Source organism: Electrona antarctica (assembly GCF_951216825.1).
Source record: "Electrona antarctica genome assembly, chromosome: 9".
NCBI lineage: Eukaryota > Metazoa > Chordata > Actinopteri > Myctophiformes > Myctophidae > Electrona > Electrona antarctica.
Window position 1 is genome coordinate 8,460,921 of NC_136790.1, and position 72,089 is coordinate 8,533,009.

The 72,089-nt window shown below is 43.0% G+C and overlaps 4 protein-coding genes across 4 annotated transcripts in view; all 4 read left to right on the plus strand.

The window, feature by feature from the left end:
- Positions 1–1,038, plus strand: part of LOC306929494 (uncharacterized protein) — a 1,953-nt gene extending 915 nt beyond the window's left edge. Inside the window, exon 2 of the mRNA XM_079510041.1 lies at positions 286–1,038. Coding sequence (XP_079366167.1) covers positions 286–902 — 617 coding nt within the window. The 3' untranslated portion in view covers positions 903–1,038. The remainder of the gene's footprint in view (positions 1–285) is intronic.
- Positions 1,039–8,450: 7,412 nt separating this feature from the next.
- LOC306929627 (uncharacterized protein) lies at positions 8,451–10,656 on the plus strand. The gene is made up of 2 exons (XM_079510239.1): positions 8,451–8,691; positions 9,648–10,656. The coding sequence occupies exons 1-2, from the start codon at positions 8,643–8,645 to the stop codon at positions 10,541–10,543; spliced, it is 945 nt and encodes a 314-aa protein (XP_079366365.1). The 5' UTR covers positions 8,451–8,642; the 3' UTR covers positions 10,544–10,656.
- Positions 10,657–12,472: 1,816 nt separating this feature from the next.
- LOC306930501 (uncharacterized protein) lies at positions 12,473–17,228 on the plus strand. The gene is made up of 2 exons (XM_079511504.1): positions 12,473–12,662; positions 14,886–17,228. The coding sequence occupies exon 2, from the start codon at positions 14,915–14,917 to the stop codon at positions 17,123–17,125; it is 2,211 nt and encodes a 736-aa protein (XP_079367630.1). The 5' UTR covers positions 12,473–12,662; positions 14,886–14,914; the 3' UTR covers positions 17,126–17,228.
- Positions 17,229–32,777: 15,549 nt separating this feature from the next.
- On the plus strand, positions 32,778–55,462 carry uqcc1 (ubiquinol-cytochrome c reductase complex assembly factor 1). The gene is made up of 9 exons (XM_079510175.1): positions 32,778–33,039; positions 34,285–34,392; positions 37,077–37,184; positions 42,487–42,559; positions 44,223–44,280; positions 45,477–45,585; positions 51,848–51,925; positions 52,454–52,567; positions 54,056–55,462. The coding sequence occupies exons 1-9, from the start codon at positions 32,977–32,979 to the stop codon at positions 54,188–54,190; spliced, it is 846 nt and encodes a 281-aa protein (XP_079366301.1). The 5' UTR covers positions 32,778–32,976; the 3' UTR covers positions 54,191–55,462.
- The last annotated feature ends 16,627 nt before the right edge of the window (positions 55,463–72,089 follow it).

Genomic DNA, 72,089 nt, shown 5'->3' on the forward strand with positions numbered 1-72,089 from the left:
TAAGTGTTGGGTTTTGGAAAAGCTTGTCGAATAAGTAATTGGAAATTAAAACAAACCAGTGTTGTGCCCTTTGTTTGTCAAGATAAACCAGCTGAGTTGTTGTGTCTGAGGCTTAAAGGTTTTTACATTTTTTGAAATGTCTACGGCAAAATTAATGGGAAATTATCTCCTGGACCGGTGCCCTCGAAGAGGGCAAATATTGGATGGCTCTAACTTAATTTGTCTATTCCCCTGTTTATAAAAAAAAGTCATTAGCTGTATTAACTCCATGTCTTGTGCCAACAGGATTCTACACGATTCCATTCAACAAGACTATGGCTGCTGACATGAGTGCTGGGACCAACACGACCATGTTTGCTGACATGAGTGCTGGGACCAACACGACCATGTTTGCTGACATGAGTGCTGGGACCAACAAGACCATGTTTGCTGACATGAGTGCTGGGACCAACAAGACCATGTTTGCTGACATGAGTGCTGGGACCAACAAGACCATGTTTGCTGACATGAGTGCTGGGACCAACAAGACCATGTTTGCTGACATGAGTGCTGGGACCAACAAGACCATGTTTGCTGACATGAGTGCTGGGACCAACAAGACCATGTTTGCTGACATGAGTGCTGGGACCAACGAGACCATGGTTGATGACATGAGTGCTGGGACCAACGAGACCATGTTTGCTGACATGAGTGCTGGGACCAACAAGACCATGGTTGATGACATGAGTGCTGGGACCAACAAGACCATGTTTGCTGACATGAGTGCTGGGACCAACAAGACCATGTTTGCTGACATGAGTGCTGGGACCAACACGACCATGGTTGATGACACGACCATGGTTGATGACATGAGTGATGAGTACGAGGCGTTCGAGGATGTCGCGCCGAAGGAGGCGGCCTAGAAGGAGGCGGAGGCTGCGGAGGCGGATGAGATGGAGGCACTTCATGATGAGCGGCCGGCAACATCTGACTTCATCACTTGATCACGATGTTCAGCAATAATCATGTATCTACTTCAATTAAAAGTTTTTAAACGTATCATTGTGTCCTCCTTCTTTCCCCATGTTTAACGTGAGACAATTTACTAAAATGTGGGTTCAAGCTGTAACATTTGAATATTCGAGGTTGAGTAAATCCCATCTTAAAACGTCCAGTTAACCACTTAGACCAGGGGTGGGCAACTTTGACAATGGAGAGGGCCACTATATTTCCACTCCCTGCATATCAGTTTAGTTTATTTTGGTCATAGAATGAACATTGACTTCATTAATTTCATTTGATCATCACTTTGCATTTAGGATAGGCATTATGCCTATCCTATTTACACCTAGAGACTTGTAAGGGAAGAAATTATAGATTACTGTCGTAACAAAAATAGCTGATCTACAAGCTCAAAATTTGCTATTTTTAAATTGGAATCCTGAATAATCTTTTGCTATTTTTTAATTGGAATCCTGACATTTTTTATTTCATTTCAAATGCATTTAGTTAGTTAACTGTATGAACTACTGGTAAATACATTGGACAAAAACAATACTAACATTTTAATACTAGTAATTAGCTGAAATCATCATATCAATGTTCGGATATTAACCTGAGGGCCACATGTGGCCCCCGGGCTGCCAGTTGCCCATGTATGACTTGTCTTGGACCCTCAATACTTAGTGAAATGGTTAGCACTATATACTTAATGCATTTGTTTTCCCTCCTTTATACAAAATCTATGAACTAAGCTTTCCCCCAAAATGCAAACCTTTATATGCCGAGTGGCAGAAAGGTGATGCAGCCCATCTGTGTTTGGCTCTCCTGCCGTTTCTGGGTCCTCTCCTGAAGTTCAGCTACTCGGGCTTCTGCTTCAGAAAGTCAGTGGTGGAAACAGTACTCAATTGTTTTACTTCAATCAATCAAACTTTATTAAAGCCACAAGGTCCATAGTGACATAAAAAAACATACAGAGACAAGCAAAAGGCAGACATTGTCTACATAAAATCACAAATGCATACTATACAGGCTTACACGCCAATGGTTCCACAGTTTAGAAACAAACCTGACTGAACTCAACAAAAGGGTTAGTCAGAATAAGAATAATGCTGTTGACGGAACCAGACAGCCTACACATACATTTTGTACATGAGGTTCCTTCAGCACAGCTGAGCAGGTGTGTACGCCGATGCTGACAAACATTCCGCTTGCACTGCTGCACCGTGGCACTTTAAGCAGCAGTCGGATGTCTCACTGCTGCACCGTGGCACTTTAAGCAGCAGTCTCATGGCATCATTATAAAAGACACACTGAGTCTCTGGCTGCATACTGCTCTTTTTGTAGCGCCGCCACAAGTGGGCAGTATACATAGGTGTGCAAAAAGATTTAAATAGATGGAGTGCCATGATCTTTCAAAAAAGTGTACAGTATTTGTTAAAATGTCGTTTTTTGTGGGCAACCCCACCAGTTCATTAAGTTTGCCTGGTGGTGGGTGGTGATGGGTGGTGATCCACCTGAACTGAATAATAATAATAATAATAATAATAAAACTTTATTTGTATAGCACCTTTCATGACATGAAATGCAGCTCAAAGTGCTTTACACAAAAAAGAAAAGAAAGGCAGGGCATAAACAATACAGTGAGGACATGAATAACATTTTTTTTAAAAGACAAATAAATCAATTAAAAGCAAGGGTGTAAAAGTGGGTCTTGAGCTGAGCTTTAAAAATGTCTACAGAGGCTGCCTGTCGAAGGTACAGTGGGAGTTTGTTCCACGCCGTCGGCCCGTAGAAGCAAAAAGCTGCTTCCCCGTATTTTTTAGTTGCCATTTTTTTAGGCAAAGCGAGCAGGCCAACAGTGGAAGACCTTAGGGGGCGGTTTGGGACATATTTCGGCAGGCAGTCATGTAGGTAGGAAGGTGCGAGACCATTGAGAGCTTTATAAACAAGTAAAAGAATTTTAAAATCAATCCTAAAAACAACCGCAATCCAGAAAAAAGTGCATTGCAGTAATCAAGCCGAGAAAAAACAAAGGCGTGGATTAGCGTTTTTGCATCGTCCAGTGACAAATAGGCTCTGATTCGTGCAATATTTCAAAGATGAAAAAAGGCAATCTTGGTAACATGATTAATGTGTGAATTAAAATTCAGTTCAGAATCAATAGTGATCCCCAAGTTCTTTACTGTACTGTTACTTTCTACAGTCAGGTTGCCAAGTCTGCTTTTTATCGATTCTTTCTGCTCACTAGAACCGATTATGAGAACTTCTGTCTTATCCTCATTTAGCTTGAGAAAGTTCTCACTCATCCAGCATTTAATGCTAGACAGACAGGTCAACAGCGGGTCTAAGGCACAGAGATCATCTGGAGCTACAGAAAGATATAGTTGGGTATCATCAGCATAGAAATGAAAATTGACTCCGTGATTGGTAATGAGTTCTCCCAATGGCAGTATGTACAGGGAGAATAACAGAGGACCAAGAATCGAGCCCTGTGGAATACCAGAACAGATGTTGTGTTTGTCTGAGTCAAACTCAGCTAGATTGACAAAATAGCTTCTGTTTGTTAGGTAGGAGGAAAACCAGGACAGGGCCGTGCCAGACAGGCCTACCCAGTGCTCCAGACGCTGTATTAAAATTGAATGGTCAATCGTGTCAAATGCAGCCGTTAGATCTAGAAGTAAAAGAACGGAAACATGTTTCTTGTCAGCAGACACCCTAAGATCATTCATTACTTTTACAAGTGCTGTTTCTGTGCTGTGGCCTTTCCTAAAGCCAGATTGGAATTTGTTATGCACATTGTTGTTCTGTAGAAACACATCCAATTGATGAAAGATGCATTTTTCTAAAACCTTGCCCAGAAAGGGCAGATTAGAAATGGGTCGGTAGTTACCCAGCACAGAGGGATCAAGATTGTGTTTCTTGAGTAAGGGCCTAACTACAGCCGTCTTCAGTGAGTCTGGAAAGACGCCTGATTGTAGAGAGCTGTTTACAATTTTTAGGATATCTCCAATCACACTGTCTAAAACCTCTTTGAGAAAGGTGGTGGGAATTGTGTCCAATGAACAGGAGGATGATGTCATCTGAGATATGGTTTTTCGGAGTTCGTCTTCATCAATTGTACAGAAAGACAATAGGCTCCCCCTGGAGAGATCAACCCTGGCACCATTAGCTGCTGTTTGAGGGCTTGAGCTAGCAGCAGCACCATTCATAATATCAGCTCTAATGTTACAAATTTTGTTATCAAAAAAGCATGCAAACTCATTACACTTAGCTTTAGAGGCCGGGAACGACTGCTTGTAGGACTGGGGGGGGGGTTTAAAAGTCGTTCAATGGTAGAGAATAAGACTCTGGCATTTTTCTTGTTCTCATTAATAATGCCAGAGAAATAAGCCTGCCTTGCCAGACGCAGGGCTTTGTTATAGGCGACTGTTGACTTTTTAAGAATCTCTAGGTGGATGGTGAGTTTGTTTTTTCTCCAAGCTCGCTCAGCTCTACGACAATCTTGCTTCAGTGAACGTGTATGCTCATTTATCCAGGGTGTTACTCTGGTGTTCTGTTTATTTTTAGTTTTCATAGGAGCCACTATGTCAAGAGCTGACTCTAGTTTAAGATTAAACATTTGGACCATATCATTCACTGGGGGAGTATCGGATAGGGGGGGGGGGGGGGGGGGCAGATGACGAGAGAACTCGTTGGCTGCAGATGAGCTAAAAAAACGCTTTTTTATAGTATATTCAGTGATGTATTTCTCTACAGTCATATTAAAACACAGCAAATAGTGGTCTGATAGCTCAGGCATTTCAATAGTCCTTTCAACAGTGATGTTCAGACCTCTAGAAATCACCAGGTCCAGAGTGTGCCCCTGTTTATATGTAGGCCCAACAACATGTTGGATGAACTCAAAGGATGCAATAACTCTAAGAAACCCAGAGCCACCGCATTTGAAGCATCGTCCAGGTATAGATTAAGATCACCTGAGATAAGAGTTCTGTCATAGTTAGTGGAACAGATAGATAAAAGTTCTGATATTTCTGTTAGAAATACAGCTTTGCTGCACTTTGGAGGACGATAAATGCTGATCATTGGGATAGAGGACTGACCCTGCAGTATTGTGGCCTGGTATTCAAAGGATGAAAACCTGCCGAGAGTCAGAGCCTTGAATTTTAAAGTGTCTGAAAAAATTATTGCCAGTCCACCTCCTTTCTTAGCCTCGCGAACAGAGTGGATGAAACTGTAGTTTGCGGGACAGGCTGGCGCTAGGAGAACAGCTCCATCCGAGCCAAGCCATGTCTCTGTTAGAAAGATAATATCTAGCTTCTCTTTACATATTATATCATTTACAGAAGAGGACTTATTTGTTAATGACCTGATGTTAAACAAGGCAAGGTTTAGCTTGTTATCAGATTTTTGGGGACTGTGATGCCTGTGAGGTACATTAACCAAGCAGCATTCTCTCTTCAGGCTACTCCTTGTCTTGGACAATCTATTTGAAATAACAGTGGAAATGTTGTGAACCTCAACCTGTACGGTGATTGAAACACCAGGCTTTCTAGAAGCAAGGGGTCCATAAATGTTTGTTGCTACGCATAATGGACCCTGTTCATATCAGTGATCAAATGTATTTCTAGGCTATATGGGCGTGGCATATAGCGTGGGATTAACTCTGGCCATGGTACCTCTCCCTGTGGCCATGGTACCTCTCGCATTTTGGGCTGTTGGGCTGGCCGTATGGTAAGGAGGGTCAGCCTTACTCCAGCGTTTATCAGGTCCATCATGCCCGGAGTGAATTTGAGGAGATGTATTGGTGAAGGAGTTTGAAATTCCTCCATTCGACTGTCATTGATGGACCTCTCGGCGGCCTCAGTATCCTCTCCACCAGTGGACCCTGTGACTCCACGCTCCAATGAAGCTGCACCCACAGCTGTAGTTGTATGATAAAGGGGGAGGGGTTAGGGGAGGGGCCGATAATGTGATGTCACTATATTACTGTTTTTTTCATTGGCACGTTTGACTGTCAAGGGTTCAGCCTCCAGGAAGAAACCCTAAATACAAAGGGAATACATCATTGCACATAAAAACGACTCCAGGGTGTCTAATGAAGTACTGTCACCTCATACACATGAAAATCTGGACAAATTAGAACTACTAAACTACTAAAAATAGAACTACTCTGTTACAAGTAAAAGTACGGAATTTAAAATGTACTTGAGTAAAAGTATCGGTATCAAAATGTACTTAAAGTACTAAAAGTAAAAGTACTCATATAGAGACACACGGGGACTACAAATTCCACGCCCCCAAATCAGACAGCGTCCCCACTTCTGGTCCGTTAGACCAGTGTACTGCATGCCAGCCCATAGAAGTCAATTGAAATTCCACTGTAGTTAGCCTACTTTTAAAATAATACAACATGAACTGAAGACTATATTGATTTGAATAAAAATATGTTTCCAAATGTATGAAGTGTCTTTGTCAACATATTTTTTTGTTTTCTCAATAGATTACTTGTTTCACATTTAATTTACCACTTGAATGAGTTACCCATAATGTTAACGGAGCAGAGCTGAGTTGACAGACTGATTACCTGTCGCTTATAAGTGACGTTCCAAGCGCCGCCGAGTTTGAAGATACATTATCCGTATTTGTGGTGCATGGTGTGAACATGCAGGCGTATATGAATTATTTATACAAAGAAAAAATAAAACTTGTTGGATTATCAATTTGTCCATATGATTTGCCTAAAAGTAGTTGGGAAAATGACCCAACTAAATGGCCAGGAGTGACATATCCAGATATTGTCAACTATCTAGTGGATTCTCCAGGTTTATAGATAATAAAATATCAATTAGAATCTATCTCATGTATTACAGTTTTAATACATATTACAATATATGGGGTATTTATTTATATAGCCCATATATTGCAATTTCACGGGAATTGGGAGCTTCATGCATGAAGAATAATATAATAAATTACTTTTCAGGCAGTCAATTTCAGTCTGTGTAATCCTATATAGCAGCATATGCTCCTCAGATGATTTTGCCTGACTTCTTGATATTGTCAATCTATATCATATTCAGTAGGATAAGATTAATGGTTCACATGACGCTCGTCCTTCACGTGCGTCGTGGCGTGACTTGCCTTGTTTTGAGCGCCTGGTTAAGTTATGTGCATTTGTAAACGTTCAGATTTCAAATAGCCTATAAAGTGCTCACCCCCGGGGACACGGATGTTAGAATTTTGAACGGGCGGCTATTAACAGCCGTGCATCCCGTATTGTTCAAGAAAATGCATTTTAATCCGATCGGTGACCATTTTCTATAAAGGTTATAATAATGCATGAGTGCAATACACCTCCCAACCGATAAGGGCACGTATTTAAAGCATATAGCGAAAAAATTAGAAATTGGCCAGCCGTCGGATAAAAATGCTTTTTATTGAACAATATAAGGACTACACGGGTGCTAATAAACGTGCAAATGTATAACATCCGTAGCTCCGGGGATGAGCACTTTATATTTGAAATCTGGACGCTTATGTAGCCTACACTTAAACGTTGTAAATGTAGCAAGGCACTAAAGACAGGGTGAAGTTGCGTCATGACTGACTATCATAAGTTTCAAGACTATTTTCACTGTGACATATACCTTCATAAACTTCACTTGAATACTTAATTTCCACCACTTGTGGAGTTCACAAACTTCTTCTGGATGGTTTCACATATTTTTTACTAGTGGATGGGTGCAGCCATTTCTGTCTCTTTTCATGATCAGCTGGAAGTTGATGAAACATCAAGTCTGGGTTTTTTTCTTTGTTGTTTTTACAAAGAGGAACGCAGCACACTTTAGGCATGATGAAGACTGGCCGTTTAACCGTTTACAACGCTGGACTCTGTCACGCTCGTCGTGGTCGCTCGATCCGTCGCTGGGGAATGCCGCATCTAGCGGTATTTATAAGGATTAATGCGTGACGTACAAATCATACGTCAGGGAAACTTCAATATATCCGATGCTAGCAGTCTTTACAATCTTATGGAGTATATTATAGTACATTGTGGGTTGTATATTGAGATGGCAGGTATATGACATTAAAAAGGACAAATAAAACATATGGGACACATTATTCGAACACAAAATAAATCGCTACAGCCTCAGTAATGAACCAGTGAAATAAGGGTATTTTATGATGCCTCTCATAGGGATTGCATTGGCAGCTGCAGTACACAGTTGAAACGGACCAGAAGTGGGGACGCTGTCTCATTTGGGGGCGTGGAATTTGTAGTCCCCGTGTGTCTCTATAGGCGGAACCAGGGCGGGATAAGTCAGAAAGAGCCTGCTGGTTAGTCAGTCAGGGACCAATCAGAAGTCTGACACAGGGTGTCCAAACTTTCCCATCCAATGACAGACAGTCATGTGAGGTGAGCAACTCTTCCACTCATTAGTGCTGATCATGAACAGCTGTGTGGGACCAGCAGCAAGCCTCAAAACCTCTGCTGACGGCCAGTCAGACACTCACTTCTTCAAAACCTCTGCTGAGGGCCAGTCAGACACTCACTTCTTCCTCAGAACCTCTGCTGAGGACCAGTCAGACACTCACTTCTTCCTCAGAACCTCTGCTGAGGGCCAGTCAGACACTCACTTCTTCCTCAGACAGTGGCAGCCATGTTAGGCACTTTTGTTCTTGCTGGTCTTCTCGGTCTTCTTGCCCCAGGTAAAGAGCTTTAAATTGGTTTGTTTCCAATGTGCATTTTAATACTAAATTGTTTTAGAACGCTCTTTACTAACAACCTAGCCGCAATTTGAAACGCTAGATTTTTTTATGATTGGATGAATCTAGAGTTGCAATACCCTCCATTGACTCCCCACTCATCCAATTTGGTTCTCTTTCAATCTGCCGAGCTTGTTTTTCATAAAAATCCACCGTAGAGATGTTATGAGCTACTTTCTGTCAAGACATCCTCTGCAGGTGTTGCAGTTTGGAAGCACTCGTTTTTGTTAATGGGCCGTGCTGCTGCCTCCTGCATTATGTTCAAATTCGACCGCAGGGCCGTTCAGTGACATACGACGAGTGCTTCCAAACTCCAGCACTTAGAAAAATAATCACCTGCACAGAATTTCTTGACAAAGTAGCTGTTGCTTGTGCAGTAGCCGCATTGCAACACTTCGTTTTTTTGTTTAAATAATGGGATGAATCTAGAGTTTCAATACCCTCCATTGACATCCCATTGATCCAAATTGCATTTCCCATCTGCTTGTGTTAAACAACGTTAACCTCACCAACATTGCAGCTGTAGGCAAAGCTTGAATGTTCCAAACTGCAAATCCACCGTAGACATGTTATCCGCTTCTTTCTGTCAAATTATGTGCAGGTGATTCTTTTTCTAAGTGTTGGGTTTTGGAAAAGCTTGTCGAATAAGTAATTGGAAATTAAAACAAACCAGTGTTGTGCCCTTTGTTTGTCAAGATAAACCAGCTGAGTTGTTGTGTCTGAGGCTTAAAGGTTTTTACATTTTTTGAAATGTCTACGGCAAAATTAATGGGAAATTATCTCCTGGACCGGTGCCCTCGAAGAGGGCAAATATTGGATGGCTCTAACTTAATTTGTCTATTCCCCTGTTTATAAAAAAAAGTCATTAGCTGTATTAACTCCATGTCTTGTGCCAACAGGATTCTACACGATTCCATTCAACAAGACTATGGCTGCTGACATGAGTGCTGGGACCAACACGACCATGTTTGCTGACATGAGTGCTGGGACCAACAAGACCATGTTTGCTGACATGAGTGCTGGGACCAACAAGACCATGTTTGCTGACATGAGTGCTGGGACCAACAAGACCATGTTTGCTGACATGAGTGCTGGGACCAACAAGACCATGTTTGCTGACATGAGTGCTGGGACCAACAAGACCATGTTTGCTGACATGAGTGCTGGGACCAACAAGACCATGTTTGCTGACATGAGTGCTGGGACCAACAAGACCATGTTTGCTGACATGAGTGCTGGGACCAACGAGACCATGGTTGATGACATGAGTGCTGGGACCAACGAGACCATGTTTGCTGACATGAGTGCTGGGACCAACAAGACCATGTTTGCTGACATGAGTGCTGGGACCAACACGACTATGGCTAATGACATGAGTGCTGGGATCAACAAGACTATGGCTAATGACATGAGTGCTGGGACCAACAAGACTATGATGGATGACGGTTCTTTGCTGCAGTCCGAGGCGGCGGGGGCCTGGAAGGAGGCCTGGATGGCGGTCTGGAATAATGCATGGAAGGCGCCCTGGAATTGGAATAAGACCTGGGAGGAGGCCGAGAAGGTGGCGGCGGAGAAGGCTGAAGAGGCCTGGATGGCCTCCTCAGCCATCCAGGCCGTGCAGGAGGCCAGGAAGGAGGCCTGGATGGCGGCCTGGGCGGGGGCCTGGAATAAGACCTTGAATGCGGGTGAGCAGGAGGCCTGGGTGGAGATCGAGCAGGACGCCTGGATTGAGGCCGAGGAAGCCCAGAAGGAGAAGGAGAAGGAGAAGGAGATGGCAGAAGACCTTGAGAAGTGAATGAAATCATGATGAGCGGCCGCCGGCCGGCAACATCTGACTTCCTCATCACTTTATCACGATGTTCAGCAATAATCATGTCTATCGACTTCAATTAAAAGTTTTTAAACGTATCATTGTGTCCTTCTTTCCCCATGTTTAAGTGAGACAATTTACTAAAATGTGGGTTCAAGCTAACATTTGAATATTCGAGGTTGAGTAAATCCCATCTTAAAACCTCCAGTAGACCAGGGGTGGGCAACTTTGACAATGGAGAGGGCCACTATATTTCCACACTCTCTGCACATTGCATATAATTTTAGTTTATTTTCTTCATAGAATGAACATTGAATTCATTAATTTCATTTGATCATCATAACTTTGCATTTAGACCAAAAAGGTATAAAGTGTCTCACTGGCACTGCAATGTGTTTTGAGCTTGTAGATCAGCTATTTTTGCTATATTTGAATTTAAATTCTGAATCTGTTGCTATTTTTAATTGGAATCCTGACTTTTTTTTCATTTCAAATGCATTTAGTTATTAACTTTATGAACTACCGGTAAATACAAATATACATTGGACATAAAAAATACTAACATTGTAATACTAGTAATTAGCTGAAATCATTAATATATTAACCTGAGGGCCACATTACGTGATGGTCGGGGCCGCATGTGGCCCCCGGGCCGCCAGTTCCCCATGTATGACTTGGACCCTCAATACTTAGTGAAATGGTTAGCACTATATACTTTATGCATTTGTTTTCCCTCCTTTACACGAAATCTATGAACTAAGCTTGTCGATGGGGCTGTTTTCTCCCAAAATGCAAACCTTTATGCTGAGTGGCAGAAAGGTGATGCAGGCCATCTGTGTTTGGCTCTCCTGCCGTTTCTGGGCCCTCTCCTGAAGTTCAGCTACTCAGGCTTCTGCTTCAGAAAGTCAGTGGTGGAAACTACTCAATTGTTTTACTTAAATCAATCAATCAAACTTTTTTAAAGACACAAGGTCCATAGTGACATAAAAAAACCATACAAATACAGAGACAAGCAAAAGGCAGGCATTGTCTACATAAAATCACATTCATACTATACAGGCTTACACGCCAATGGTTCCACAGTTTAGAAACAAACCTGACTGAACTCTACAAAAGGGTTAGTCAGAATAAGAATAATGCTGTTGACACGTACATGAGGTTCCTCAGCACAGCTGAGCAGGTGTGTACGCTGACAAACATTTCGCTTGCACTGCTGCACCGTGACACTTTAAGCAGCAGTCTCATGGCATCATTATAAAAGCCACATTGAGTCACTGCATAATGCTCTTTTTGTAGGAGTGCCATGATTTCTTCCACCCTAAAACAGGTCTTATTGTTATATAAGGAGGAAGATTCTTTTTCAAAAAAGTAGACAGTATTTGTTAAACTACAGCTGTAGTTGTATGATAAAGGGGGAGGGGTTAGGGGAGGGGCTGATAATGTGATGTAACTACTGTATATTACTCTTTTTTTCATTGGCACGTTTAACTGTCAAGGGTTCAGCCTCCAGGAAGAAACCCTAAATACAAAGGGAATACATCATCATTGCACATAAAAACAACTCCAGGTTGTCTACTTGTGGCACTCCATCTTTAAGTAAAAGTACCAATACTGCAATTTAGAACTACTTCGTTACAAGTACAAGTACGGAATTGAAAATGTACTTGAGTAAAAGTACAAAAGTATCGGCATCAAAATGTACTTAAAGTACTAAAAGTAAAAGTACTCATATAGGCGGAACCAGGGCGGGACAAGTCAGAAAGAGCCTGCTGGTTAGTCAGTCAGGGACCAATCAGAAGTCTGACACAGGGTGTCCAAACTTTCCCATCCAATGACAGACAGTCATGTGAGGTGAGCAACTCTTCCACTCATTAGTGCTGATCATGAACAGCTGTGTGGGACCAGCAGCAAGCCTCAAAACCTCTGCTGAGGGCCAGTCAGACACTCACTTCTTCCTCAGAACCTCTGCTGAGGGCCAGTCAGACACTCACTTCTTCCTCAGAACCTCTGCTGAGGGCCAGTCAGACACTCACTTCTTCCTCAGACAGTGGCAGCCATGTTAGGCACTTGTGTTCTTGCTGGTCTTCTCGGTCTTCTTGCCCCAGTTAAAGAGCTTTAAATTGGTTTGTTTCCAATGTGCATTTTAATACTAAATTGTTTTAGAAAGTAAATGATGAGTGTTATTTTTTTCCATGTGCTGCTTTCTTTCATTTTAGCAATTTTAGCTATTTTTGACAGTGGTGGAGGCATTATTATTTACTATAGTCCTACTAGACCCCAGGAAATTATATCTGGCCACATAAGATCATGGGATCTACTAAATGTGACATTCAATAGATCATGTGATTTGTGGCCAGGTGTAATTTTCTGGGGTCTAGTAGGACTATAGTAAATATTTAAAAAAGTAAATTGCAAACATTTTGTAAAAAAATATATACATATTTAGCCCCATGTTCGATTGCCCCTGCCCCCCTGTCAAAAGGCTAAAATCGCTAAAACAAAATAAAGCGGCAAATTAAAATAAATATACGCTCTTTACTAACAACCTAGCCACAATTTGCAACGCTAGATATTTTTTATGATTGGATTAATCTAGAGTTGCAATACCCTCCATTGACTCCCCACTCATCCAATTTGGTTTGCGATCTGCTTGTGTTAAACAACATTAACCTCACCAACATTGCAGCTGTAGTCCAAGCTTGAATTAGCCTCTTTCAATCTGCCGAGCTTGTTTTTCATAAAAATCCACCGTAGAGATATTATGAGCTACTTTCTGTCAAGACATCCTCTGCAGGTGTTGCAGTTTGGAAGCACTCGTTTTTGTTAACGGGCCGTGCTGCTGCCTCCTGCATTATGTTCAAATTCGAAACGGGTGGCACGCAGGGCCGTTCAGTGACATACAACGAGTGCTTCCAAACTCCAGCACTTGGAAAAAGAATTACCTGCACAGAATTTCTTGACCAAAAGTAGCTCATAAGATCTCTACGGTGGATTTTTATGAAAAACAAGCTCGGCAGATTGAAAGGATAATTCAATCTTGGACTACAGCTGCAATGTTGGTGAGTTTAACGTTGTTTAAGACAAGCAGATCGCAAATGCTATTTGGATGAGTGGGGAGTCAATGGAGGGTATTGCAACTCTAGATTCATCCCATTATAAAAAAATCTAGAGTTGCAAATTGCGGCTACTAACAACCTAAAACAAGAACCTTGGTTGAGAAAACTAAAGTTGTCCTAAGCTTTAATTTTAAGCTTTTCCAGTTTGCTTTGTCCTTTTAGCATTTCTGAATGGGCTTTATATGCAAAGCAGCCATAATTAAATTGCTTCTCTTCCTTCACATGTCCGGCCAAAGTTGCCAATTATAGAGTCTGGTCAGAGTCAGGACTCATTCACACATATCAAACAAATGTTTGGTCTTTTTTTTGTTTTTTTAGGCCACCTCAATGCTGGTCAAAACATGGGACTCCCATTGGAAAAGCATTGTGGTGGCCTAAAAAAAACAGACCAAACGTTTGATCGGTGTTTGATATGTGTGACTGAGGCCTCAGGGTGCTGATATGGTGCATGTTTTCTCACTCCAGGTACCCTGATGGTTCTTTGAGGGGGTTCCAAATGGACCCATATGTTCATTTCGGTTTATTGGTCTATTTGTACATTTTGGGGTCCTTGGTAGTTTTTGCACCGCTGTGCTACACACTAAATTAACAGAGCCTTAAAGCTGCTACGCTAAGCACTTTCCTCTTGTACCCCAGATTTGAACCCTGTTGCTTGTGCAGTAGCCGCATTGCAACACTTCGTTTTTTTTGTTTAAATAATGGGATGAATCTAGAGTTTCAATACCCTCAATTGACATCCCATTGATCCAAATTGCATTTCCGATCTGCTTGTGTTAAACAACGTTAACCTCACCAACATTGCAGCTGTAGGGAAAGCTTGAATGTTCCAAACTGCAAAGTGTTTGTTTTGTAAAAATCCACCGTAGACATGTTATCAGCTTCTTTCTGTCAAGAAATTATGTGCAGGTGATTCTTTTTCTAAGTGTTGGGTTTTGGAAAAGCTTGTCGAATAAGTAATTGGAAAGAAAAACAAACCAGTGTTGTACCCTGCCCTTTGTTTGTCAAGATACACCAGCTGAGTTGTTGTGTCCGAGGCTTAAAGGTTTTTAAATACTTTTTGAAATGTCTACGGAAAAATTAATGGGAAATGATCTCCTGGACCGGTGCCCTCGAAGGGGGCAAATATTGGATGGCTCTAACTTAATTTGTCTATTCCCCTGTTTATAAAAAAAAGTCATTAGCTGTATTAACTCCATGTCTTGTGCCAACAGGATTCTACACGATTCCATTCAACAAGACTATGGCTTATGACATGAGTGCTGGGACCAACAAGACCATGGTTGATGACATGAGTGCTGGGACCAACAAGACTATGGCTTATGACATGAGTGCTGGGACCAACAAGACCATGGTTGATGACATGAGTGCTGGGACCAACGCGACCATGGTTGATGACATGAGTGCTGGGACCAACAAGACCATGGTTGATGACATGAGTGCTGGGACCAACAAGACCATGGTTGATGACATGAGTGCTGGGACCAACAAGACCATGGTTGATGACATGAGTGCTGGGACCAACAAGACCATGGCTTATGACATGAGTGCTGGGACCAACAAGACCATGGCTTATGACTTGAGTGCTGGGACCAACAAGACTATGGCTTATGACATGAGTGCTGGGACCAACAAGACCATGGCTTATGACATGAGTGCTGGGACCAACAAGACCATGGCTTATGACATGAGTGCTGGGACCAACAAGACCATGGCTTATGACATGAGTGCTGGGACCAACAAGACCATGGCTTATGACATGAGTGCTGGGACCAACAAGACTATGGCTTATGACATGAGTGCTGGGACCAACACGACCATGGTTGATGACATGAGTGCTGGGACCAACGCGACCATGGTTGATGACATGAGTGCTGGGACCAACAAGACCATGGTTGATGACATGAGTGCTGGGACCAACAAGACCATGGTTGATGACATGAGTGCTGGGACCAACAAGACCATGGCTTATGACATGAGTGCTGGGACCAACAAGACCATGGCTTATGACTTGAGTGCTGGGACCAACAAGACTATGGCTTATGACATGAGTGCTGGGACCAACAAGACCATGGCTTATGACATGAGTGCTGGGACCAACAAGACCATGGCTTATGACATGAGTGCTGGGACCAACAAGACCATGGCTTATGACATGAGTGCTGGGACCAACAAGACCATGGCTTATGACATGAGTGCTGGGACCAACAAGACTATGGCTTATGACATGAGTGCTGGGACCAACAAGACTATGGCTTATGACATGAGTGCTGGGACCAACAAGACCATGGTTGATGACATGAGTGCTGGGACCAACAAGACCATGGTTGATGACATGAGTGCTGGGACCAACAAGACCATGGCTTATGACATGAGTGCTGGGACCAACAAGACCATGGCTTATGACTTGAGTGCTGGGACCAACAAGACTATGGCTTATGACATGAGTGCTGGGACCAACAAGACCATGGCTTATGACATGAGTGCTGGGACCAACAAGACCATGGCTTATGACATGAGTGCTGGGACCAACAAGACCATGGCTTATGACATGAGTGCTGGGACCAACAAGACTATGGCTTATGACATGAGTGCTGGGACCAACAAGACTATGGCTTATGACATGAGTGCTGGGACCAACACGACCATGGCTTATGACATGAGTGCTGGGACCAACACGACCATGGTTGATGACATGAGTGCTGGGACCAACGCGACCATGGTTGATGACATGAGTGCTGGGACCAACAAGACCATGGCTTATGACTTGAGTGCTGGGACCAACAAGACCATGGCTTATGACTTGAGTGCTGGGACCAACAAGACCATGGCTTATGACATGAGTGCTGGGACCAACAAGACCATGGCTTATGACATGAGTGCTGGGACCAACAAGACCATGGCTTATGACATGAGTGCTGGGACCAACAAGACCATGGCTTATGACATGAGTGCTGGGACCAACAAGACTATGGCTTATGACATGAGTGCTGGGACCAACAAGACTATGGCTTATGACATGAGTGCTGGGACCAACAAGACCATGGCTTATGACATGAGTGCTGGGACCAACAAGACTATGGCTTATGACATGAGTGCTGGGACCAACACGACCATGGTTGATGACATGAGTGCTGGAACCAACACGACCATGGTTGATGACATGAGTGCTGGGACCAACAAGACTGAGGCTGTTGAGGCGGAGCCGGCCGAGAAGGCGGCGGTGGCCTGGAAGGAGGCCTGGAATGCGGTCTTGGCTAAGCCCTGGAATAAGGCATGCAATAAGTCCTGGAAGGAGGCCGGGATGGCAGTCTGGGATAAGCCCTGGAATAAGACATGTAAGGAGACCTGGGAAAAGGCTCTGAAGGCGGCTGAGGCGGCATGGAAGGAGGCCTGGGCGGAGGCAGAGGAGGCCCAGAAGGAGACAGAGACGGCGGAAGACCTTGAGAAGTGACTGAAATCATGATGAGCGGCCGGCAACATTTGACTTCATCACTTGATCAGGATGTTCGGCAATAATCATGTCTATTGACTTCAATTAAACGTTTTTAAACATATCATTGTGTCCTCCTTCTTTCCCCATGTTTAACGTGAGACAATTTACTAAAATGTGGGTTCAAGCTGTAACTTTTGAATATTCGAGGTTGAGTAAATCCCATCTTAAAACGTCCAGTTAACCACTTAGACCAGGGGTGGGCAACTTTGACAATGGAGAGGGCCACTATATTTCCACACTCCCTGCATATCAGTTTAGTTTATTTTGGTCATAGAATGAACATTTGACTTCATTAATTTGATCATCATAACTTTGCATTTAGGATAGGCATTATGCCTATCCTATTTACACCTAGAGACTTGTAAGGGAAGAAATTATAGATTACTGTCGTAGCAAAAATAGCTTATCTACAAACTCAAAATGTGCTATTTTTGAATTGGAATCCTGAATAATCTTTTGCTATTTTTGAATTGGAATCCTGACATATTTCATTTCAAATTCATTTAGTTAGTTAACTTTATGAACTACTGGTAAATACATTGGACAAAAACAATACTAACATTTTAATACTAATTAGCTGAAATCATCATATCAATGTTTGGATATTAACCTGAGGGCCACATGTGGCCCCCGGGCCGCCAGTTCCCCATGTATGACTTGTCTTGGACCCTCAATACTTAGTGAAATGGTTAGCACTATATACTTAATGCATTTGTTGTCTCCACCAGGCCGAAGGCATGGGGAGAGAGTATGTTTTGCACTCCGTCCGTGTGTGCGTCCGTCCGTCTTTCTTTCCGTCCGTCTGTTACCAGCTAATCTCCGGCACCGTTGGCCCGATCCATGCCAAACTTTGCACACACACTCCCTGAATGCCAACGACGAACCTCTGCCCCAAATATTCCTCAACTGCCTGTTATAGCGCCACCATGAGGCCGATTTAGGCAAAACACATTTCTGTAGATTACTCGTACACATTTTATCCATAAATCACACAATTCGGTACACACTATCTCCATAGTCATGTGATCAACACGGATCTGCACCATTTCCCATCTTCCTTCCTGATTGGCTTCCAATTCGCTTCCAAAGCTCACATGATTGGTCCGTTTCGAACAAAATGCCACAAATCACAAACACAGTGTGCAATTTCCGTGAAATTATACACGCACATTTCCACTAGGCTGAGGACGATTTTCCAAACCAGCCTCATGGTGGCGCTATAACAGGGCAATTCCTGTTTTTACCTATAACTGCATCGTTCTGTGTACAACTTTGTATGCGCACTCCCTAGACGCACATTTTCCCTGCATCCCTCCACATGTGCCGGTTATAGCGCCACCATGAGGCCGATTTCTGCAAAACACATTGTTTATATTAGTCGCACAGATTTCATCCAAATCTCATGCAAATCGGTATACATGATCTCTGCAGTCATGTGATCAGGACGAGTCTGTTTGATTTCTCAGATTCTACACTGATTGGCTAAGATTGCCTTCCAAAGAGTTGCCTTCAGGAGTGGCCCGTTTTGTACAATATGCTGCACATGTCCTGCTCATCCAGCATTCTATCCTCAGAGATGCTATGAGTGATCTGACTCTGCATTTCCTCAACACAATGAAGAAAATTGTTGCAAAAAACAAACAAACATGTTTATATTACTCCTAAACATTTTGCCAAACATCACACACACTCCTATCCTCCTGGTGGAGACCTGTGCCCAGAAGGGCACTTTTTCTAGTTGCGAACGCAGTGATTGCGAACGCAGTGATTGCGAACGCAGTGAGCATTTACTATGAGACCCAGCAGATCATGTCTGTCTGTCTGTGTGTCTGTGTGTGTGTGTGTCACGCTGTAACACCACCCGCCCACCACCAGAGGGCGCAGCTGTACCACACACACACACATGCACGCACGCACACACAAACACGCACGCACGCACGCACACACACACACACACACACACACAAAACTTAACTTAAAAAAAAATTAACTTAAAAAAAAACTTAACTTAAAAAAAAAACTTTTAGACCATATCCGTGGTCATCATATGGTCATACCTAACAATGGATGCCAAAAAAATGGGAAAATTATCATTTTTGTGTGTTTTTATATCAAACGTCCATAAAAATATATTTTGTATTACTTCCTGAAAACGAAAACGTGCTGCGTGATGACGTGTCGAGGCCAACATCGATAAAAGCCAATAAAAATGAAGCTCACCAGTTTAATTCCCCATATCTCCGCATCCGTCCAGCACAGGCTGCACAGCTGCTACTGATTACAGAAATCTTCCGTTTGTATTCCCATTCAAGATAACATCCAGAGAGTGTATTACTCGGTTTCAACTTAATCATCACGCTAAAAATGTATCTGAAAACATTATAGGGTAGAAATAAGCCACATTAAGAGTAAACTGGTAAAGCTGGCCGACTATCAGATTTGTAAACAAACATCCACAGATTCCACACGCTGTCCTGCGTAGCATAGCTACCCGTCCCTAGCTACCGTCCCATCCCCTGAAGGGATGCGACGCTCTGATTGGTTCAGAAACTTCATAGCGGTGTTTCAACTTGAAACTTCAAAATAAAATGTCCACCATTTCCGTTTCACTACGCCTTTAAAAAAAAATCTTAAAAAACACAAAAAAAAGAGAACTTAAAAAAAAACTTAAAAAATTACGTAATTTATTCTAATTGTTGTTTTTGCAATTTACGAGCTGCGTTTGCTACCCGCGTTCGCGCGTCTTACTTGTTATATATGCTGTGTGTGTGTGTGAGTTAGAAGGCATGCATGGCCCCTAGTAATGAGTCATATTTTCTCCCAGCAGTAATCTGTCACCCTAGTGTGCAGGTTCCTTTTTCCCCCCTTGGAGCCCGCCTCTTCTAACATCTCACACAAGCTGAGACGCCCCATCCTCCCCATGTGAGCTTGTCGATTGGTCATATCATAAACTCATAATTAGTCATATTTGCCAAAATCTCAACTAATATGCATGTCTTTGTACTTGTCTTTTTAAACTGTCCTGACCCGAGAATGCGAACTTAAGACGTTGTGCAGCACGTTTGTTGGACTACTTACAAACAGATGAGGCCTCAGGACCCCTCTGTGATCTTTGGCGCCCCCCCCTGGGGCAGACCGGACCTGAACTTGGGAAACACTGAGCTAGTGGGGTGACTCATTGGGTGAGTGGCCTGACGGTGCAGCAGTGGTGCATGGAAAGTACAGTACTTACAGTAAGTACTCTAGGAGGTACTTTTACTTTACTGCATGGAGTATTTCCAAGGTCAGATCAAAATAAAAGTGTACCTTGCACTGACTTCCTGGATGCCTGTGCCATGGGGAGCCAACCACACTGACTTGAGACGGGGATAATTATGAGAAAGCAAAGCATGCACATGCATGCAATACATACACATGCAAACATACATAAACATACACATGCATACACACACACACATACACACACACTCCCGCATGTCGCATGCACGCGCACACACTCACACACAAACACGCAAGGCCATCCTGTTGCATTCTCTCTGTCTCCTCAATCTATTTTGTTCATCTCTCGTCTCCCTGTCTCCCCCCCCCCCTCTCTCTGTCTCTCTCTCTCTCTCTCTCTCTCTCTCTCTCAGTGTGGGTACGTTGCCATCTCGACCTGTCTGCCTCTATTCACCTTCTGTTTCCTCTGGCTGCTGTGTGTCTACATCAGTGTTAACATAGGATCAAATGCAGTGGCGTGCACAGATAGACACTAGGGGGTGCTAGAGCACCCCCTGCCCTTTTGGCAATGTGCCCTTTTGAGAAAAAAAGAAAAAAAAAACTCATAGCGTGCCACTCGGTGGCGCGCTATGAGCTTGTAGATCTGCTATTTTTCAATAGCTAAAGCATAACATAATGCTAACACCAAAAGGGGTTCCCGCCCAAAATAGATTAAGGCAACCGGCCGGTTCCACGCGCTGCACAAGGTGCCCTTTTTTAACTTGAGCACCTGCCCCTCTAAATGTCTGTGCACGCCACTGATCAAATGTCAGCTAGGTGTGCATGCATGAGCACAATTTAGGCATTTAGCAGATGCTCTTAATCCAGAGCGACTTACATTAGGCAAGAACAAAAGTATGGGAAAACATCACATATATAAAAAGCATTTATCAAGAAACATGCGTAAGCTAAGAACGTAATTAGAATCTACAGTATATAATGACACTATACATATTAACTATACATATATACTATACTATGCTATACATATGTACTATGATGTGCTATGACTACATACAATGCAAATGTGCACGTGTGTGTGTGTGTGTGTGTGTGTGTGTGTGTGTGTGTGTGTGTGTGTGTGTGTGTGTGTGTGTGTGTGTGTGTGTGTGTGTCTCTTACACACACACACACACACACACACGTAGGAACATCACTGCCTTGATGATAACACATGTACACCACACAAATACATACACACGAAAGGTCACATTACTCTTACAAAAGCACACACCTCTCTCTCTCTCACTCTCACACACGCAAGTGTAACAGAAATACAAGTAAAACACACGTGCACGCACACACACACACACACACACACACACACACACACACACACACACACACACACACACACACACACATGTAGTGGCAGGAGCAGGAGCAGCAGCTGTGGTTAGGTCATCCGTTTTTACAGCAGGCTGGTACCCTGTCCTGAGTCACTAGGTGTTAGAGGTAACACAAGCCAGAGAGAGAGAGAGAGAGAGAGAGAGGTATAACAGAAAACAAGTGAGAGACAGAGGAAGTGTGAGCGAGAAAGAGGGGAGTGAGTTGCACGAAGAGATGCAAAAGAAAGAAAGTGAAAGCCTGAAAAAAAGAGAAGATATTAAAAAATCACATACTCCACTATAGAGGGTATGCGCGTGACATCATCATCATAACCGGAAGTTATGCGGGAACGACTACTGAGTGGCAAAAAACTACTTTCTGGCCTTGACAGCCCATACATCCAAACAGAAAGGGCCTATCTGATTACATTAAACAATGTTAAACGACGTTAAACTCACTTTGCCACTCGATTTGCCACTCGATTTCCCATTCACTTTATGCATGTGCATAAAGCAAAGCAAAGCAAAGTTACTATATTTACCCTGCAGGGTAACTGGACTAAGCATCAGATACTTGTTTACAGCCACGCCCCGCTCATAGAACATTTCATGGTAGTGGTTCAATGGCTTGCTCAAGGGCACTTCAGCGGTGGTTTATTTTTAACGTGCCGGTCCGGGGATACGAACTGGCGACCTTCCGGTATCAAGACCGCTCCGCAAACTGTTCGGCCACCGCTGCCACATACCCTCTATACGAGACATGAATGCAGTGGTATTGTATGAAACAAAATCAGCCATGACGTACATGATTTCTATTAGTACTTTCATGCAGAAATCAAAGAAGAATCCATAAATTAGAAAACAAAATGTTTAAGAAGTAGTGATAATATAGCCGATCTAGCTCGCAGTGCGTTGTGAGCCTGTAGATCTGCTATTTTCATGTCATGATTTGTCAGCAGTCGAGTTGGCTTAAAGGCCTTTAAATAAGTACTTTCTGAAACGTCTATGGGTATGTATAGTGGAGTAGCCTAGAAGTAAAAGTGTGGGGAAATACTCAAGTAAAGTACAAATGCCTCAAAATTTTACATGAAGCACAGTACTTGTAAATGTCCCAGCAAACGCGGTCAGGACCTGGACGAATTAGTGCCGTCTCGATTATCCCAGAATATCACCTGATTTCAACCAACATAAATTCTGCCCAGTAAAGACGGACGTCCCTGGATGAATCAGAGAGAGTCCGATCGTGGCCAGATCAACTTAAATCATATCATAACTAGTCAGAGCTATATTATTTCAACTGGTGAAGACGTCCTTGAAATGACGTAAAGATCATCCCCATATGGGCTGTGATCTGGCCTAGTCCTGAACGTCCTCAACGTCACCGGAGGACATCATAATAACGTCATATCATGACGTCATTTGGCTTGCTGGGGTACTTAGTTACTTGCCACCACTGAGGAAAATCAGGCCTGAATCTAATCAGGGCCCACTTTTATTCCCTGTTTAGTGTAGCATTACACCGCAAGCGGTGTGGGGTTAGCACAACCATTTCTTTTATGAAGCAAATTACTTTTGAATCTAATCTGAAGCTGCGATCGCGTGTTACGGCCGATTTAATGGCTCCTGGACTTTACCGCTAATAACTGTGCTTTCCTAATGGCTCCACGCCGTCAGGAACAAGGCCTTAAAACAAAGGCCATGTGTGTATGTGCACGCACGCACGCACGCACACACGCACGCACGCACGCACGCACGCACGCACGCACGCACGCACACACGCACACATTTTTTTACTTAGATGTGAGCTGCCTTTCTGTCCTGTGCAGGCACTGATGGAAGAGAAATGAGTATATGCATGGAGGAACACACACGCACACACACACGCATGTGCATGCACGTGCACACGCACGCACACACACACACACACACACACACACACACACACACACACACACACACACACACACACACACACACACACACACACACACACAAACACACACACACACACACACACACACACACACACACACACACACACACACACACACAGAGCCGGGCACACTCATGCACACATACTGTAGGCACACAGTCACACACAAAGTCATGCACACATAGCATGCTGTGTGTGTGTGTGTGTGTGTGTGTGTGTGTGTGTGTGTGTGTGTGTGTGTGTGTGTGTGTGTGTGTGTGTGTGTGTGTGTGTGTGTGCGCGCGCGTGCGTGTGCATGCGTGTGTCTGCGTGGAGCGAGAGAGAGAGAAAGAGTGTGTATACTATGTATGACCTTTGTGTGCCTTTTGTGGCCCAATGAGATGTTGCTAGAGAGGGCAATGACACACACACACACACACACACACACACACACACACACACACACACACACACACACAGATCGAGTAGAGCGCTGGGGTGGCAGTCAGTCATTATTTATGGGTGCTTTCTTTAGCAAGGTTTCTCACAGGAACGGCAGCTGAACAGGAATCCAACGTTTCCTCTCAGCCTGTCATTTATCACTCTTTATTAACACACACACACGAACACACACATGCACGCCGCACGCGCACACACATACACACACACACACACACACACACACGCACACACGCACACACACACACGGTGAGTACACAGTGAGTACACAAGAGTTGCACAGATGGGTAATCTTACTGAGTAAATGTGTGTGTAAATGTGCACAGGCACAGGCTCATCACATATACTGTATACTGCAACATACTGCACACAATCACAGTACACACACATTTACACGTAACACTATGCAAACTTACAGTAACAGTACACGTACTCACACACACAATGTAAATGCAAAAGCATGAACACGAGCAAGCACACACACACACACACACACACACACACACACACACACACACACACACACACACACACACACACACACACACACACACACACACAGAGGGTACAGGGAATACCATTCCGTTTTTTGATGTGAAAGAGAAGGAAGGGAGGGGATGGAGCGTCAAACTGAGTTTTGAAGCACTCAAACTTGGGACTCATAAACTGGGGACAAAGTGTTGAGAGACATGGCGCAGAGCAGTTAGTCTCACTGCTACAAAAGAAATGAAAGAAATGAAATAAAAACATATTCGTTCATGGGAAAGTCCACTGAGCACTTTTTTACGGGATAAGGTGACCACCACAGTGGATGGGAAAACCACAACATGACGTCACGCCGCGGTGATAAGCACCCCAACACATCTCTGATTTTACTAACCACCATTTCGGTGGTTTATTTTATCACCTAAAACTGGAATATGAATAGGCCTGCACGCACGCACGCACGCACGCACGCACACACGCACGCACGCACGCACGCACGCACGCAGGGAGCCGGAGAGAGTATACATGTTCCCCTTCTCTTCTGACGGCTGAGAACAAGAGTACAAATTCTTATTGGGAGATGGAGTAAATGAGTGGAGGGGAGTTCTGCAAGCATGCAGCATAAAAGGATGACCAAGGCATATGGTTAATTGGCAGTAAAAATGGACGTGATTAAATTATTTTATAGGTCATTGAACAGAATATATAAGCTTGCACATCAGCTATTTTCGCAGGATGTGCAGTTATAAGTATAACAACATGGCCAGAACTGGGGCGGTAGGGTGCATGTGCTTAAGTGGCGGATATTTGCTGTCTGAGAGCTGGCATGCTGGGAGGCTCTGTTGGATGGCGGGCGGTAGTTTGTCATATAGTTTAGTTTGACGGTGGAGCAGAGAAAGACTGTGTTGTTTGGTTGTTTCCTGGGAAAGGTATTTCAACACTGGACCAGGCTCCCGGATTGGAAACGCGTGCATGCGCATGTGCGTGCATCTGTGCATGTGTTTTTGTGGGTAGCCTATTCATGTGTTTGAAGTACAGTACTGTGTGTGCATGTGTATAGCGTATTGCTCTCTCTTTGTGTGTGTACATGTGTGCGTGTGTGCGTGCATGTTGAGGTCAGTGCAGGGAGTGCGCCATCGACCATCGGCCTCTGAATGGCCGTGGAGGAAATAGCGGTGACTAGACCTGACGTTACCCCATTCAGCACAGCCTCATAACTCAGCGCTCGGCTGTTATTACAACCGTTCACTGTTAACCCTGTTGTTTCCTCTCACAGACATATGAGGTCTGACCACACCGCTGGTCCACAACACTCACTTTGACCCAGGACTTATATGTCTCTCTCTCTCTCTCTCTCCCTCTCTCTTACTCTCTCTCTCTCTCTCTCTCTCTCTTTCTACAGCATAGCAGCGTTGTGATTCTCTAGGGACACAGGTTATATCACAATGCAATGCGAGAGTGCGGCGGTCTAAACCCGAATAACTCGGGACTCCTGAATCGTTGCCCTCCACAACCTCCTGTCTAGTATCAGGGTCTTGAGCTCTGGGAAGCTGGAAGTACCCTCACTAAAAACGCCGGGACAACGCTCCACACGTCCCAAACTCTTCTCCCTTCTGGCCCCAAAACTGTGGAATGCACTTCCCGTTGCAATCAGAACTGCAGCATCACTCCCGATCTTCCGCCGTAGTCTGAAAACCCACCTTTTCAGACTCCATCATGGCCCATAGCACTTACCCTACCCCCCTTAGACAGCACTTCTTAGACTTATATAGCATTTGAAACAGACTTATAGCATGTCATGTAGACAGCACAATAAGTGCATTGTATGTAGTCATAGCACTTCATAGTATATATGTACAGCATAGTATAGCATATATGTATAGTTTATATGTATAGTGTCATTATATAGATATGTTATATGTATAGTGTCATTATATAGATATGTTCTCATGTTTCGCGATAAATGCATTTTACATATGTGATGTATTCCCATGCTTTTTGTTCCTGCTTAATGTAAGTCGCTCTGGATTAAGAGCGTCTGCTAAATGCCTAAATTGTAAATTGTAAATTGTGCAGTGTTGCTGTTAGCACTGCATGGTGTCGCCCCGCAGTGTGTCTACATAGGTGGTGCTCCTCTTTCTCTTCACTGCATGGTGTCGCCCCGCAGTGTGTCTACATAGGTGGTGCTCCTCTTTCTCTTCACTGCATGGTGTCGCCCCGCAGTGTGTCTACATAGGTGGTGCTCCTCTTTCTCTTCACTGCATGGTGTCGCCCCGCAGTGTGTCTACATAGGTGGTGCTCCTCTTTCACTGCATGGTGTCGCCCCGCAGTGTGTCTACATATGCTCCTCTTTCTCTTCTCACTGCATGGTGTCGCCCCGCAGTGTGTCTACATAGGTGGTGCTCCTCTTTCTCTTCTCACTGCATGGTGTCACCCCGCAGTGTGTCTACATAGGTGGTGCTCCTCTTTCACTGCATGGTGTCGCCCCGCAGTGTGTCTACATAGGTGGTGCTCCTCTTTCTCTTCCTGGCTTTGCCCTATGGGTTCGCTCCCACAGTGTCAGTTTGCTTGCCACCGGTTCCGCATGGCACAGTGCTCAGCCAGCCTCATCCTACTCTTTCTGACCTTAACCGCTTAACTGATCAGTGCCAAGTCAAATGGCTGACGAGAAGGGGCACAATTTCAATATGCGGCACCTGTTTGACGCAACGACCCGTTGCATCAGATGTTGATGCAACAGGACAGCCCTGTCGTGTTGCAGGGTGACCAGGACATGATGGTTTACGATTCCAAGCCTATCGGTATGCAACTCGACCACGCTGAATTAACAGCAGCGGGCTTTGTCGCATGCCGTGCAAGACCTATTGATTGTCTTAACGGAAGTGCTGGAATTTGGCGGAAGCGGAAAATTACAACTTCGGAAAATTATAAATTCCAGAGGATGTTCAAACGCTGGAAGCCCCTCTTCCGGCTGCACTCGTATAGGTCGTGACCAATATTTTCTCTTCGCAGATGAGTAAGGCTGGGACTGAGGCTAGCTTTGTCGCCATGGCCTCTCACTCGGCTGCACTGCACCTCGATTGCCTATACCGGAGCTCAAGTTCACTTCTAATGGCACGGCTGCCTTGTTTTAATGTTTTTAGTGGACGCATCAACCTACTGTATTATGAGTTGGGAGTGAGAACGGCATTAACACGTTAACCAGCCGGGGCTACTGGTTGTGTTGAGAAATTATCATGAACGAGAACTCAATTCTTAGATAGGCCTATAGTCCTTAAAATTATAGAAAGTATATCTTACTGGATTATTACATCAGCATTGTGCCATGTTCCATTCATTATCACAAAAGCTAATGCTAACTTCATTTTAAGAAGAGAAAGTATGACGATGATGATGTCAAATAATATTTATATTCTCTGGAAATGCTATTTGGCATGGGCCTGGTACTGTACTGTATATTATGCACACTCCACTGCAGCTGAGCACAACAGGTAATCACAGCTAAAAGGCTCTCCTGTAACCACATAAACCCCACTGGCCCTATTCTGGGAAACCATACCTGTATTTCCACTCTCTCTATTTCTCCCTCTCACTTTCTCCATTTGTCTTTTTCTCCCCTCTCTGTTTCTACCTATGCCCCCCTCCCTCCCACCCTCCCTCCCTCCCTCTCTATCTCTATCTCTCTCTCTCGTACTCTCTCTCGCTCTCTCTCTCTATTTCTCCCTTTCTAAACTATAAATTGCTGAGTGACCATGAACAATATTTAGACAATGCTCTGTAAGGGCCCATTCTCTGAGCATGGTGTAATTCTGGTCTGTTTTCCTTGTGACTAAAACTCTGCACGCACATGTGTGTCTGTGTGTGTGTGTGTGTGTGTGCGTGCGTGCGTGCGTGCGTGCGTGCGTGCGTGCGTGCGTGCGTGCGTGCGTTTCAAGTGAGACCAATATGTTACTGTTAACGATCGTGACCCGACTCTTTCCTGACTGTAACATGAGAGAAACTCTACTCTGAAAGAAGGAAAACTTCTCACCTCCACACAGACATCCGCACGCACGCACGCACACACACACGCACACCAACACGCACACACACACACACACACACACACACACACACACACAAACGCATTCCAAATCATTAAGATTAAACACATTTGAGTGTGATGCAGACAACTCTAACATTACCTCACCCTCGTAAAGACACATCCACACTTCAAAACCCCACGCCACTGCTGCTGTTGTATATCTTCAGAACTTCACTTTGCGTGCGTGCGAGCGGCGCGCCCATTGAGTGATGTGGTCAAACAAACTCCAGAGTGTTCAATGATTTATGTTCACACTTTCAGAGTTCATGCCTCTTTAGTTTAGTTGCAACTTGCATGTTGGTGCTCACTGTATAGGCGAAGATGATTTTATTCCCCCCAATCTCCTATGCAGTATAAAGTGCTTTCCATGTATATCATAGTGATTTCTGGACTCAGGGAAAGTCCAGGAAACCATTATGCCTGGGTGCCTTTGAACAATCTGTTGAGTCGGCCATGCGTGGCCATGCTTACACAGTGGGAGACATGGACTGATATAATACATTTTCATGGTATGATTATCTCTGTCAAAACTATCCCTTTGAGCAGAATTGTTGTGGTTAAATATAACAGTACAATATGGTAGAAATACTTTCAATGAACTTTCTATTGTGATTGATATTGACATCAAAGAGTTAACAGTTAAAAGTAAATAAAAGAGAAAGAACAATGCATGGACAAGATAACCGTAGAATCTTAGTTCAGCTCTGAAGTCTGGTCTGAGTTTAGAAGCTTCTCACATAAACACTTTTCGTTCTTTTTGATACCTGTGATACAGTAGGTATCAAATTGTCAGTTTTCAGCGTCACCCAGCTGAGCGCTGCCCACAGAAAAGCATGGTTTTGATTTTCAGCTTCTCTGATTAATTGAAAATGGAGGACCTTTTTGTAAACAAGAAGTCTTAATGCTTTTTCTGGTTTAATCCTCTGAGCAGATTTTGTATTGAACTGTACCCATTCTGCAAACTGTTAATACAATTTTCAATCAATCGATCAACCCAGCTGAGCGCTGCCCACAGAGGAGCACGATGGGGAGCAGTATCTTGCTCAGGGACATTTCGACACATTGCTGAGGGCTGGAATCGTACCTGGGACCACCAGGACCTCTAGAGTCCTATAGTGGGCTCACTAACCATACAGCTGGCATGCCTATTCTGGGGGGCACATTTGCTGAATATAGCAGACCTACAAGCTGACAATATGTCGCAACTCAATGCCTTGTGAACATCTTGATTGGCTATTTTGGTGAAGAGGTTTGGTATTGAGAGACAAAAAGAGTGGACCAAGTTGAATTGACCCCGGGCATCTAGTTTATTATGTATAAAAGGCTAAAGTGATTAATAACTATAGAAATATATGTGGTTCCCACGTTCATTTTCCTCTCAACAGCAAAATACTGACAGGTCGACATGTTGACCACTGACCTTCAGGTTAGTGTTCTAAGAGAAAGGTTGTCGTATAACATACGACGTATGTTACGAATCCTATTATCATGAACTTTTGCTTCATTGGGAGAAGAAGGGATTCTGAAGTGTCCAAAGCCCTCCTATGAGACACAGAGTAGAATAAAATAGTACTATTTTATCATGAGCATTAGTGAGTACCAATTACGGTATTTGAAGATAAGTTGAAAATGGGTGAAGTCGTCCTTTAACCACATGAACTCTAGCGTGAGTGTCCCTATTCTGTGGAGAACACCTAACACCTAACCTAGCTAAACCCAAATATGGAGTGTACGTGTTGTGTTGTCTAACGTCAATGTGTTGTCATGGCATACTGTATGAGACTAACAACACTTTAGATCGCAAATGGATAATTACTAATTAGGGTGTAATTTTGTAATTAGGGGGATGTTTATGTGGTACAATAATTATTTTACAAAATGAGAGAAGAGAAAAGGAGACTGGTAATAAACGAGAAACAATTTTGTTATGAGACTGGTACACAAATGGTACACGCATCAGATTCTTTTTTTAACCCGTTGCACATGCTGAGCTCAATCTAAAACACATTTTACTTTTCAGTACATTCATATATTGACATTGAGAGAAAAGTATAGAAAAGTTGTCTTTCACCTGTGCTCTTTTCAAAACATCAGAATTACAGTTTACTTTCTGCTGAGGTTGGGCTGAACTCTCTGTCCAGCCTCCCTCAGTGTCTATAGTTTATAACATGGGTTCTCAACGTTTTTGGCCGGGGACCCCCGAAAATGCTTTGGCAACGTCTCGGGACCCCCGCCCCGCCCCCTCCCGACCCCCAATATAAATTGACTGCTACAATAACCTTAAACCATTTTGGGCGGGAACCCCTTTTGGTGTTTTAAGCATTGTTATAATTTAGCTATTTAAAAATAGCAGATCTACAAGCTCATAGCGCGCCACCGAGCTTGTAGGTCTGCTATTTTTTTATTTTTTTTTTGAAAATAATTTGGGGACCCCCTAAAATAATTTGGCGACCCCCCCGAGGGGTCGCGACCCACGGGTTGAGAACCCCTGGTTTATAACATGGTCAACAAAGCTCCTGGAGTCTTATCTGATCAATGGGGACCTCTTCCTCTCCCTACACCTCTTCCTCCATGGGGACCTCTTCCTCTCCCTACACCTCTTCCTCCATGGGGACCTCTTCCTCTCCCTACACCTCTTCCTCCATGGGCTCCCCCTCTCTTCTTCACTCTCCCTTAGTTTTCCTCTTCCTCTTTCTGCAATTCTTTTCCATTTTTGTTGAAGACATGCACTCACCTATTGCCCATTTTCAGTGCTTAAGGCTGATTGATGACATTACAAATAAGCACTTGTCTGCACCTGATGGCCATGTTTGATGAATTCATTCATAGGTGTGGTATTTTGCAGGGCAAAACAAGCACACAAAAAACAAGAGCACAAATACACAATCAGAGCATGCCCTCCGGACTCACCATGAAGCTCAGGGTCCTCCTACTGTAGGACTTAACCTCAGACTGTGCCGTTGGATCCTGGACTTCCTGGAAAGAAAGAAAGAAAGAAAGAAAGAAAGAAAGAAAGAAAGAAAGAAAGAAAGAAAGAACAAATAAGACAACCCTCAATCCCTCCCACCCATACTGCTCAGTGACATAATTGACATTGCCTAAAATAAAGTAGTAGGCCTAAAGTAAAATAAAGTATGCTGTCATGGAAAACAAAATCACACCCGTGACACTATTGCAGCTTCGTACTCCAAGCAGACATATATACAGGGCCGGCAGTGGCTCAGGGGTAGAGTGGCCAGTAAAACAGCCGGATGGAGGTTTCAAGTTCGATCCCGGTCTCCCTCAGAGTTGGTGTCGAAGTGTCCTTGAGCAAGACAAGAGGCTGAACCCCTAATTTCTCCTGATGTGCAGGTTGGTGCCTTGCATGGTTTCCTCCGCCATCAGTAGTGTATGAATGTGTGTGTGTGTGTGTGTGAATGGGTGCATGTATTTCCAATCTATGTAAAGCTCTACATAAATGCACCATTTACCATTTATACACACGTGGCCAGTTATTGGAGTGGTTAGGCGCCAGTTATTGGAGCGGTTATAGGCACCACTGAAAAACAACACTTGAAATGATGATGATAGACAGTCGACCTCATCAATCGTATCCTGTTCATCGTGTGCTTCTATTCAGGTAGCAGCCAAACCTTATCAAATTGTCTGTCTGTTAATTTAGCCAATATTTAAATGCAGGAGGCAGGAGCCTCCACCTTTTTCCAGTGTCTTTTTTTATTTATGTTTTGCTGTAATCAGACCATGAAAGAAGACGAAGTTGTCTCTATGCTCTCGTCAACAGAAATGGATTCTGACTTTCCCAGAATAATTAGTACAGGATCGGTGTCAATATGAATACTGAAAATATCAGAAAATGTCTCAAATATCGTAATCCAATCTCTGTATCTGAGGGCAAAGGGCAAAGCTGTGAATGAGATTTGCATCTATTGCATTTGTCACAGTGCGAAGAAATATTATTAAATTCATATTCATTTCCCAATTTAGTAAAAAAAAAAATATATGTTTAGTAGTCATTTTGCAGGAGTGAAACTATATCAAAAGCTGAATGATGTTGTGGTGGTAGATCTTGACCGTGACTGGCACCCTAGCGGAATCAGTACAAGCGGACCGTGTTGCAGACGGACTGCATTGGGAGTGGGACAGATTCCGTTGACATTGCAGCAGAAGGAGGAGGTGGGGGACGGTTTTGGCGTTACCAAAAGACGCGTACCTGTAGGTTTACGATAATTGGGGACACAATTAAGTGACATATCGTAATAATACTGCAACTCCTTACGGAGTCATGTATCGGCGACCGCTACAGTTCGCAGTCAGAAGCATTCATGCGACAGCGACCAGAAGAAAGGTAACGTTTGCTAATGTTCATCACCAAGTGTCGTTACCTAACATTAGCTTAGTTGGCTAATAATAACTCTCAGCCTTAGCCAACCATCATGTCTTATGGTTGTTGGTAAATAATAACAGGGCGAAGCAGCTGTGATAAAATTATACTTACTACTGGAATGTAAAGAGCGTACAGCCGTGAAACCCAAACACCTAGTACACAGCTAACTATAGTTAACGAGATTAGTTAGCCTACTTAATTATATTATTGTTAACAGCTTGTGGAGGTGAACTTGAGTCTTGCATTCTCTCGCATAACACATTTTAAACAGACATATAAAATGTATATTGTTGTATTTGTCTGTCTGATTGAATGAATGTCCAATGACCTACCTTTCTCAAGCTCAAGACACAAGCAAATAAATAACTGGCATTCACACTAGGATGGGGAATTAACACTGCCCACCAGTCAAATTCTTGTAGGACTTTGTCTACCAGACACCAGACACATTAGGAGGGTAACAACAACAAGCCAGCTGCTGCTGTGCTTAATTCTGCTTTTAGTTGACCGCCACAGCATTTTGTTTAATGAATTTTGTAATAGCCGACAGTGTGGTTTGGGGATTCTGATGTTTTGTTTTTCTACAGCTCTGTCTGGTCTGGACTCAGAGAGAATAATAGTGACTATAATACTGTTTAACTTGTTCATTCTCTAGCTGTCACAGCACAGCTGTCACCTTCAACCCTTCATGTCTCTCCCCTTTTTTGTTGGAGATGAACCGATAAAATGTCTTTAATACCTATAGCTTGTGTATCGGTTGATACCGAGTACCCATCCGATACCAGTGTGTAATAAAATAAATCAAGGACAGTGGGTCTCGGAGACCCTCAGGGTCCCTTGAGGGGGTTCCAAATGGACCCTCACAGTTCTGTAACTCTGGGAGTGTACAAATGGGTACACTGGTTATGGTGGTCCTTGAAATTAAAACACTTTGAGTGCAACTGAAAAAATGATTACTGTAAATGACACATAATCATGTGATACATTATGTGGTATCGTAATGGCATAGACTGGCATACTCAGTCAATAGTACTCACCCATACCAAACCCGATACCAGTATTTTAGGCAGTATCGGCAGCTTTTCCGGTACTGCTACCTAATAGTACCTCGGAACAATTAACCACATTTCATTCTTTCTTCACTGCCACCTGCCTTTGCTTCCTTCGCTCAGATCTATCTGTCTGTTTGTATTCTAATATATGCAGGTATTACAGCAAGAGGCCTGTTTGGCCAGAACATTAGTGGCTTGTCAGCTGGCCAGAACCTCCTCCCCCTCCCTGACACCATGTCGGACACTGCACAGAACCGCACAGGTAAAGAGGCGCGCGCGCGCGCACACACACACACACACACACACACACACACACACACACACACACACACACACACACACACACACACACACACACACACACACACACACACACACACACACACACACACACACACACGGGTCATGCACAATCTTGTTGGGACTGAATCATGCTGTCTGTCATAACATTCCCACACAAATATTGCACAGAAGATCAAAAGCTTCTCAATTCAAATGCACACATTGATGTCTGACAATTGTAAACCTTTTGGCATGTTATGCTTAGACAGTTAGCCATAACAGCAATGAATTATTATATCGGATATCGATATCGGCCAAAATGTCTCATCGGCATATCCCTAGTCAAAACATTATTAGGTTGGTTGCTCATGTGGAACTACACCTCTCAGAATGTCTGAATAAGGCTATCATGAGAAGACAGTGAATCAGCTGGAGACCTCACCTTTTTCATCCGGGTGAACAACACTGTAACAATGGTCATTCCTGCCTCTGCAGAATCCCAACACTGTATCCCGATAATAGTTTTCCAACTTTGCAGTTCACAATAACATACATGAGAATCCATGAGAATTGATTTAATTTTGAATTGTATATCATTGTATAAATTAAACACACCTTGATCATTCATCATGATGAGTCAGTCCCCGCAGTTTTGATTCCACCCTTCAAGAGTAGGGATGATTCCACCCTTCAAGAGTAGGGATGGGTTAGGGTTAGGTTGATTCCACCCTTCAAGAGTAGGGATGGGCATTTCATTTTTTTTTCTCAGCCCCAATGGCCGATTAGTAAAGATAATTGTCAAGTCAACATAATTTAATCCATCAAACAATGAAAGCAATTTCTTAAAAGAAGTTGGCAGAATGCAAGCCTGCTATATATTGGAGAGGTGCTGGCCACACCAAAGGAGAAAAAAAAGAAACTAGGACTAGTTGATTTTTCACGCCCTTCCTTATGTAAGAGTATAACCACAAGAGGTGAACAAACTTAGGGAACCAATAGTTCTCCGTTTTTTATTGAATTGTACAGTTCAGTATCCACTTCCGAATGTAATACTTTACACACACTTCTTACTCCCGAAATGGAATCGTGTTTTGTGTTCCTGGAGAAAACACCTCCCCGCGAGTGAATCCCCGCGAGTGAATCCAACAATGTTGCTTGCCAAAATGAGTTGACCTACTGTACAAGCAGCACATCGTGAGAATGTATATCATCTGTTTTTGGCGAGTGACACTGTTGGATTCATATAAATTAGCATAATGATTAGCCTGCTGTGTTGAAGTAACGTCTTGTCACTTATATGTGTCCTCTCAGATGGGTAACGGGCCATCAATTCAAAGTTGTACACAGTTATAATATCATATGCATGTGTGTGTGTGTGTGAAGTTGGATGTGTTCTGTGCTGTTGATGTGATACAACACAGAGCATAGAACCTATTTTAGGAGCAACATGTCCCTCGGCTTGTTTTCACTTTGTGAGGCCTCTCTGCAGTATGTGACATCTGGACATCTTTATCAAGGCTGTTCTCACGCGCCCTCTCTTCACGCCCTCTCCTATTAAACTCATCTTTTTGCCCCCCTCTTTGTTTTTCTTCGCCCATCATGCACCCTCCCCTTCCCTACATTACCCACCTCCCTCTCCTTTCTCTCTCTCTCTCTTACTCTCTTCCCCTCTACTGTACTCAAACTCCCCTTTTCCCCCCCATCAGACTCTTTGCTTTGCTTTGTTTCCATGAATATTGAGAACAGTGTTGTCAAAGCATCCAAATCCAGACGGATCAACATGATCTCTCTATCATTCGGTTTGTCAGCGTGATCACATAAAACATCTAACAAAGTATGTATTACTATATAATGGTACAATAACCTCGCGTCTTGAGGCTTTCTGCGAGGAAGAAAGTCTGGTTTTCATTCCCAACTAACTAGTGTGATCCGGTCTAGGCCACAAATTCCCCAACTAATATAAGTATGTATGTATCCGGTTGGACACCGCAATGTTTTTCTTCCCCCACGTGAATGCCAAATCAAGTAGCCTAGTCCAGGGGTTCTCAACCCGTGGGTCGCGACCCCTCGGGGGGTCGCCAAATTATTTTAGGGGGTCCCCAAATTATTTTCAAAAAAAAAAAAGATTTTTTTTAAATTATTATTTTCACGATTTTTCAAAAATAGCAGACCTACAAGCTCGTAGCGCGCCACTCGGTGGCGCGCTATGAGCTTGTAGATCTGCTATTTTTCAATAGCTAAATTATAACAATGCTTAAAACACCAAAAGGGGTTCCCGCCCAAAATGGTTTAAGGTTATTGTAGCAGTCAATTTATATTGGGGGTCGGGAGGGGGCGGGGCGGGGGTCCCGAGACGTTGCCAAAGCATTTTCGGGGCTTCCCCGGCCAAAAACGTTGAGAACCCCTGAGTTAGAATAAAACATAGACATACCAAACAAAACATACCAAGAAATACATGGAGAAACTCGCAGGATTTGTACAGCTTCATTTGTTTATGGTTGAGGCCCTACAACTATGACGTCCCTGGTTTCCAAGGGAATTATTTTAGGTAAAAGCGACTATAATCATATCCGCCAATTCTGGATCCGAAAACTGCCAGAAGAGTTGATATGCCAGTCTAACTATATTTAAGATCCATATTCTTTATCTGTATCTCTCCCCCAGCTCTTTAATGTGAAGGATTCACCCCAGCACTCGGAAGAGGAGGTGGGAGCCTTCACTAAACTCATCGAGGCCATAGGCTTCACAGGACCCCTCAAATACAACAAATGGGTGAGTGATGGATGGTGGAGTGGGATAAAGTGAATTATTGGGAGGGAGGCAGGATGCCTGGAGAGGGAGGAAGCATGGAGCTTAACCAAGCGGCCATCGGCTGGCTTCACAGGACAATAAAATATGATGGATAGGCGAGGGAGTCAGGGAGGGAGCGACTGAGAGAAGGTGTTATGGAGGGATGAAGGAAGCCGGCATTAAAAAAGTGTACAGAGGAACATGGTTCAAAATGGACCCAGATATGCCGCTGAAATTAGATGGATTGGGTTACCTGCTCGTTTTCCCCAAACCCTTTTTTACATTTGCTACTCCAGGTTAATATTTTGTTATTAAACTGCATTTTCAGAGACATGTTTTACGTCACAATACTTTCTTAGACATATATATTTTATGACAACAGACTAGATCAGTAAAAAATATATACCTTGAGATGCAATGATATAGCTTCTAATATGGTCCGTATGTTTTTGAGGTAAATATTCATATTTTGTCTGTTTTCATTGTTGCTGACTTAGAGTAGTTGTACTGTACATTGTTTCCATATTGTCTGCTTGGGCTACATGAGACCAAGCTGTGTTGTGCTTGAGCACTGCTTGGTTAAATGAAGCCCCCAGACCTTTTGGCCATGGGCCCATGTCAGTATGAAGCAAGAATTTAGAACAAAGGTCATATAGGAATGAATATAGGCTAGAGTCGACGGGCTCTGTGTGACTGTGTGTGTGTGTGTGTGTGTGTGTGGCTGTGTGTGGCTGTGTGTGGCTGTGTGTGACTGTGTGTGACTGTGTGTGTGTGTGTGTCTGTGTGTGACTGTGTGACTCTGTGTAAAAGAGGACAGGTGTTCCAAATGTGCAAATGGTTACATATAGAGTTGGCAGATAAGGAACCAGTCCTTAACATGTATCGTTATGTAGTAGAAAGAGGTCAGATAGACAAACGCTATGTAACTAACACCCATTTTAAATGTGTGGGGCACACACCTGTTTAGATGGGAAATCAGATGTGGGTGTAGATCTGGCTTGGTACGTGTTGGTTCTCAGGGGTTCCAGATCCCTTGTGGGGCAGTTTTGATTATGGTCAGGAATGCACCAATCAATCCACCCAAACACACAGCCACACACATACTAATATGCATCTGCTGCATATGGCACCTAAATTAAATGTTCCTCCTAGACATAATTGAATTCACTTGTGTGAACAACGTAGTTGTTCTGGTGACTTGTGATCTTTTGTTGTTTTAATAGCACTGGAGACGGCTGGTCCTTTTTAGGTTCACTAACTTTCACTACACTCAATTGTGACTGAGAAAATAGTGGCCATTGTTTGAAACTAATCAGCTTTGATTTCTTTGCTTTTCATGTTATGCTAGTTATAGATGCAATAGTTTGAGATTTCCCTTCCTTCACTCCCTCTGTGTGTGTGTGTGGCACACGTTTAAGATAAATTACTAGAAATAGTGCCCCTCAGGGCACAGGTCTCCACCAGTCCAGGTCAGGTTGTGGCCTCCTGGTGGCGCTATAATAGGCCAATGTGAAAAGGGTGCCATTTGTTACGCCTTTGATGGCAATTGGATGATTTGAGGCATTTTGTTCCAAAAATGTGTTTTGCAAAAATCCACCTGTTGGTGGTGCTATAACAGGCCAATGTGAAAAGGGTGGGATATGTTCCTCAGCCTAGTAGGAAAGTGTGTGAAAGATTTCACGTAAAATGCATTTTACGTGAAAACTTATTTGCCAATTTTGCAATGGCAAATAAGTTTAGGGATAAGGTTTAGGCCGGGGGTGATGCAAGATAAGATAATAGCCCTTGGTGTAGAGGGAAAAAGGAGCAGAGCCTAGTATAGAGCCCTGGGACCCTGGTCAACCGAGTCTAGGGTCTAAAGTGGTTAAAAAAATTAAAATATATTGGTACAATCAACTGAATTTGAACCCACAAAATGTTATTCTGTTGTTTTGACTGTGATTGTTATTGACCTATTGTCTTGTTGAAAACCTTGTTGTTCCGACTTATTGTTATATTGTCTTGTTGAAAGCTTTGTTGTTCAGACTTGTTGTTTCATTGTCTTGTTGAAAGCTTTATTGTTCAGACTTGTTGTTTCATTGTCTTGTTGAAAGCTTTATTGTTCACACTTGTTGTTTCATTGTCTTGTTGAAAACCTTATTGTTCAGTCTTATTGTTTCTTTGTCTTGTTGAAAACCTTTCTACTCTTCATTGAAATAAAAACATTAGAAAGAAATTGAACATGTGTGTTCCCACAATGGATACAAATTCACTGTATGTGTGAACTGTCAATGCTCCATTGAAATGAATGAATTCCGATTGCACTGCAGCCCACAGTCGGTGAAAAGCTGGTTCAAATTATAGTTTTGAAAATTAGGAACACAATTTATTATTTAACCACATGAACGCTAGCGTCCATATTCTGGCATGTCATTACATTATAAAAGACGGGCATTCTGTGAAAATAGGCAAACATTCTGCAAAAATACCACAAAGTACAATCTCATGACTCATTCAATGTGACGCTTTGGGAACTGTATGTCTGCTATTTTTGACGAGATTTTGGTGTAGAGGACAAAGTATAGACCCCTGGTGGGGGACCCTGGTCAACGAAGTATATCATTTCAGTGATGGCAGTCTTTCTCACTGAAGAAAGGTTTTGATGTGCAAAAATGTTGATATTGAATGCCGAAATCATGAATAATGTGTAGTACATGATTCATTGTGCACAATGTGCAGTATTGTGTGTGTTGTAACGTCATCTGGACAGATATGAACACAGATGGATTCGGTTCATAACCAAATGAATCCATACATGCATATATTCTGAGGTGTGAAAGCTATAATTGACAGATGCTATCACAGGCTTGGGGAAGGATGAGAGATGGAGGCAATAGGGAAAAAATAGTGTACAGCATTTGAGGGAAAAACAGGAACTGTAAGGGCTGTAAAAGGATTTGAAGTCACGCTGATTGCAGATCAATTTGCCAAGATTGCAGATCAATTTGCCAGTCCAAAGAGCCTAGGCTCCACATACCTCTGTTCTTAGACCTCCTCTTAGACAGTCCAAACCCACGCTTGCCACAGTGCCAAGCCCTTCGGCCGCCGTCACATGTGAGCAACTTGCACAAGGATTGGAGCAGAACAACAAGCAAGCAAAGGCTAATTTGCCACCAGAGGGGACACTGGGAAAGATCGGATCACACACACACTAGTATGAGTGGAAGGGGGTGGTGTTTAAGGGAATTACACCATTTAAAATACCACTTGCTTGCCCAGACGGTTAGCTCAACCGTCTGGGCACCTAGGCTGCCAAGCCAGCCTGACGGCGTGCCACGGGTTCGACTCCCGATCCCGACGGCCTTTGCAGCGTGTCATCCCCCCCATCTCTCTCCCCATTTCCTGTCAGTCTACTTTCAACCTATCAATAAAGGCAGAAAGTGGTCCCCTTCCCAGCCCTTTTATCTTTGGGCAATAATGATCAGGCAATCATCCCTTGAGATGTATTGTTGTAGATACGTATTTTTTATGCATGGCCTGGAGAGGCATCCAGGTAGCCTGGAATCCAGCCTCAGTTTCCCCTACCCAGTGGGAGGGAGCTTTCACGCATGCACGCTCGTGCAGCGCTCGTGCATGCGTCGGACCCGTGCACATGTGCGCACTGAATATAACTTTTGCAGTTATTTGCCTTTTTTGGGCCTATTTGTGGCCGCCAACTAAAAATCATACTGTGGTGGGCTGGTCATGATTGTGTGGTGGCCCGCCACACAATAATGCATATATAGTAGGGGAAACACTGAGCTTATTCCTATGTTATGTTTGTCTTTTTCTCACTTTGCTACTGAGTCTGGCCAGGGTCCTATTTGTTTCGTATCTCCATTATGTAGGCAAGTGGGGAAGTGACTTGAGTTGGACAACACTGGGCCCACTGGAAAACTCGGAATTGAACTACTAAAATGGGGGCGGGGGGGAAGAAGAAAAGGAAAAATGTCTGGAAAGCATTCCGTTTTTGGGCAAAATGTTTCAAATCTTATTTTGACAGCCTCAAAACAGATGAGGCACCCCCCAGATTGGGAACCACTGCTCTAGGACATATTCAGAAGAAACTAAACGAGACAAAGGTCTTTAGTTTGAGAGCAGTTAATGTTTATCAGCAGCTCAATTTATGTTTTCGGAAGTCTGACACAGTCAGTAGGCCTACAGCTGGTGTTGAATGACTAAAACATGGGCCTAATCAAATCACCCAAAACATGTTATTTTCAAATCCAGCATGCTTATTTGGCAACTGTACTTGTTGTGATGATGTGATTTCAAAATTGGGCTTGGCAAAATCAAATATCGAGCCACACTAATTGAGAAGGAGTATGTCGTTTATCCCTTCTTCTTTTTCTGGCACACCAGTTGTGGTAATGCTTCAACACTATTATGCACAGATAACAATGCATACATTCGGAAATGCAACGTGCATGCTTTCAACTTGTCAGAATCATTTTGGCCAAATACCTCATCAATATTGTATTTTGACGACGGTTTGAGCAATACTTACTTAGTAATATCTTATCTGCACTGATGGGAGATTTAGTTGGGAGTTACTAGTTATAGGCCAAGGATGCTAAATGACAACCAGTTTTGACACTGAGCATTTCCGTGTTTCACAGCCATATAGACATATGATGTCATGCCCTCAGTGGTACAGTACATACAGTACAGTATTGTACTTTATGTACAGACAATCTGTGTAGAATACAAACCTGTTTTTGCGAACGCAGTGAGCATTTACTATGAGACCCAGCAGATCATGTCTGTCTGTGTGTCTGTCTGTCACGCTGTAACACCACCCGCCCACCACCAGAGGGCGCAGCTGTATCACACACAAACACACACACACATGCACGCACACACACGCACGCACGCACGCACGCACGCATGCACACACGCACACACACACACACAAAACTTAACTTAAAAAAAACTTAACTTAAAAAAAAACTCAACTTAAAAAAAAAACTTAAAAAGGAAAAACTTTAAAGGGAAAAACTTAAAAAAAACTTAACTTAAAAAAAAAGGAAAAACTTAACTTAACTTAAAAAAAGAACTTAACTTAAAAAAAACCTTAAATTACGTAATTTATTCTAATTGTTGTTTTTGCAATTTACGAGCTGCGTTCGCTTCCCGCGTTCGCGCGTCTTACTTGTAATAAAGTATGTACGTGGCAGAGTGTTTGTCCTTAGCTGGACACACTACTTTGAATAGTTGTTTTGCTAATGATGTTTTTTTTTCTCTTTTCCCCTTTGTATCTCAACAGAAAATCAAGATTGCTGCCTTGCGGATGTACACATGCTGCGTAGAGAGAATCAATTATGATGACTTCTTTGAAAGTAAGTGTAGAGGGATGTGTGGTGGATAGGGGCAGAAATCTCTAGGTACCTGGCGATTTGATTCCCAGGGCTACAATTCGATTATAAATCTATCACCGATTGCCCCCTCACTGTGCGACTAATAAACAAAGTGCTTTCTAATGAAAACAGGTTAATTTACTTCCATTATCTTTTATTACACTACAAACGACAAACATTAAGCAGCTTTCTTCATCGTCGAAATACACCACTTTAGTGACCTGATGACCATGTTTTGGGGTGAAAAGAAATCACCATCTTTAAATGGTGCAGCTCGGTCACAAAATATCAGTTTCTCCGTATCGGGTAATATGCAGATCACCGATTTGAGTCATTTTGGAGTGAAAATCGCAGATATTTAAATCGCTGGCCGATTGGTCGGACCACCTCCTAGCGAAAATGTTCTTTGGTTGTCTTGTCTACAACACAGAGCCGAGCGTCACTCCTGTATCAACTTAACCTTTTCTGTTGGGTCTAGAGTACGGGTCTAGAAACCAGGTCGGACCGGGTCCAGTTTTCTTCTGTCCTGCTTTAGACTGGGTCCAGTTATCCATGGGTCAGTATTGGACTGGGTCCAGTAATTTAGTATTCTTCCGCGGGGCCACTCCGACCAGTCCAATTATCCAGGGGTCTGTTTCGGTCCAATTGTTTTGGACCCATGCTGCCCTCTACTCCAGGGTCCATTTAGGACACACACACACACACACACACACACACACACACACACACAGACACAGACACAGAGAGAGAGAGTTCAGTACTTGTTATGTACTGGTCCAGATACACAGTGCCGCGTTGGTAATGGGACCGATCCAAACAAATATGATGGCCACAGGGATATTGTCACCACCCGTCTGACACATTTATACAATGTTTTACTGCCCCACACACACGCATGCACGCATCTGTTTTTCCATTTCTCTCTCTTTTTAAATATTTTTCATTGCTTTCTCTCGCTTCTCTTGTTTCTCAACATGCATTATTATCAGCTTTGGGTAAGTGGCCCGTGGTAATTAGGCATGGTTCCGATTGGCGATAGAGTCGTCATATTATATCACCAATAGTTTCTGCCTACACCGATATTAAGCGATTTTAACGAATTTACAGATGCCGAACTTGGCTGTGCATTTAGAGATGTGTATGGTGTCTCTTTTCTCTGTTCTCCTTGTTCCTGCTCATCAAAACATTGTTCTGCACTCCATAGGAGTAGTTAATATGTATGAGATTATCTCCGCCAGGCCGGAACGGCTGGGAGGCATAACCCATTCTGTCTGCCAACGTTTGGATTGTGATATTAAAGATAAGAAACTCAAATGGATCTGCTGTTTGGCTAGAGGATGCAGGGGGGGAAATGGGGGTAAAATAAGTGTTATTCAACAAATATAAAAAGTACTCGTATCGGTACTCTGTATCGGCAAGTACTGAAAAATTAAGTACTTGTACTCGTACTCTGTCTGGAAAAAAATGGTATCGGGACAACTCTAAATCTGACACAATGTGGCGCCTAGTCGGTAACAAAATGGGCAGCATATCTATGGTTCTGCTGCATTGGTTTTGCTCAAGTGTGTGCGTGTGTGCGTGTGCGTGTGTGTGTGTGTGTGTGTGTGTGTGTGTGTGTGTGTGTGTGCGTGTGTGTTGTTTCTAGGATGCACCCTCCCAGACACGCTCAACTCTTGGTTCCTGGTGGCACAGCTACATGTATGGTGAGTTGAAACAAGAACCAAAAGTTACAGCTCACACTTTATGATATGATATTTTTATTACTTGCTATTGAATGAAGGAATCCATATCACAATACAACATCATAAATAAAAATAATGGAAAAAGAAATAAATACGATAAAAAGAGTTCCATGTTCAGTTTAGAACATTTAGGCAAGAACATACAGACAAGTGCACCAATGGTTCCACAGTCTCGAGGAGAACCTGACAGAACTACGTATAAGGGTTTAGGTATGACATCAATGATGTCACTATATACCATATAGCGGTCATTCAATATTGAGCAAATAATGTAGTAATATATTATATATAAAATAGTATGATGATGTATATAGTCCTGGAAATTGGTTTCAATATTTTGGAAAAGGTTTGGAAATTCATTGGTAAAAATGTGTGTAGGCTCAGTGACTTCCTGCCTTCACCTCCTTCACCAATGGTTCCCAAACACTAGGGTCCCTTTATTTTTTTGTTTCCTACATTTAGTTTTTTTTTTTTTTTTTTTAAACATTTTCAAAAAACATTCCCAAAAAAGTAAAAAAAAAAAAAAAGCTGATCTACAAGCCGATCTACAAGCCGATCTACAAGCGCTCAGCGAGATCTGCTATTTTCACTAGTTTGCGTCCCGGGCAATCGTCTTAATTTCTTTTTTGGGTCTTGAGCTAAAAGGTTCTAGAACCACTGTCCCCCACAGTATGTGTCCACCCTGTCTTTCTTTGTCTTTTGTCTGTCGACCATTGTCTCTGAGATAGCACTTTTTAGACTTAGATAGCATTTGAAACAGAATTATAGCATGTCATGTAGACAGCAAAATAATTGCATTGTATGTAGTCATAGCACATCATAGTACATATGTATAGCATAGTATAGTATATATGTATAGTTAATATGTATAGTGTCATTATATAGATATAATAATAATAATAATAATAATAATAATGAATTGCATTTTTATGGCGCTTTTCTATGCACTACGTGCCTACTCAAAGCGCTTACAATGGTTCATTCATTCATACATATGTTCTAGTTACGTTCTTAGCTTACGCATGTTTCTTGATAAATGCATTTTACATATGTGATGTATTCCCTTACTTTTGTTCTTGCCTAATGTAAGTCGCTCTGGATTAAGAGCGTCTGCTAAATGCCTAAATTGTAAATTGTAAATTGATGTGTCCCATCAGGATGTGTTTGGTGAGGATGCGGCAGGAAGGCCGAGCAGGGAAGTACATGTGTCGTTACATCGTTCACTCCATGTGGGAAGACGTGGAGCAGAGGAGCAAGATCATGGGGGTAAGGTGTTGTCAACCTTATACAGTTGGGTGCCACCGATAGTGTCCCTTATCATTTGACCCATTTAGGCCTGACCTCAAAATTTAAAAAAAAATCCTTCTAAATCCTCCAGGTTTCTGAAATAAATATTTTCACGATTTTTCAAAAATAGCAGACCTACAAGCTCGTAGCGCGCCACTCGGTGGCGCGCTATGAGCTTGTAGATCTGCTATTTTTCAATAGCTAAATTATAACATAATGTTTAAAACACCAAAAGGGGTTCCCGCCCAAAATGGGTTAACTGTCCTTTTGCACAGATCACGCAAACCTCAGCAAAAAGAAAAGGACAATATCGATGGCCTCCAACTGTAGTGTGTTGCTGCGTTCACACAGGCAGATGCAAAGATACCATTCATTGTCAATGGAAGCCAGCGACATGAAGATGCAAAGGTGCATCCAACGTTTGTAGCTGCTGCAAAAGCTACAACGCTACAAACCTGAGCTGGATTCAACTTCAAGATCCACGTTGCACGCTTGATGATGTCACGACCGTGTGAGCAACAGATTTTACAAAGCGACAAATTGTGCTGTGATCTTTGCATCTTTTGCATCTGCCCGTGTGAACGCAACATGTCTGCTTGGTCGTGTCTGTGCTCGCATTTCGTATGCATTTGTGTGCTTAGTATTACATGTATGCTTTATCCATGGGATCCGTATTTGTATGCAGATTTGGTCTTGTTTTTTAATTTATTTTATTTAGTGTTAGTAAAAAGCAGGTAAAAGAGTAACGTTTGAGCAGACTAACATCAGTACCTTTCCCATTCAATGTAGTAGAAGAGCTGACTGTACCCTGCAGATATCTTGCCTACAAGAAATACGTTGGCTGTGTCTATAATAATCAGGAGTTTGCTAGCTACCTTACATCACATACTGCTCAGCGTATTTAAATGAAATAAATAAATGCAGTGGTGGACTGGTGGACAAGTAGGCTACTCACACCTAGTACTTGAGTCAAAGTACTGTATCTATGTCTAGATCAAATATTATAAAGTGAACATTCCTTAGTCAAGTTTGTAATTGAGTTAAAGTACTAGAGTACTCGCTTTAAAAACTATGCCAGTATTCAAAAGTACCATAAGTATTCATAAACATCAGTAATAGTGAAAATGGCACATCTACAAGGTCTCAATGCATCGCCATCACGTTAAAAGATCATTCGTTAGATTTTGTATAGTTGTATACAGGTATACAGTATGTTGCAATAATGTGTAACCACACCTCGACCATGAGGGACCGTTTCAGCACTTGTGATGAAGTCTCTAACGAGTGCCCCGGAAATGATTTAGTGTTACTGGAAGTTCACCAAATCAGCTAGAATCGGCTTCAAAGTAAGGGCCTACGGCCGTAAAGGCTAACGTTCTGTGACAAACCACTAGATGGGGCTGTGGCGGGGAAAGAGTTAATGCGTCAAATCTACATTGACATTCTTCATAAATTTGTGCTTTGTGCTTGTGGCAATAGTTGGTGGAACTTAAAGGCTGATTCAGAGTGACAGCTTCCCCCCAGGGCTAATGCAGTAGACATGGCCAGTGACATTCTTCATACATTTGTGCTTCCAATTTTGCGGCAATAGTTAGTGGAGGGCTGTTTCAGAGTGACAGCCCCCTCGGGGCTGCCTGGACAATAGTTAGTGGAGGGCTGTTTCAGAGTGACAGCCCCCTCGGGGCTGCCTGGACAATGCAGTATACATGTCCAGTACAGCTGCTGAATCCACAAAGTTTGGCTCCCATTCTTGACCCACAGTTTGAGTATGTTGAGGCTTGATTGATTGCATAAACCGCTGGTTCTCAAAGTCGTGTCCGAGGGCCACCAAGGATCCAAATGGACCTTTACAGGTCTGTAACTCTGAGGTAACTCGCCACTGATGAGTTTACAGTATAGATTGGTTTCCGGGGAGATAGAAAATGTCTGTGGACTAAATGCATATCAAAGTGGAGGTCCTTAAAATTAAATGAAACTAAATAGGTTGAGAATTACTGACATAAACACTACTACTACTACGTACTGGGTATGTTCTACTATGACCAGTCATTAGTCCTACAACTACAACCTATCTCAAACCCTAAACCTAACCTCCCACGGGGCAGCACACCTAAACCTAACCTTAACCCATGTCTAACCAATGACTAGTCTAAAAACTAAGTATGCACCCCCTATAGATCTATTGATAAACCAACCTTGTGGTTGCCACTAGAAATGGGATTTATCTTTGAGAAATGCACTCTTTACAGTAATCGCCCTCCTTTGTATGCGTTTCCTTTTGAGTCGTCTATGTCAAGAAGCGACACTTACTGCAGCTGCTCTATTCAAAATGATTAACTGGACCCAAAGCGTTGTGGAGCCTGTGACAGCTGCCAGGGTTACTTTCCAGGGATTTTTTGGCTACACATTCTGGTCTCGCGCTGCACAATTATGAAATAAAGGTCATTTGGGTGTAAAAGTTAAAATAAACATTATATAGTTCTCCAAGTTGGGTTCCCCATTAAAAGGTGCAGTGGAACGGCTCCACTTTGTGTGTCACGATGATGTCACAGATGGAGCGTGTTTGGTTCCCTTAGTTCAGGCTTTAGGAGGAAACGGTTCCTGTTGCTGATGGACTGAACTATTGGAAGACAAATGGACTTCTAGGACTAGTTAGTTTGGTGTAGCCTGGCTAATAAGCCAGACTCAAATCACACTGTCGTGTGGTATTTGAGTCTGGAGATGCTGTGTATGGATCTTGTTTCCCGGGGGGCGGGTTCAAACATTTTCTCTTTGACGCAATTGGTCAGCGCTACTGTCAGTCAAAGGTCTCAAGCATTGAACGTCACTGTACCAAAGCCCGCCCATATTGCATACCGTGTCCCGATTGGCCACACCAGTTCTCTGGTGTAGGAAATGGGCGTACAATTGAGCCTCTCCAGACCGCAATCCGCCAACGGCTGATTCGGTCTGGCTTATTAGCCAGGCTAAGTTTGGTGGGGTTTCCCTTTCCTGAAAATATCATAAAAGGCGGCTTATAAGCATTGTTATTTCATTAGTTAAATTGACCATGTATTTTTCGCCACATACGCTGTCTTGTTAGTTTATTTGTCAGTCGCCCTTAAACCCAAAAAGGGAGCTTCTGTGTTTTTTGTTTTTGTTTTTCTGACTAACAACAACATTACATGTTTAAGGCAGTAGGAATGCCAGGTTTAGCCACTCACCTTGCATCCCAGTTTTGGGCATGTCATAGACAGAATTGATCGAAAACAACAAAAATAATTCATTTTCTTTAGCGGTTTATGACAAAGTATAAATATAAATTAAGTGGTTAATCAGACAATAGTATAAAAATCAATTTGATTGTTTTCAATCAATTGTCAATTAGTTGATGTAAACATTGCCGCAAGTACATTTCTTTCTTCAATTAATCAAAACGAGTAATAATAGCTAACCTAGAAAATAACCTATAGTTGCTTGCAACCCTATTCTAGTGTGGAGGACATGTGAAAATCAGACACAAGACTTCTCAATGCGTTCTGTGGCTGAGAGCTCATGCTAAGAAAATCGCAGCAAGATTTTCCAGTTTAGGTAAATGAGAGCGTGTTCTCAGCACGCAGAACACACATGCTTGTGGCCGGGAGGTGAGCTCCGCAGAGCGAGCAGTAGCTGCCTCTCGCTGGCCGTGCGGTCTGGCTGCAGTGTTGTCAGACCTGTTGATCTCATCTCCTCTCCCACTCATTCTCAACAATAAAACAAATACGGTCATATAATTACAAACCTATGCTAGGCTACACAAATAACATGTTCACTTAGAGAATAAAGACAAGAATCCGTTCTCAACGCATCGCGTTCTTAACACCCTGAGCGGCATAAACGGAGGTCTCCGTCCTATCAAATAGTTCAGCACTCCGGACGGAGATTAACCCATTTAGGCCTGACCTCGAAATTTAAAACAAAATCTTCCAAATCCTCCAGTTTTCTGAAATAAATATTTTCATGATTTTTCAAAAATAGCAGACCTACAAGCTCGTAGCGCGCCACTCGGTGGCGCGCTATGAGCTTGTAGATCTGCTATTTTTCAATAGCTAAATTATAACATAATGTTTAAAACACCAAAATGGGTTAATCACAGGAAGGAACATTAATGATATCATAACCGAGCGCATCGCTCCACAGGCTGGGAGCACCTGTTGAGCAACATTCGATGTCATTTCTCGGCAGCATTGAAAATGAGGGAGAACCTCCAATTGCTCTTTCGAGAATAAATAAAGGTTTCAATCAATTTCCGTTTGGGACGTCATCGAAAGTGATCCCCCCCCCCATTTTAGTGGATGAGATCGAAAATCTTAAAACGTGAATAACTCTTGATCTAAATCAATCCGTCCAATTCTAACCAAAGATTATATTTTTTTAACGGCCCATCGCGGTCCCGTCGCTAGTCGCGTTAGAAGTAATCATACCTCCCGTTGTTGTCGATCGCCTCGGGAGTGTTTTGGCTACATCTAGCTACTTCAGCTACATTCAAGATGGCACCTGGTGCAGCTTGAAATGTGCTCCGTAGCTGCAAATCGCTGGGTGCCCTGATTTAATGGTCCTAAATACCCCCGGGCGTTCGGGGTGTTAACGAGCTGCGTTTGGCACGCAAACACACACACACACACACACACACACACGCACGCACGCACACACACACACACACACACACACACACAAAACAGCCTGTTTGTGACCCAACACAACACCCAGCTGGCTGGAAGAGAAGAACCTCCAGGCACAGCGAGGGTCAGTCAGATATGTATCCGTGGTGCCAAGTTCATTTACCGGCTACAAAACATATGGCCTTGTGGTTAGAGTGTCCGCCCTGAAACTGGGAGGTCGGGGGTTCGATCCCCGGCCGGGTCATACCAAAGACTGTAAAAATGGGACCCAATGCCTCCCTGCTTGACACTCAGCATCAATGGGTTGGGGGGGTCAAATCTACTAATCAAATGATTCCCGAGCGCGGCACGGCTGCAGCTCACCGCTCCAAGAGATGGGTCAAATGCGGAGAACAAATTTCACTGCCGTAACGTGTGTGACAAATCGTATGACTTTGACTTTGATATTCATGTTAGGCACCTCCAATATTTACAAGCGACTTCAGCGCTAGCCATTTAGGGAGACTTTGTTTTTGGTAATAAATAGGAGTATGAATCATCCCTTACTCCCAAACCAACCCTTGATACTGACTGAGTGCCAGGGGATTGAACCTCGACCTCTCAATCTCAGGGCAGACACTAGTCTAACCCCAAGGCCACTGAGCTGTTGCAGGATTTACATTAAATATTGGTAAAAAGAAACACTAGCAAAAAGAAAAAGTAATCGCTAAGCAAATAATCTATATTTGCGGCCCTACTGTCCACCCTTCCATAAGACATGACCGCTATAACGTATGAGTACACATGTTGGTCATGGTACAGAGTAGACTTTAACCTGTTGTGTAAGCATGTTTTTTCAGTGTCTCATGCCTCTACTGCAGGGGTAGGCAACCTTAGGCACGGGTGCCAACATTGGCACAGCAGAGGGTGATCACTGATTCTACATTCATTTAGACTATACTGTACATCTCTGTGCGCAGGCCAGGGGGAGACTGAGATATGACATATTGAACATATTGTTCTACTATAGTATGGATGAGTACCATACTATAGTATGGTACTCATCCTTTTACTGAAACTGCTGGAAAAATGTCTTTCAGCAGTGGTTCTCAAACGTTTTTCATTTCAAGGACCCCGACCCACGGACCCCCATATGAAATTGTTTTGTGCCAGGGACCCCCCTGAACGTTGAGAGCCTGTGCTGGACTGCCATGGCAATGTGAACGTTGAGAGCCTGTGCTGGACTGCCATGGCAATGTGTCTGCTGAGTTTTGAATGGTCAGGCTATTCTTTCTCCCTCCATCTTAACCCATTCAGGCCTGACGTCGAAATTAAAAAAAAAAAAAGTTTTCTAAATCATGACAATTTTCGGAAAGATTTGAGGCACATTTTAACGATTTTTCAAAAATAGCAGACCTACAAGTTCATAGCGCGCCACTCGGTGGCGCGCTATGAGCTTGTAGATCTGCTATTTTTCAATAGCTAAATTATAACATAATGTTTAAAACACCAAAAGGGGTTCCCGCCCCAAAATGGGTTAATGGTTAATGTGGTTAAACGCTAACGTGACATGGATGCGTTCCAGGTCTCAATGGGTTAATCTATGTCTCTGCTTGCAACAGATTGATGCCATCCATAGAAAGGAGAGTATGAAGGCAATGACGGAGACCTTCTATGCAGCTATATTTGGATATGATGAGGTAAGACATTGACACACACACACGTGTGCATGTGTGCATGCATGTGCGCGCGCACACACGCTCAATCATGTAAAAGTGTAAAAATCACACGTGTGTGAACTGAGTGGTGCAACTCCCCTCTCCCCCTGCCTCTCACTCTCTCTCTCTCTCTCTCTGTAATTAGCAGGCAACAGTGCTCTCTCTCTCTCTGTTTCTGGTACAACAGCGCCACTTTTTCCCCTACTGGTACTCTAAACATCGGGACATAGACCCATAGTCCCATAGGGACATTGCTGTTCCTTGGAGTGGTTGCACCACTCAAAAATGTACATGGGGTTGCTCACATTACTGCTAATCAGGAGTAGTTTGGAGAGTTATGTATTTTGGAGAGTTATGAGAGTGGTACTGTATAAGTGTATATACTGACACCAGACACTAGCCCCAATTGTTGTGTATGCTGCCTACTGTGTTCCACTGTTGTTGTGTGTTAATGTGTAGTGTGTGTGTGTGTGTGTGTGTGTGTGTGTGTGTGTGTGTTTGTGTGTGCAGGGAATCTTATCGGACGACTGCGTGTTAGCTGCAGCTCTGTGGAGAAACCTGTTCAACCGTCAGTGTGAAGACCCCAAACAGCTGGAGCTCATGGTGGAGTACGTACGCAAACAGGTACGCACATATTGCTGTGTGTCTAGTTGACATCTTTGAAGCACAATTACTTCCTCCCTTAAGACTGTATGCATGTTTCTGCCATCCTCATGCATGTGTGTGCATGTGTGTGCATGTGCATGTGCATGTGCATGTGCATGTGCATGTGCATGTGCATGTGCATGTGCATGTGCATGTGCATTCATTCACCTTGGTTGCCTTGTGCCTGCACATGTTTGATTTCCGTGTGTCCGTTTGCACTGTTGTTTGTGTACTTCCAGTATAAGTATCTGTGCTTGGATCCGTGTGTATGTTTACCAGTTCTATTTCAGTGTGTTTGTGTTACATTACCTCTGGTGATTATTCTTTTGTTTCAAGGAACTGAACTGATATTTAATCCCTGCACTTTTTGTCTCTCGTCTGCTTTTCTGTAGACAGTTTGTTTGTGTGTCTGAGGGCACCTGTGCTTATGCCTGTGTAATTATATTTGTGTGTGTGTGTGTGTACATGTACTGTAGGCCTTTGCGTGCATGCTCTTTTAAATTGGGAACCTTTCCCACTTTCTAAGGATAAGCAGATTAAAGATGACGTCATTGCGTTAGTTTAATTAAATGTGGTAGAACAAGCTCACAAGAATGCACACTGCAACGCATTGTCAACTTGTAGAGGTGCTAGTTCCGGTGCATGGTAGGAGGACGCAAATAAGTATAAATTACGATAAATTAGCTTAGGTGAGACTTGAGAGACATGTGGCTGCAGACAGGAGTAGAGGCATTTCAGGTCATTTGTGATAGAAACACAATCTGCATGGATCAAGAGCTATGCTGTCAGATTTTATCAACCCCTACTCGCTCGCTGTACCCCCTCTTTTCTCTCTTATTTTATTGCTTCTAGTTTGAGGATGGTAACTGGCACAGTTGGCTGTTAACTAATCGGCGCAGGCCTTAATAAAATATCTCATCAAAGCCGAGATTCTCAAGTATCGTCAACCTAACCTTGTAGTAACCAGGCTTTCCAGACCCATGGCATTTGCACTCTTCAGAACACAAACAAATGACATCACATCGTGTATGTGTGTGTGTGTGTCATACACACTTACTGTACAGTGTACACACACACATGGTAAACAGGGACAGTGTAATCGTGTCTTCACAAGTGGAGCACTTGATAGAAATACAGAATTGATGGTGTTCATGTCAACAGGCTCACTTCACTTCTCTTGCCATTGCCATCCTTTTGTCCTTCATTGAGAAAAGCCCTTGATGAACTGACATGGAACACTGGCTCTGTTGCTTTTAATGTTTTGGTTTTTTATTTGTTTTTAATGTGAACCGTTACTGAACATTACTTCCAATTGTATTGTCACACATTGACGTCATTGTTACTTGAGTCTCTTGAGATGGAAATAAAAAGTATTTCTTGCCCTTTCCAAATTTAAGTAACATCGATGCACAATGAAATGATTTCATACATGTGAATGGAAATGGTTGTTGTGTTGTGTGTGTGCAGATGCAGTACATTGATGCGTTTGACGGAGAGGACCTGCTCTTGACAGGGGAGGTGAAGTGGCGCCCCCTGCTGGAGGAAAACGCTCAGAGCATCCTGAAGGTGTCCACTCCAACCTACAATGACGCAGGACTCTGAGACCACACGAATCCCCCCCCCCCCCCCCCCCCCCACACACACACACCCTCCCTCCTTTCCCTTTCTCCTTTTACGCCATTGTCTTTTCTTTTTTTTTTTGTTTTTTTTGTCCTTTCATCCCTCTCTCCCCTTGATATGATACTGGATGCAGAGAGGATTTTCCCCACGTCCGCCACATTTGTCTGGTATCTGTGGCTTATTTTTCTATATTTCCTGGCCTCTTTCTTTGTTCTTTGGTTCTCTCCTCTACCCTCCTCCCTTCATCCCAGGAGTGTGTGGCTAAAACAGAGGGGTAGCTCATTCCCTACTTTCCTGCGCCCCACTCCTATTCTTTCATTTGTCCTTTGCTTTGTACAAAAACAACAATGTACAATGAGACGGTAGAAAGAGAAGTCTCCCTCCCTCTCTATTTCTGTCTCTACCACACCTTACTTTTCCCTCTTTCCATGAACACATCATCTCGTTCGCTCTCTCGCTCATTTGTCTACCAGAAGATGCTATGTTCTGGAGACACAGAAGTCCTGCGTGTGAGCAGGATTTGCTCGCACGCACGCACGCGCTTTCTCAACAGCCAATGATCTAACCTGCCAACCCAGTAAACATTGGAACACCAAGCAGTCAGAAAGCAGGGAACATCATCTATAACCATTTTCCTAGTCATTTCCTGTGAGTTCTGAGAGCCTCCCCACTTCCTAGAACACAAGTGAAGAAGAGAAGAAGAGCCTGTTTTCGGCATATTTATATTTGCATGTCTTTTTATTTCTTGAATTACACATATTTATAACTTTGTATTTTTAATGTACCACTTCCAGTTTACAGTACCAAAACAACAACTCTACACGTTCCTCTTCAGCCGGATTGTACGACAATACAACCTGACCCAGCACTCCTTAATCATTGCAGGTCAAGCCAATAGTTTCATGACATACTGTATGTAAGGGCCTAAATACGCCTGGTGTCGAATAAAAAAAAAAGAAGAAAAAAAGACGTTATAAGGCCGACACAAAGTACCTCCCTCTTTTTCAGTGGTGGTTTGTCGTATGGCCCTGCTGTTCTCTACTGGCTTTCTTTCTTTCTCTCTGCCTCTCTCTTGGGTGCATTGAAGTGTTCTGTTCGCCTGTCTCGCACGTCACTTTTCCCCCCAACGCTCTCAGACCTGCACAGGAAAACCCCAAATGCGGGAGCCTCGGATGCCATTGCTGTATTACGACAAATGAGGCTTTGTCTTTGTTTTAAAACTGAATTAATAAAATGTTCTCTGGATGTATAATACTCCCAAGTCTGTTTTTTTTTTTGGTAACTCACATGGTCAAATTATTGTTTAAAACAGATGGGAGAAAAACAGTCCAGTGTCCACAGCTTGTCCTATGGTTACTAGAAAATCACAGGTTCAATTCCCTGCCTGATCAAAGTAGCATTCAGAATGGCACTACTGTCAACTTGTCACATGACAAGTTTACAATAGGTTTTAAGATGTGGGTGAAATGCTATTTCTATGACTGATCACCCCAATGAGGTACAGGCTGCAGAGCTGTCCTCTCTGAAACCCCACTTGGAGCAGCTTGGGGTCCCTCTGTATGCCATGGTGAAGCAGGATGTTGGCACAGAGGTCTAGACCTTCAGAGCCCACTTCAGGGGGAGATCTTTTTGGATCAGAGGATTGCTGTCGGGTTTACGTTTTACCCATTCTTTTTGGGGAATTTGACAGTTCCTCTGAACACCTCTTAGACTGAAATATGAATGTGTCTATCCATGTCAAAGGAATACAATTCTGTAAATGTACCTAGTGCAGGTGTTCTCGGATCCAACCAGCTTGCAGATACACAAAACTGACAAGCCAATCAGCTGAGCTCTTGTCAGTGCACAGGGACTGCCGGAACGTTGCCATAGTGACACAGGTGTCAGGTTTCACAGCAAATGACGGAACCACCTTGATCTTATCGGGTCTCTCAATGACCTAGCGAACAGGGCCTAACGTGTGTTGGTGTGTGTGATCCATACACGGGGTCCGGTAGAATGTCGACTCTTTGTCTGCATGACAGAGTGATGGTGAAAGAGGGGCTCATAACAATCTATCGGGGCTATCGATAGCAGGACCACACTGTGGGTCCATTCTGAGAAAGTTTAGACAGACCTGTGTTTGTAAGCTCACAATAGGCTGTGTGTGTGTGGGAAATAGCTTGCTTCAAAGAACAAGGCAATCTTAGCCCTATTTGCTGTATTCTACAGACAGAACTTTGTTTGCATTTCTCAGAGTGTATGTGTTTGTGCACAAGAGAGACAAGATTTTGAAGTGAAAGATAAGGCTTGAATGTGTGGAAGCTGTTAGTTGAGAGAGAGAGAGAGAGCCCCCTGGGCCCGGGGTCGACCGAAAGCCCCCTGGGCCCGGGGTCGACCGAAAGCCCCCTGGGCCCGGGGTCGACTGAAAGCCCCCTGGGCCCGGGGTCGACTGAAAAAAAGACTTCAGTGAGAGAGCTCCACAGTGATCTCATCTGCTGTCTGTCGGTAGCAGGCAGGTCTGACTAGGGTGTGTGAGACGAGAGACTAGTGAGTGTGTCTGTCTTGAGTGAGTTATTCACAGACTGAACTAGAAATGCACTCTGTCGAGCTGCCAACTTGTGCTTTGCACACAAGTTGGCCATGAATGGCCTACTTGTGTGCGAGCAGAGCACGCAACTTATCTCTGACTCTTGTCAACTTACATTCTGTTTGGCGCCCCGGCTCTCCACCGTCAACTACTGCGCTATAAGCAGACCCCAATCAAGTTATTGAAACGTCTGACATATATAGTTAATAGTATAAACTTAAATTGGTTACGTCATCCACATACGTCTTTTAAAAATGTTTTTACATAAACGCACATAGTTACATCATAGCAACGCCACCAACACAAGGAGGCGATTCAAAGGCCAAAGGGACCACCGACATACGCAGCAAGCTGCCAACTCACGCTCTGATTGGACGAGCGACACACCGACGTACGCACGCAGCGCCCTGATTGGCCAAGGGTGTCACCGACATACGCAGCCGAAAACAGTACTTGTGCATGCTTTTCTCACACAAGTAACGAGAGAGACTTTGTTTCATAGGATCCCCCCCCCCCCCCCCCCCCCCCCTCAGAGTGGTCAGATTTTAACCTTTGTTGATGTTGATCAACACGATGTTGATGTTGATGGGTAGATTTATGGGTCAGATACAGATAATTTGTTCATTGCCCCGTAAAAGTGCAGTCTATTGTCCACATTACCACACATATTGGTGCACAGGCACAGACGTGAAGCTGATGGGGTGGGGGGGGATACAAAAAGAGGTATAGCACAAGCATGGATGTTTACAGTTAACCCTCCCCAGACCAACAGTGGGGATTGGCAGTGATGGGGTCCAAAGAAAAAAAGCATTTGGCAGTTAATCACCCTGCAAAGATCTGCATCTGTTCACTATGCTGCCATCTAGCAAACGGAAACAGAGCGTCTGTTCTCATTCCAGCCGGTTCAGGGACGGTTTAGACTTCTGAAGTACAGTTTGACAGATACAGATGGTGCATCAGACCAGCAGAGGGCTCTACTCTTCACTTTTTAAGATGTACAGTACAGTAGCTGCCAGCTAAACTGAGGCCCAGTCCAGGAACACAAACTATTAACTTAAGCACATACAGTATACTGTAGTGTAGGCCTATGTATGAATGAATGAATGTCTCCACCTTGGAAGGGGTCCTTTCTTTTGTGATCATTCCAGAGGATTTTTCTTTTTATGTCAAGACTAAGAGTATATTGCTTGGGAGTTTTTACTTGAAAAATAAATCTCATCTGTGTGGAAACAGTGTATGAAATTTAAAGGTGTGTGTGTGTGTGTGTGTGTGTGTGTGTGTGTGTGTGTGTGTGTGTGTGTGTGTGTGTGTGTGTGTGTGTGTGTGTGTGTGTGTGTGTGTGTGTGTGTGTGTGTGTGTGTGTGTGTGTGTGTGTGTGTGTGTGTGTGTGTGTGTGTGTGTGTGTGTGTGTGTGTGTGTGATACTGTATATTCTTGTTTTGAATGATTGACTCATTTCCTCTCTCCCTCCCCTCCTCTAAACAGAGGCCAAAGAGGAAATGGTCAGAATCAGTCCTGTGATTACAAAGGCCACATGACTGAACACAGAAACGTCTGTAAATGTGTGTTCATTCACACTATAAGTCTGCTCCTCCACTGTGCTCTGCTCACTGTTGTAGTTTTTCATCCTGGGCAGAACATACGTACTATACATGTAGGTACAGAACATGTAGGTACAGAACATACGTACTATACATGTAGGTACAGAACATGTAGGTACAGAACATACGTACTATACATGTAGGTACAGAACATGTAGGTACAGAACATACGTACTATACATGTAGGGTAGTTCAGCTTTTGAAAGATCTGTCTCAAGGTATATCTGGCCACGGTGAAGAACATGTTCAGTTGAACAACATGGCATTTAGAACAACCCACGCCTGTAATCAAGTCGACGTTTGTCTTCATAGCACCTCCTGACTGTATGTCTTCAAGTCACATACTGCATGTTGTGGGATGTACCTCAGTGTCAGCTCTGTGTGTGAGCTGACACAAAAGAGCCTTGTTTTTACGTAGGTTAAATGTCCCCCCATCATAAAAATGAATCTTTTATTGCCTGTATGCAAGAATGTGCATTTCAGTTTACTGTGTATGTCTGCACTATGTGTGTATGTGTGCATACCTGTATCAGTCTAAGTGTCTCCCTAGATAGTGGGCAGTGATAACAATTCTGGAACGCGGGTTTTGATCTGATAACTTCCCAAGCTCTACATTACCTCTGTTCCTGTACTGCATTTTGGGCTGGATGTAGCCCCTCCTAGATCAGGTTTAAACTCAGTGGAGTATACTGTGTACACACACACACACACACACTGACACACACTCACACGTGCATACACACTACCTCTATTATGTGTGGTGTTGATACAGTTAATATCCTTAGCACACGTTCTAGATCTGCACACAGATGCAAACAAGCACCATGCAAGGGACCACGCATCCTGCACGTTGACAGAACAGGCTACAGTAATGATAACATCAGTGATACACATGGCCTGAGTCTCCTTTCGAGAGACCTTTGTTTCCCATAACAATGTAAAATCCTGTCACCTGTACTTGAGCGTTCTTGAAACTGAAGATTTCACTAGTATATCCCGAAAAAAAGAATACCGGTATACATTTTGAGCAGGAAGCAGTTTTATTTGTATCTGTAATGAGTTGACTGAGAAGTACGATAGTATCACAAACACGCTCCTCAGATTACACCCAGACTCAAGAGGAACTGCAGACGGTTCACTTAAGGCCCTTTTTGTAACATATCCAAATACTGTTAATGTATTTACTCTCTCACACTCTTACTCTCACACTCTTGTTTTACATGATAAGTACCTTTGACACCTGGTGAGTTTGCAAGCAATCATTTGGGAATATTCTTTAGTAATATGAACTGATTTGTGAGAACATACAACGTTCTATTGGCCATTAGTAGCCTATCCCCTTCACCCCCAGTCCCACGAGTTCTGTACTTGTTTGCACAATTCACCAGGGTGCTCTCATATTGTTCCGATTCAAAGGCATGGCACATATTCAGATAAAACTAAGCATAACCATGTTTTGTCAATTGCCAATACATGTGTAGAAACTACATACTTATATTCCTGCATATACTTATTTTACTATTACGTATACTGTGTATTTATACTTAAGTCATTAAAAAACCGACACACTTCAATATGTGTGTAAGCCGGACATGAAACCTCGGCCTATGATATATGCATCACACATATTGTGGATGGATGCATCCATCCAAAGTGGCTGATGTTTCTGGAGTCTGGAGCTGGAACTGTTGCGACCCGATTCCGGATAATCGGAACTAGATGTGACTCAGTCTGTCTTGCGCTCTCATTTCCATACGTACTCTATTTCCTTCTTCTCCCTCCATGACTCCAGCCACCTCTGTCTCATTTTGTCTTTCCTTTTATACCATTTGTCCTGAGTCACGGCCCCCGAATGGGGTCAGCAGTGCGTTTCAGATGAGCTCCCACATGAGAAGAGCAGTAGGGTTTGATTAATGTGAATCCCAGGGTGACGGAGACAATTTCTGACTTCCAGGTCACTGAAGTACCAAAAAAAAGAAGAAAAAACTGTTAGGTCAAAGACAAGGCTCTGTCAGAACTGTTATTCTCTGGCAATATGCACCGTTAAAGAATAATTAAGAATGAATAGTAATATTAATATTATATTTTTGAGTGGTGTAAACCACTCCTACGACTGGCTTTGTTAGTTTACTTGTCTGTCTGTCTGTCTGTCTGTCTGTTCGTACCAAAAAAATAGCATGGTTTCATTACGTCAGACATTACGTCAGACCACAGCTGATCAGGCTATATAAGACCTTACACCACTCAGTTCACACTGGTGTGATTTTTTATATATATTTGCCTTTATTGATAGTTGGACTGGAAACGGGGAGAGAGATGGGGGATGACGCAGCGCCATGGCGCCCGGACTGCCAGGTAGTATTATGTTATCTTTGGCATACTGTGGTTCCCAGGTGAGAGAGTCCTCTCTCAGTCCTACTACAGGTGAGAGAGTCCTCTCAGTCCTACTACAGTAGGGGTGAGAGAGTCCTCTCTCAGTCCTACTACAGGTGAGAGAGTCCTCTCTCAGTCCTACTACAGTAGGGATGAGAGAGTCCTCTCTCAGTCCTACTACAGTAGGGGTGAGAGAGTCCTCTCTCAGTCCTACTACAGTAGGGGTGAGAGAGTCCTCTCTCAGTCCTACTACAGTAGGGGTGAGAGAGTCCTCTCTCATCCCTACTGTAGTAGGACTGAGAGAGTCCTCTCTCAGTCCTACTACAGTAGGGGTGAGAGAGTCCTCTCTCAGTCCTACTACAGTAGGGGTGAGAGAGTCCTCTCTCAGTCCTACTACAGGTGAGAGAGTCCTCTCTCAGTCCTACTACAGTAGGGGTGAGAGAGTCCTCTCTCAGTCCTACTACAGGTGAGAGAGTCCTCTCTCAGTCCTACTACAGTAGGGGTGAGAGAGTCCTCTCTCAGTCCTACTACAGTAGGGGTGAGAGAGTCCTCTCTCAGTCCTACTACAGTAGGGATGAGAGAGTCCTCTCTCAGTCCTACTACAGTAGGGATGAGAGAGTCCTCTCTCAGTCCTACTACAGTAGGGGTGAGAGAGGACTCTCTCAGTCCTACTACATACTGTGGTTCCCAGGTGAGAGAGTCCTCTCTCAGTCCTACTACATACTGTGGTTCCCAGGTGAGAGAGTCCTCTCTCAGTCCTACTACAGTAGGGGTGAGAGAGTCCTCTCTCAGTCCTACTACAGTAGGGATGAGAGAGTCCTCTCTCAGTCCTACTACAGTAGGGATGAGAGAGTCCTCTCTCAGTCCTACTACAGTAGGGGTGAGAGAGGACTCTCTCAGTCCTACTACATACTGTGGTTCCCAGGTGAGAGAGTCCTCTCTCAGTCCTACTACATACTGTGGTTCCCAGGTGAGAGAGTCCTCTCTCAGTCCTACTACAGGTGAGAGAGTCCTCTCTCAGTCCTACTACAGTAGGGATGAGAGAGTCCTCTCTCAGTCCTACAGGTGAGAGTCCTCTCTCAGTCCTACTACAGGTGAGAGTCCTCTCTCAGTCCTACTACAGTAGGGATGAGAGAGTCCTCTCTCAGTCCTACTACAGGTGAGAGAGTCCTCTCTCAGTCCTACTACAGTAGGGGTGAGAGAGTCCTCTCTCAGTCCTACTACAGTAGGGATGAGAGAGTCCTCTCAGTCCTACTACAGTAGGGGTGAGAGAGTCCTCTCTCAGTCCTACTACAGTAGCTGCTGTTCACTTCTCTGTGGTTCCCAGGTGAGAGAGTCCTCTCTCAGTCCTACTACAGTAGGGATGAGAGAGTCCTCTCTCAGTCCTACTACAGTAGGGGTGAGAGAGTCCTCTCTCAGTCCTACTACAGTAGGGGTGAGAGAGTCCTCTCTCAGTCCTACTACAGTAGCTGCTGTTCACTTCTCCCCAAGCATTTGCTATTAGAAGTTATCTTGTGATGCCATTTGAATTCCCCTCATGTATCTCATATTGTTCCAATTCAAAGGCATGGCCACATAGCACATATAACATTACATTCTTGTAATTACAGTAACAACATTAGCTATTGCATATATAGTTTCAGCTTTTTATTTAAAGCCTATACACAAGTAAGTTGCTAATATCGTAATATGGCTAAGAGACGTTGCTGATGTGAGTGAATAGTATTTGTTTTGTCAGATAGTACTCAAGAAAGAGCTGACTTTAGTACTAAAGTTGAACAGTTGCATCATAAGTGCATGAAATGGGACAATGATCCCTGTACATTAAGTATTTAGCAGCATGGAAGTTTTATCCATTGTGACTCACAATTCCTGGGAGAGAGAGTCGGGCCCTGACATTTAGGTCATTGGAGGAGTTGAACAGCTCTTTGTGCCAAGGGTGAGAACACAGGACCGCCACTTTTGTAGGTTGGACTATATTGGAACTTCGTAGGAAATCAGTGCTTTGACTTTGTTTATTTGCAGTCTGTAGCACATTTTCCTGCTCTGGGGCGATCCACATTTCTTCCAGGCACTCTTATCCAGAGTGACTTACAAACTGCAAGATCAGAGTAAATAGCATGAACCCTGGTCAACAAATAGTCATATACGTCATATATAGAGAGTAGGGGTGTAACAATAGGGGTGTAACAATATAGTAACTGTATCGAAATATCAATTGTAATTAAAAATAATGAAATGTAAAATGTAAACAGCAATGGAAATAATCAATTTAATCAATACTAAGTACTTGTGCATTGTATTTAGCATTTTTAGAAGAAAATAGAAAAGATGGGTTTAATTACTTTTCCATTCCATATAGCTACAATTGGTCTATCAAAAAAAATGTGTGTATTCTCTGTGTTCATGTCAAGGCATGGGTTTGTCCCTAATGTGTTCAAATACAATGTACTTTGCCAGATTATCACTGTGAATGAACCAATATGGTCCATGTATCGTATCGCCATAATGAACCAATATGGTCCATGTATCGTATCGCCAACCATGTATCGTGATACGTATCGTATCGCTGTTAAAATGTATCGTTACACCCCTAGTAGAGAGCAAAGAAAACAATGTTGTGCTAAAGTAACTAAAATATACAGCTAAACTTCAACCCTAGCTTAATAGCTATCTAAATAACATTGTTAGCATTTGTGCGCAACTGTATGTGAATACATAACCAACATTGATCACCAGGGATTCTAATTACCTTAACAACTGCATGCATTACAAAGGCTTCACCTGATATTAAAACAAACAGAGGCTCACACATTTTCATTAAGTTAACCTGTGACCCCCAGAGAGCTTTACTAGGCCCCTCCTTAGAAGGCTTCTCCTACATTTTCAGCCAAAATAATCTATAAGCGTACAACATGTTGCATTGTGACGCGATGTTATTTCAAATGCTCGCCCGAGAATTAATAAGGACGTTTATTTAACAAAGATAGTCACACGCACAGTGAAACACACAGACAGATAATTTGTCACACTCATACACACACCTGCATGCACACACATACATACATCCTACTATAAATGCGCCACGTCTCTGCCTGCCTGCGTGCGTGCATGCGTGTGTGTGTGTGTGTGTGTGTGTGTGTGTGTGTGTGTGTGTGTGTGTGTGTGTGTGTGTGTGTGTGTGTGTGTGTGTGTGTGTGTGTGTGTGTGTGTGTGTGTGTGTGTGTGTGTGTGTGTACGTGTACGGTTGTAATGCACGTAACTCGTTTTGCACGTAACCCGTTTGCCCCACCGACTTCACATTCGACACACACGTTCCAAACCACCACAGGGAGTACAGTCGGTCGGACTCACGGTTCTCCAGAAGCACCACAAAAGGCTCTGGTCAGGCTCTGCCAGTGTGCCTAATCAGCCTAAGTCCCCTCACCTGCCTCTGCCTCAGCCAATTGATTGCCATGACAACCCCACACCTGCCAATTGATTACTTAACTAGTCCACTTTTCACAGTGGACACGTCAGTTTGCACTCTTCAGACACAGGCAGACAGACAGATACAGAGATCTCCATCTACAGAATGGGCACAAAAGGGACACAGACAGATAGTTAAAACGGGTGCTATGACAAGTTCACAACGGGTTTTATTAGGTTCCCAAGTTGCATCGTTCTCAAGTAGGCCGGTGGCCGACGGGCACATACAGGTCAAAATCCTGGAAGGAAGAAAACCGTTGGCATTCTTTACGTCTGACAGCCTTGTGCACTCATCCTGCTCAGACAAGTACAACATAGCATCTCTGGGTTAATTCTTCAACACACCATCATAACCCATCATATCTGCTTAAACACAATTATGTCATATTATATATTTTTGAATTCCTCTTTTTCTCTTTAGAATTTCTAAAATCTATATCTGTCTTTATTTCTCCGCAACAGAAACAGAATGCAACGCAAAACACAAAGTACTACAAAATACAAGCAATATAAAAGGCCAGATCATATACTGTACACATAATAGCTAACACTGACCCTGATCTCTTTCGTATTAAATTGATATTATGCATTATTAGCGTGAATGTTACTTTCCATGTTGCCAGTGTCATGGATTGAGATGATAATGAAGTGATTATTATTAAAATAGCAGAAAATGGTGTGTGTGTGTGTGTGTGTGTGTGTGTGTGTGTGTGTGTGTGTGTGTGTGTGTGTGTGTGTGTGTGTGTGTGTGTGTGTGTGTGTGTGTGTGTGTGTGTGTGTGTGTGTGTGTGTGCGTGCGTGCGTGCGCGCGCGTGTGCGCGTGTGCGCGTGTGTGTGTGTGTGTGTGTGTGCGCGTGCGTGCGTGCGTGCGTGCGTGCGTGCGTGCGTGTTCCCTGGTGCCTGCCCCTTCCTGCAGGCTATACCTGCCTGTCAGCTCACATAACCATTCCCTCATTTCTATAAAAACACATTTTGCATTATGTCTGCTCTTTGCATTATGTCTGCTATTTCTGAAAACTAAGTTCATGTCATGCTGGGTAATTAATGGTTAATGTGGTTAAACGCTAACGTGACATGGATGCGTTCCAGGTCTCAATGGATTAAACAAACAGGAAGGTAGGAACGCACACCAGTAGTGGGGAGGTGCTGACCGCAGGAGATAACTATGACTGAGAAAGGAGAGAGGCCGCACAGCTCGTAGTCACGATGCCATCAAAATCTTTATTTTTCCAACGTTTCGGCAACAAGTTGCCTTCTTCAGGGAATCAATTGATTCCCTGAATGAATAGGCCTATCTCACAGCCCGCTTTCCACGCCCACTTCCGGTAAATAGTGGTGTCTTTAACATGAGCATTTACACGTTTTTTTCTCTGGAGAATCTAAGTACATTTTCTAATGTAAAAATGTGACAGACCAATATTATTATGAAGCAAACAAGATGGTAAATCAGGTCGAACAGATAGAACAAACCTTACCTTGAGAAAACAAAAGTTGTAGACTTCTTAAATTACCTCTGTTAACATGTAGCGTCTATGGAGTGACGTCACGCTATCACCACTAACCCCGAAAGGGGGCGTATTTAGGGGGGGCGGGGAAATTCTGTGAGATAGGCTTATTGATTCCCTGAAGAAGGCAACTTGTTGCCGAAATCAATTGATTCCCTGAATGAATTGATTCCCTGAAGAAGGCAACTTGTTGCCGAAACGTTGGAAAAATAAAGATTTTGATGGCATCGTGACTACGAGCTGTCAGGGCTGGGTAATTAACCCAAATTATATCAAAACCAAATTCACCTCGCTCTCTCTCCAAAACCGACATTTAGAGCCTCTACGGCTTCATCTTGCCCATGTAGGTTAATCGTATCATTTATTGAATTAATCACTTAAGCACTGAAAATACAATAGGCATAATACTTATATAGTGGTTCCATTTTAAATGTTTTCCCACAGACACACAATAATAAAGCAACAATAAATACGAATACAAAAGCCATATGGAGGGGATTATTTGTAAATGATTTTATTTCACAACGGCTGCCTTTATACAGTATCTCCAAATAAGGTACTAAACATCCAAATAACACTCTGACTAAGTGATATAATATAATTCACATATACCTGTATATCACAGTATACATCATTACAATTGTGAATTGCTCGCAGTGTCAATCAATCAATCCACAAATTAACTGCCTTAACTTGGTTGTTGATGACACTCCTCCCTCGCTCACCTGATTTCAATCACTTCTGATTGAACAATACCTCCCTTATCTCCTCCCTTCTCACCAATCCGTGAGGGTTGTTTTACTGTCTACCTGTCATTCATCATATGATATCCCTCCTCCACACCATTCTGCCTTTTCTTTACAGTTCTCTCCACCCTATTCTTTACTTTTCAAGTTCCAGTTGGGGTATTGTGAGTGAGTGAGTGAGTGAGTGAGTCCAAAGATTCAGGGCTAACTAAATTATGGTAAAATAAATATGTGGGACATTGATTTGCCTCATATGAAAAGTATTTTACCTACAAATATTAATGGCTCATAAACCGCATACTAACATTATAAAGTTATTTTAGGCAAGAATCTGTTAAATTCAATTATAAATCATTGTATGATTAGGTCCATAACGCAGTCCAAACGGTTAACACGACAGGTGTCTGGCTAGCAAGTGTTTATTTATAGTGTAATAACTCATAACTGAGTTTATATTTTATTCCTACAGTATTTACACTGTGGGGAAACGTTTTTGTTTACAGTGTGTTCATAAACCAGTCTTGTGATTCATGAAGTCAATGTGTCATAATTATTTCCACAGCCTTCAACCCACTGGGCTTTTCTGTCGTGGAAATTAGGCCTTGAGGCCTGGCATAGCTGTCCTATTTCGTTTTTCCTGTCTGTCTCTATAAGTTTCCCATGCCTCCCACATTCTCTCTGTTGTTGTTGTTGTTGTTGCTCCTCCACCTCTCTCATGCTTAATGTATGCTCCGTTGTACGACACTCAATGATAATAGCCGTTGCGTTGTTGTGTAAGTCTTGCCTACACATGATTAAGTGTAAATATGCTGGATTTAGCTTAAAACATAGAGACACAACAATAGAGATACTCAGATACATAAAGCTCACAACATGTTGCGGATATTCCGGACAAGATTGTAGATTATTTTCAAAGTGTAAACCAGGCTTCAATCGCCCGTACTCTCTCCCTTTCCTGCCTCTTTCCCTGTGTCTCTCGCTCTTTTTGCATTTTAAAGTATTTTATTGAATTTCCACAACGTTTTACAAAGTATCACAGTACATATCTCTCCAATGCTCACCTCTGCTTCCCTCCCGTCATCTCTTCCATATAGTATCTCCCTCCCTTCATCTCTTCCATATAGTATCTCCCTCCCTTCATCTCTGTTTCATTCCCATCACCAAGAGTGAAACCACCATTTTAATGTATTTGAACTCGTTACTAGCACCGTTGGTGAGTCTCTTGCATCCCTCCAGCCACATTACATGTTGGTGTGTTACAGTAACGTCTTTGAAGGCTTCCATTGAAAATGTCAGACCACCACTGTTCAGTGTAGAATTCTCACAAGAGGATCTGTTGTGAGACTTATTTTAATTTCAACCTTCTTATGTGCTGCTTGGTAAGTCAGGTCGTGGAGAACAAATGACCTTTAGAAAATAATACTTCTTTGGGCGGTGAGTGGGCCCGACAGCCTACGCTGTCAGGGCGAAAGATGGGAGTCTGTAATTCACACAACTGGAGAACTGAGGACTATACTGAATACTTGAGCACTAAAAGGGACTTCATGCTTTTATTCAGGATTCAAGATTTATATTCTTATATACAAGCAGAGGTATCATTTGGGAAAAAATAAAGGGTGGCAAAAAAAACCACTAACATAAGCTGATGAATTTATGTTATGTCCGTAACAATTCTGTATTCCCAATAAAACATTGACATGGCGTGACTACACACTGTTCAGTACAAACAGTGACTCTAAACTTGGTATGTACAACCAGTATATCCTGAGGCTACACACTAGAAGCGGAACATTCCATGAAATTCAGTACGGCACTAACAAGTTAACAACATAAGTTACCAAGAATACACCTGTGATTGACTGTCAAATACAGGTACGTACTTCAATCACGCGTGTACACATACGCATACGAATTTTAGGTTAAATGCAAATTGCCACCCCCTGAGAACCTCAAATGACGCTCCTGTATACCAGCACACTAGAGTAAAAGTATTTGGTCCTGCTGTTCTGTTGTGTTTTGTGATCCTTTGCCTTCCAGAGACAGAAGGATAGTGCACTATGTATTCAATTCTCTCATCATACTGTGTGGTTGGCTGAAGCTGCTATAGCCACCTGATTCATGTATTGCATTCCAAGTTGTTTCTGTGGTTGTAACTTTAGAAAATGATTTCATTCATTGCCAGAACTTTTCCATGGGGCCTAGAACTGCACACAAGGACACTTAATGTGACATTCCCCAGCAGCCTGTCACGTTGAATGACCCAAGACTGCCGGCAATCACAGGACAGGGCCTGCAAAATCAAGACTAAAATGCTTGAATGAATAAGTTGTTTTTGACTGACCCAAACGAGAAATGAACTCAGAGACGGTCGTATGATGTGGACCCTGCCCTCTGGGAAACTGAACATCCTGGGGAGGGAAAGGGAATGAAAGAGAAAGGAGTGGTGTTTTTTCCTCATGGGGTTCAGACGATGTACAGTATGTAGAGCAGGGGTGCCCAAAAGGTAGATCGCGATCTACCAGTAGATCACAAAGGCTGTACAGGTAGATCACATGACATGCCCCTAAAGAGTATTTCATTTAAATATATTGAAGAAAAAAAACGATAAAAAAAAAAAAAAAAAAACATTTCTCTTCCTCTATTTCCCATTCCAAGTGCATTTGTCTTATACTGTACAGAATGTAACACAAACTCTACTATTCCGAAGCCCCCTCAGGTACATATTTAAACTATTTTCAGCAATGGTATAATAATTGATTTGGTGGGTAGATCTTGCCGAGCTGGTCATTTTAAAAGTAGCTCTCAAGTCAAAAAGTGTGGGCAGCCCTGATGTAGAGGTATTACCCTAGTAGTGCATGACAATGGTATTATCTCCAGAAGTCTCACCTTTGCTATTGTTTTTGTTTTGAATGATGTTCTTGTCTGTGATCGTGTGAAAATAGATTTGTTGTCCATTGAAATGGTTTCACTGCCCCAAGACCATGATATTCTCTGTCTAAGATTCGGGACAAGTAAGTAAGTATAAGTAATTTTTGAGTGGTGCAACCACTCCAAGGAACAGCATGTCCCTATGTCCATCCCTATGTCTGTATTTCCCTATGTTTCGGGTACCAACAGTTGCACCACTCACTTCAGACAGGTCTGCACCTTTCACAGAGAGGTCTCACAAAGTGCTTTACATACAGTGAAAATACAAAACAAAACAGGATATAAAGCAGATCAAAACTGCTTTGTTGTCAAACAAGACAACAATGCAAACATCGGAAATTATAAAATACATAAATATAAAAGTATTAATCAAATCAATAAATTCAAGCGTGTGTGTGTGTGTGTGTGTGTGTGTGTGTGTGTGTGTGTGTGTGTGTACTGACACACTGACTGACACCGTCAGGGAGACTAATAATAGGGTCAATGGGCATTACATAACTCTCTATAAGGCCTCAAGCTGTTGACTTTACTATATGAACTCTTTGTGTGCCGAGTTGTATGTGCTAAGGTGTGTACATGGCTGCATGTAGCATACATACTGACCCACACACCTGGGGGTACACATTATATACACAAATGGCAGTTAACCCCCCCCCCCCCACACACACACACACACACACACACACACACACACCAGCCGCAATGTATCCATTTAACAGGAGAATAGAGTTAGGTTTCCCAGTTCCTTCTCGGAAAGGTGTGTGTGTGTGTGTGTGTGTGTGTGTGTGTGTGTGTGTGTGTGTGTGTGTGTGTGTGTGTGTGTGAGCGTGCGTGCGTGCGTGCGTGCGTGCGTGCGTGCGTGCGTGCGTGCGTGTGAGAGAGAGAGAGAGAGAGAGAGAGAGAGAGGGAGGTCAACAGTAGCAGGTTTAACTTGATCTGTCAGTTAGCAGAGGAGACTTTGCTGGCAGTATACTGTATGTCACACACACACACACACTTGCATATTCTCTGTCACACTTTTCTCAACTATTCATTCTTTCTTGTCAGTCATTTTCCTTTGCATGCAAACACCCCTCTTGCATCCCTTTACGCATTATCTCTCTCTATTTTCCTTCCACCGGCTTTCTGTTACGCAAACATTACTGGCTTGCACGAATGTTCAAACTATTTTGCAAGAAGCCATGGCAAGTTTATTTATTTGTATAGTATATTTCAACAAGGCAAGTGTTTTATACAAAACATTCAAAAGCATTAAGATGCTCAGAGCATTAAGACACAAAAAAACACATTCTAAAAAGACTGAATCTTTAATGAATACAATTAAAAATAAGATCAATTTAAACCAAAAGAGAAATATAAGAGCATATAACATCAAATTATGTTTAATAACGTTTTCGGGTTTGATTCAAAAGAACTGAGAGTTCTGTCAGACCTTCAGTTGTTCCAGATACAGCACATGGTGCATACAAACTGAACACTGCTTCTCTATGTTTAGTTCTGACTCAGTGATCAGAAAGCAGACCTGTGTCCCAGATGAGAAGTCTGGATGGTTCATGATGTAACGCAAGATCAGAAATGTATTTAGGCACTAAATAAACCATTCAATGCTTCATAAACCAATTGAGCAGCAGTATTTTTGAAATCATTGACAGACAGGATGCCAGCGTAAAGATCTGAGAACAGGAATTGGCGATCTGGAGAACTGGTAATAGTGAGGACTTGACCCAATCAACTGCAGATGTCTGATGGATTCTTAGGGAGACCTGTAAAGACACCATTGCAGTCTACTGAACAGGTTATAATAATAATAATAATAATAAACTTTATTTATAAAGCGCTTTTCAAAACAATGTTTACAAAGTGCTTTACAGTGTCAAAGGATACACAACAATCAAATGAAAATGCATAAAAAATAGACAATAATAGAACCGAAGCATATACAGTACATACAGAAAAAAATGAGCAACATGATGAAACTAAGGAAAGGCTTTAGTGTACAAATATGTTTTCAAATGCGATTTGAACGTTGACACCGAGTTAGCTAGCCTTAGAGCGAGAGGTAGGTCATTCCAGAGTCTGGGTGCCCGGGCAGCAAAAGCCCGGTTGCCCATAGTGACTAGGCGAGTCGAGGGAACTTCCAGGAGGGCCAGACCTGAGGATCTAAGGGTGCGTGCTGGCCTGTAAGGTTTCAACATATCTGAGATATAGCTGGGAGCCAGTAAGCTCTCACATACAATCCCACACATGAAACACACATGCAAGTAAGAAAAAATGCACCCCACATAGAGCATTCACCAGAAACACACGCCGCCACATGTAGATTCAGAGTGAAATTGCTGACAGTGGAAATGCATTAGCAGTAGCTTCAATAAATCACTGGGAAGGTATTCTTAACCGGTTTTCTTGTTTTCTTAAACTTGTACAAGGAACAGATAAGTTTGACATGATGTGACATGATGTGACACACACCAGAAATATGGGCTGCCATTCAGGAAGGCAGATAAATAGATTATATTGATATAAATAGGCATTGCTTCCAGTCTATTTTTTTCTTCTTTTTTTGCCTCTTAACCACAGATAAATTAAGGTGTTGTCAGGGGTACAGGATGTACGTAGTTTAAGCGGATCCCCTGTTGATCACATAGGGCACTTTGTGTTAGATTTCCTGGCATGGTGTGTTTTATTTCTACCA

Bases quoted from the DNA above. Each gene is read 5' to 3' on its own strand.
- LOC306929627 (XM_079510239.1), top strand. From the start codon at position 8,643: ATGTTAGGCACTTTTGTTCTTGCTGGTCTTCTCGGTCTTCTTGCCCCA. The intron at 8,692-9,647 runs GTAAAGAGCTTT...TTGTGCCAACAG, and splicing joins TCTCGGTCTTCTTGCCCCAG to GATTCTACACGATTCCATTC.
- LOC306930501 (XM_079511504.1), top strand. From the start codon at position 14,915: ATGGCTTATGACATGAGTGCTGGGACCAACAAGACCATGGTTGATGAC.
- uqcc1 (XM_079510175.1), top strand. From the start codon at position 32,977: ATGTATCGGCGACCGCTACAGTTCGCAGTCAGAAGCATTCATGCGACA. The intron at 45,586-51,847 runs GTAAGGTGTTGT...TGCTTGCAACAG, and splicing joins AGAGGAGCAAGATCATGGGG to ATTGATGCCATCCATAGAAA. The intron at 52,568-54,055 runs GTACGCACATAT...GTGTGTGTGCAG, and splicing joins TGGAGTACGTACGCAAACAG to ATGCAGTACATTGATGCGTT.